Source organism: Sceloporus occidentalis, unplaced genomic scaffold (assembly GCF_023333645.1).
Source record: "Sceloporus occidentalis isolate IW3139 unplaced genomic scaffold, rSceOcc1.0.p SCAF_97, whole genome shotgun sequence".
Taxonomy (NCBI): domain Eukaryota; kingdom Metazoa; phylum Chordata; class Lepidosauria; order Squamata; family Phrynosomatidae; genus Sceloporus; species Sceloporus occidentalis.
Genome location: NW_028317077.1, coordinates 602,501 through 659,386, shown reverse-complemented (window position 1 = coordinate 659,386; position 56,886 = coordinate 602,501). Strand labels below are relative to the sequence as shown.

Below are 56,886 nucleotides of genomic sequence, written 5' to 3'. Positions count from 1 at the left end.
ACACAGCAATGGGATCTATACCCTAAAATAGGGCGTACGCCCTAACATATATCAGTATGGGGGTGTTCAAGGCTCATCGCTAGGTGATAATAAGGCTTCCTATAGTTATCTGTTATTTTTATTACACAAGTATTTCCCCGCTGATAAGCCATGCGCAACAATTTACTGCGGCTACTATGGAGGGGGTGAGAGGGGCAGCAGCCAGTGGGCAGCACTGAGCCCCGCGTGTGTTTAGAATGGCCTGTGTGCATTTGGGATGCTCTTTGGCAACCTTTACCTGGAAAATAAAGGATTTTTTTTTGTGTGTTACTATGGGCTACAGTTAGATTGCAAAACTATGATGTCATTATTCACAAATCAGAGTTATCTGCACCGAGACTCAAAGAGTTAAGGGTTAAGTTTCCGCGCCGGGCGCTACTAAAGTTATTGGTAAAGGGCGGCTGCGGGGGCAGCAATATCAGACTTGAGAAAAAAGAAAATGTAACCATCTCTTTCTAAAAAAAAAACACAGATACGTTAAAAGCTAAAGTTTTAGTACAGCAGGAAAGCCCACCTGCCCCCCCAAGAATATCAGTGCAGCTAATATCACCAGTATGCTCTTACACGCGTGTAGCAGTCTCACGGTACGCTCTTACACGCGTGTAGCAGTCTCACGGTACGCTCTTACATGCGTGTAGCAGTCTCACAGTACGCTCTTACACGCATGTAGCAGTCTCACGGTACGCTCTTACATGCGTGTAGCAGTCTCACAGTACGCTCTTACACGCATGTAGCAGTCTCACGGTACGCTCTTACACGCGTGTAGCAGTCTCACGGTACGCTCTTACACGCGTGTAGTAGTCTCAAGGTACGCTCTTACACGCATGTAGCAGTCTCATGGTACGCTCTTACACGCGTGTAGCAGTCTCATGGTACGCTCTTACACGCGTGTAGCAGTCTCATGGTACGCTCTTACACGCGTGTAGCAGTCTCACGGTACGCTCTTACACCCATGTAGCAGTCTCATGGTACGCTCTTACACCCATGTAGCAGTCTCATGGTACGCTCTTACACCCATGTAGCAGTCTCATGGTACGCTCTTACGCGCGTGTAGCAGTCTCACAGTACGCTCTTACACGCATGTAGCAGTCTCACGGTACGCTCTTACACGCATGTAGCAGTCTCACGGTACGCTCTTTTTTTTTCTGTTTCCATGGCAACAGCTTCTGGGTTTATGGCAAAAATATGAATGAGGCAAAAACATTTCTAGGAAGGGTTCGCACTTTCATCAGTAGCGAGAATGATTTCGTTACATTCAGAATGGTTGGTGGAACCGCACCTTTAACGCAACATTCCGCTTCGAGTCGGCGCGTTCTGTCTGGGTTGTGTTGCGACTGCCCCCCCCCCCGAGATGATCTGCCCTCCAAACAAAGCGACTCCAAGCTTCCCATTAAACGAGCGAGCGGAAAAAGATCATATTTAACCCTCCGGCTAAACATTTGTTTCATCCGCACTTCGGAAACAGACTCGGAGAACGTCGTGGGGTTGATTTTTGATAAATAATGCAGCGTTTTTGGAGCACAGAGCGTTACAGACAGGTAGGTGAGCGCGGGGGGGGGGGCTGTAGGGGATACCCCCTGGGGACACATAGTAACCTATTTCATTTTACATCGATTTAATAAGAAATGGAATGTTTCACAAACCGGAGATCTTATTCCAAGTCATCGATAACGCTGCCAGCATTAACCATCTCACAGCCAGAGCGTTACGTTGTAAGCCCTTTGCCACGACGAAAGCCGCTAAGGGTTTGGCCCCAGATGTCCAGATGGATAGTTTCCTAACTGAAATTTCCATCCCAAATGTATCTATATCCCTTCAAATGCCCCCAAAACCCTCCTAAGGGCACTTCAATGTATATGATAGCTGCATAGCGCCTTTAACTTATTGTGTTGTCCCTTTTGTAAATGCATGAGCGGAATCTGTAAAAATCACCCAAAATGCATTTACCACCACCACCCCCCATCTAGCTGGTGAGCAGGAGATGTGTTTGGCTTGACACGTGACACTACTCTCCTCCAGCGACGTCTGGGGTCTATTTGGACACTCTATTTAAGATAGCGCTTTCCTGCCACTAATTTCCTGCACTTGGTTCAAGCAGCGAATCAGTGGGAAGAATCACCGGACCCAAGAGGAAGAGGGCAGTAGCAGGGCTGCAGTGTTAATTTTTTTCCTTTGGGAAGAATGTATATTAAAGTACTTACAGAGGGTTAGGGTTACCCACAGAGCACTTTAATATGCATTATTCTATAGTGGGGGTGTCGGAGACATTAAACTGACCCTTTGCCCCAATAACACCCTCTTCCCCGAATCTAACCAACATAGCTTTCAACAGCCCCAGGACAATAGGGCTCGCCGAGGACTTTTCCCAGGACACCCGAGTGTTCATGATAGCATGTGTGGGTCCACCAAAAATACTCCCGCCGGTACTCTTTATAATGAAGTCATTAGTGGTCAGGAAAGCCCAGAGCCATAACACGGTTCTTTGAGAACTCAGGACTGTTGGCAACTATGACCAAGTGTCCTAAGGAGGCATCTCATAACTTTTAAACCCCCCTCCCTCGCAGCACATTCGCACCCGGTGAGAGTGCACCTGGGCCAGGCACCTCCACCCATGAGCCAAGTCTCTTTATGCGCCCCTTGCTTCCTGCATAAAAGAAACAGCGAGACAGTCGGTATGTATGATTTATTGCATCCTATCTTGTTTGCCTATGATTTATAGGTGGGCTGTGTGAGTGGAGTCCAGTGAATTCTGGTCATCACTAATACAACATGCCGCTGACTCAAAACCTTCTTCTGCCCTGATGTCAGCGAGCGGAGGGAACATCGGATCCGGCCAGCCTGCGATAAGACCGCGGCGTTTCCAGCTTTAGCGCGCATGCATGTTCTCAGAGAAAATTGCCTTTGAAAATAAATCCCGCCAAATTTTCCGTAAAAAAATTGAGGAGCAATGAGAAGGTTTCTTTAAGTGGGTTAATTTGCATAAAGGTGAACATTAAGAAAGATCTTTTCTCTCTCTGGAGCGTGTAACACGCGTGAACAAGCAGCAGGTAATCGTTCTTTGTAATATAACGTTCCACGGCTATCGATGTTCATGCCAACAGGGAAAGCCGCGGGATTGCAGATTTCAGTAAAATTATGCGTGTTTGGAGGTGGGGAGAATTTAATTTAGCTGCTATAAATTGCCAGTCTTACTTATCCGGAGAAGCGTGATTAGATTTCAGTTTCTGTTCTTTATGAGGTCGGATTCCCGGCATTAATTACTTCCTCGCATGGTATAATACCGTGGCACGAAATGAGACGGAACGTTACTGCTTGTTCCTGAATAACAAAAATCCTGCTCTAGCGCAACAGTTATATGGGTTATCCTAGGTGGCCTTTCACTCTCTCCCACACTCTCTCATGCCCTCTCTCACGCTCTCATTCACTCACTCACACTCTCATTCGCTCTCCCACACTTTCTCAATGTCTCCCTTCCTTTTCTGCCTACCATTTCCCCTGTGCCTGCCTCCTTTCCCGCAGCTCCGCTTCTTCTCTTTCCTCTTCTTTTTCTTATATCATCTTTCTGCTCGCTTCTCCTCGTGTCAACTCTCCGTGTCCACTTCTCTGTGAACTCGGCCACCCCGGAGCACTTCTGCAGAAGGGCAGAGCCTCCGGTCACACCCTCTGCCCCAATTGGAGAAACAGTGGAGAGACTTTACCCGTGGCTCCGCCCTTTTGTAGAAGTAATCAGAGAGGCCAGGATAATGAAGACAGATTTGCAAAGAAAGAGAGGTGCAGAAACTTCTGCAATATTTTGGCCTCTTGAACAGTGTTCCCTCTAAGCTGTGCGCTTGTGAGCGCGCACATAGCTTTTTTAGAGAGCGCACACGTGCAAAAATTGTGCGCACAACAGTTTTTCCCCAAAAAAATTAAAAAAAATTGAAACTTTATGCGGCGCGGATATTGTGCGCACAAAATTTGATAGCTGATAGCGGAGGGATGCGTACAAAAAAAGAAGACAGGAGAAAGAAGACAGAAGAATGTGGAAAGAAGAGGAACTATGGAAAAGGAGGCATGGACACAAAAGCAGTCCATGGAAAAGGTGTTAGAAAGAGTGAGTGTTAGCGAGAGTGAGAATGTGACAGAGAGAGCGAGGGTTTAAGAGCAATGACTGCAGAAACGGTGGTTTTGATTTTTTTTTCCCAATGGGGTCGTTTTATATTCAGGCCTTTTCCTTTTTTTCATTGAGATCCTAGGTTTGGGGAGGTCGGCTTATAATCAGGGATGGTAATTGGTTTAGAAATGTTTTCATGAACATTTCATCTTGTAGCAGCTGAGATTAGTCTCATCATCTAATTCTTGTCCTGAGGGTCTCTTCCTCCCCCCCCCCCGACTCTTACAAAGGCTCCCTGAACCAATCAACAACAATCAGCAACTTAATAAGGGAGAGATAACTTAATGGGGGGAGGGATAATCACACAGATTCGGGGAACAGGGAGTTAAGACGGCTGCTCCCATCGGATACAAACGTAAGGTGGGATTCCGACACATACATTGCTTGTTTTAAATAAACGTAAAGACAATTATACATTTTATTTATCGTACATTAACTGTAAAAGGTAAAAAGGAACACCATCTTAAAGTCTGATAAAGGAAACGTCATCCTTCAAGTCCTGAATGTTATTCTGAACGGTGTATAAAATGTAATTATGTTCTCTGACTCATCCCACTGCCTTCTTTACAATATATATGGGCAAAATCCCCACTAAAACGCCGTTAAGATTGGCTTCCAGACACTTGAACAATGAAAACAATGAACAAATAAAATAATCTGCTGGGTCTGGCAGCTCCTCGCAGACTTACGCTTCGTCCAGCCATTCGCACCGTTTCTAAGGAAAATGATACCTCTTAAAAATATTGCTCGTTATATTGTAAAAGCCACAATATATATATATACTGTATATACACATACACTATATGGACAAAAGTATTGGGACACCTGCCCATTACACCAACAGGGACTTCGATGACATCACATTCTAAATACATTAATATGAAGTTGGTCTCCCCTTTGCAGCTATAACGGCTTCCACTCTTCTGGGAAGGCTTTCCACAAAATTTTGGGGCGTTTCTGTTGGAATTTTTGCCCGTTCATCCAGTAGAGCGTTTGTGAGGTCCGGCACTGATGATGGACGAGATGCCCGGCTCTCAGTCTCCGTTCATCCCAAAGGTGTTGGATGGGGTTGAGGTTCGAGGCTGTATGGGGCTTGCTTTGTTCACTGGGTTAAAGTGATGTCTTTCGATGTCCCCCACCTCTCTCCATGCTTTCTTTTATTTCAACCAATTCTTCCCAATTTAATATTATTTCTCTTTGATTTATTGATGTCTTTCAGTCCACGTCATTTCTTCCTCCCTTTAATTTCATTATTTTCCATTATTCTCAAAATCTCATTCTGTTTCATTGGTCAAAACTGCTTGGGGTGACCGAGTGACCCTTCCTGCTCCCGCCTGCAGAAGCTCCTGAAATCTCGCCCTTTGTCATTAAGTATCTGCCTATCATTCCTCGCTGATCTCCCGTATACATTAACCTGCCCCTTCAAGCCCAATGAACTCAATATGTTATTTATTCTGCTGTCTCGTTCTGATAAGATAAAAGTAAATTATTTATATTTACTAAGTACAAATTAACTCGCTTTAAAAAAAAATAAACTCAACTTTATTGCAATTTTACTTTAGTTCTGATATAATCGATGGCGTTCATGTCTTTGTGGGGGGTAATAATTACAATATGGGGGGTTTTGTGTCGAGGTTGGTTTGTCACAAATCATTCCAGTATGATGGAAGAACAGATGGCGGAGAGACATTCGTCTCCCTCATGCCTGGAAGGAGTAATCGGCCTCAACTGACAGCAACAAGCAGACAGAATCTTCTCGATAAATGAAATGCAGAAAACTCTCTGGCGAGGCAGGAATCAAACGCTCTGTCACTTTTCCCAAATCCTACAAATTGTGTAATATTAGTGGTTTACAGATCAAAAAACAATTAGAAAACCATCCTAAGCGTACACGATTCTCAGGATCTGCACGATTATTCAGACAGGAATGAATGGAGGAGCGGACTTCATTAGCATTGCCACAAAGCATAAAATATACTAAATACAGCGCTGGGGGGGTTATATTACTGTATACAGCGCTGGGGGGGTAATATTACTGTATACAGCGCTGGGGGTTATATTACTGTATACAGCGCTGGGGGTTATATTACTGTATACAGCGCTGGGGGGTTATATTACTGTATACAGCGCTGGGGGGGTTATATTACTGTATACAGCGCTGGGGGTTATATTACTGTATACAGTGCTGGGGGGTTATATTACTGTATACAGTGCTGGGGAGGGTTATATTACTGTATACAGCGCTGGGGGTTATATTACTGTATACAGCGCTGGGGGTTATATTACTGTATACAGTGCTGGGGGGTTATATTACTGTATACAGTGCTGGGGGGTTATATTACTGTATACAGCGCTGGGGGTTATTACTGTATACAGCGCTGGGGGTTATATTACTGTATACAGCGCTGGGGGTTATATTACTGTATACAGCGCTGGGGGTTATATTACTGTATACAGCGCTGGGGGGGTTATATTACTGTATACAGCGCTGGAGGTTATATTACTGTATACAGCGCTGGGGGGTTATATTACTGTATACAGCGCTGGGGGTTATATTACTGTATACAGCGCTGGGGGTTATATTACTGTATACAGCGCTGGGGGTTATATTACTGTATACAGCGCTGGGGGTTATATTACTGTATACAGCGCTGGGGGTTATATTACTGTATACAGAAAATTATTTGTTCTCTGGGACTTTCCCTTTAAAAGTCTGACATTTTGGGGTACAACAATAACAAATGTTATCGCCTTTATGGAGGGGCCTGTATTGAGAGAGCCGCACAGACCCCGCAGCAGGCAATACGGAGAGGCGTTACGGCCAATACAAAGAAAAAGAAAAAAAAAAGCACCATTTTTTTAAACCCCAGTTTTAATGAGATAATAGTAATAAAAGTTCCCCTTTACTAGAGACAATACGGTAACGCAGAGCATTTCTTCTCTTTAGGTAACAAACTTCGTAGAATTCTTATCGATCGGGAGATTTTCTGTCTATACCTCGATGACGAATTCATTACTGAAATGATAATTCTCTATTTTATACGATATTTATTGTTCAATGACTTTCAATTCATGAATCAAGATTTGACTTAAAATCATTCTATAACCCCCGGCAACCAATGAATTGTTCACTTATTTTTAGCCCAGAGGGCATACTAATCCCTCAAAGAAGTCTAAAATACGTCAATAACCAAGTTTAAAAAGCTTACATAAAACTGCATCATCAGTCAGGAGCCTCTGAGGTATACACAGTGCTCTTACTTTACTGAAAGGACGGTAGAAAAGCGCAATAGCCTCCCGGCAGAAGCGGTAAGGGTTTATAAAGTGAGGGAATTTAAACATGCATGAGATAGGTATACGGCTCGTGAAGACGAGACCAACGACAGAGTAACTTCTGAGTCTTTATAGCAGGAATAACAGGCTGACTAGATGGGGCCGATGGGAGGTTTTTGCAGGCAGGTAACCATTGAGTTTACCCCGAGATCGACCTTTTGCTTTAGCGTTATTGGGCGACAGCAAAGCTAATTCATGTTTCATGCAGCCAATGAAATACTACATCGACTCGGCAGCTGCCGTTCTCCTCCGTGGTGCGGAAAAATTCTCGCCCCGGATTGGCCGCTTGAAGCAGCAATCAGCGGCTGGAAATCGCTCCCGTCGCCAGCAATGAGTAAACCATACCTGGCTGCGGCATTTAAAGGCTTTACAGCATACAATGGCTGGGGGGGTCCCTTTAATGAACAGAAAAAATAGATAAAGTAAATACATTTTATGAAATAAAGTAATAGTTGGACTGATTTTTTTTCTCTATCCTTCTTTGCAAAATTCTCTGAAAATGTTTCTACCCCTTCGACGCTGTTCCAAAAGTACAGCATTCCTTTAGTTCTGCAAACATGTGAATCGCAGGGAGGGGGGGCTGCCTGCAAGCTGATGCTTACCTGGAGGCAGGCAGGCAGGAAGCCTTCGTTAAGGCAGATGGCAGAGCCAATGCTAAACTACGTTACATTACATTTATGTATACAGCGCCAGCAGATTCCGTAGCGCGGTTACAATAGAGTCAGTAAAATCATTTAAAATCACACACAATACCTAAAACTACCTTTAACAACCCATATCTTACAGCATGAGCTTTGCGCTTGTCAAAAAGTGTCATTATCTGTAGCAAAAGACAAGAATATCAGTTTCTTGCCCTATAGGTATAACGCTTCTCCTCCCGCCACCTTTGTAAAGGCTTGAAGCAATCATTTTCTACCAAAAGGGAAAAGTAACTTCACAAAAATGAAAAAAAATAGCTTTATAATGGAGGAGCGCAGACTGTTTGTGCCTGAACATGACAAGAATACAGATCGCATTCTGCACGAACAATATTACATATCCAATATTAAAGGCTGAATGAGTGCGCCACCCAGTGGACATTCCGGAAAGCACAGCTCGAAGCCTGGTGTATATTTACTGCATTCAAAAAAAATAAATTATTTATATGGTACAGACGACTTTTGCAGAGCTTTATAAAATAGATATATGGAAAGGGTTTGACAAAGCTAGACCTGGCGGACCAAGACAAACTGACTCCTTAGGTAAAGGGCCCTGCCCGCAAGTTTATACTATAGATGGGATGGGGGATAGAGAAACATAAGGTATGGAGAAAGGGGAGAGATTCTGCAGCTGGATGTGGGAACAGAGAGAAACCCGCGAGGGACCAGGGTCGGGAGAGGCGTCTACAGAAGTAAAGGACAGAAAAAGAGACAGAGAATAGTCCAATTGAACAAAGTAGTTCAATTGAGCATAACATTGCCCAGATTTAAAGACCCATCACATTTCTGGACTATTACAAGGAAAAAAAGCGCTATTGTTAGAAAGTATCCAGCAACTCAACTCCCAGGGCAGAGTCAAACGACATGTTAATCATTCAGCCGCACATACGCATGTTAATCAATCATTCAGCCGCACATACGCATGCAGCATCATGAAGCATGTGATTTTCATCAGTTCCGTCTCATTCCCGTTTTGAACATACAGCAATCCTCGACTCCTGTTTTGGCTGAAGTTTTGATTATGTCAGATAATTGCTTAGATATTAAACAGAACCTCCATAAAGTACAGAAGTTATTTGTTCTATAATACGTGTGTGCGTAAACGTATGGTGTGATCATTAACCCCTTAAGGACAATAGGGGTTATTACTCGTAGTATATTGTGGGATAATGGCTATTTTAACATTTTTCGGTGTTGCTCTTTAGCTGTGATTTTCTTCTTTCTCATTTCGTGCTCCCACACATATTATATATCGCTCCTGGTATATGTCTGTGTCAAACACCCCAATATGTGTTCAGTAACATCTCCTGAGCGCAGTGATACCCCACATGCATGGGTTTGTTGGGTTATTAGGGAGGTAAAAGGCCGCCTTATTTTTATGCCATTTAGACATCTGATCCTACTGCCGCCATGTCCCATATTTGGGACATCTTTGACCCCATCCACTCATGCATTTTTTAATACGAGACACCCTATGGGCATTTGTAATGCCAATATTATAACTCTTTCCATGCTGGAATTTTTATAAAGATAAAGAATTTTAGGACTTTTTTTTTTTGGTGACAGTGGGGATTTTTACGTTACCATATTTTTTATTTATTTTTTTCTAATCACTCATTAGTGAGCTGGGCTCCATTGACCTTGCATGGCTGGATGCAGTACCTGCATTCAACTTGCAGGAGGAGCTCTAGAGTTCTCAAGAGGGTCTGGATAGACCCCCTATGAACTCATATCTATTGTTGATGCCATCCTGTGAATGACGTCAGTCATTTACAGGATGGCACTTGTGGTTGCTCCTCGGAGCAATCACAAGGCGATCGGGGTAGGGGGGTAGTGTTACTGACATGGCTCGATATCGAGGCATGTCAGCAACACCGTTTATGCTTAGGAAGCGATTCCGATTGCTTTCTAAGCTGTTTTATCCGGGCGCCGCCGCGATCTTTGATGATCGGTGCGGCGGCGGCCATTTTTCTTCCCGGATCCATGGTCAGCCTCACTTGGGAGGCTTCCGTGGATGCTGCAAAGCCGCCGATCGCGGCAATGCATCTATTTAACGGCAGCCCATACATGTACGGGCATTGTCGTTATCCCGTTGCACGGCAACACCGTACATGTACGTGGATTGTTGTTAAGGGGTTAAACAACCTACCAAGCACATACAACTTTAAACGTGACTTTACTTTTTAATTCTCAGTCACCTGGGGATTATTCACTTAAATGTGAGTTTGCAGGCATATTCAGGCTCTCTTAACCTCCCCATGCATTATGAAGGGGCTTATTTTCTCCTTCACAAAAGGTCTAGACGGTTACATTTAAGAAATTACTTGAACGGTTGGCATCTCGGATACAATAAAAGGCAACGCTTGCCGTTCAGAAAAGGACTGAATGGATACGACCTCATATCTCAGCCTCCATAACATAAAAGGCCTGTCGGGTAGGTTAAAGATCTCCCATGTAACAGGCCCATTGTGCTGGAGGACACTGGGGGGCTTGATCACCCAAGAGGGGTTTTGTATCGGGGGACTATTGCCCCCTCAGCCCAGGATACATAACTGATGCACATGATATATGCTGGCTGGAGCGCCTCTAACTATAAATCTCGGACCAACTCAGACGGTCTTAAGAAACCGAACTGCGCTTTCCCATTTCGATGTCCAAATAATCCAAGATCACAAACAGTGTTGCCGAGATACCCCAACATCAAGGCATTCAGCAAGACCAAAAACTGAATCAGGGGCCGCGTCTGATCGCTTTCCAGAGCGTCGACGCATATTAAACATGGCGCCAGCCAGCTGCTTCAAAACGGTATTCAGCGACCCTGAAAACCCATCCCAGGACACGCTGCGACCGCTCCGCAGACAAGTCTATTTAGCAGATTTTTTTCATTAGCTTCTGGAGATTTGTAGTTTTGTTTTGTTTGTTTTTTAAATAAGTTTATTTTTTAAAAAAAAACCAAAAAAAAACCTCTATAGTAAATTAGATCAAAATAATGGTATCTAAAGAAAGCCCTTCTTGTCCTGAAAAGAAAGATATATATATAAAAATCGTGTGGGTTCAGTATGGAGAAAATGACAGCTATTGTCACGAAGGGTACAAATAATAAAAACAGCTCCGTCCTGAAAGGGTTAAACGTCGTGCCACGGATGCCAAGAAGTCACTTCCAAAGCTTATAGACGCAGATTCACGCGTGGAAATCGAATGTCTGAGGGCTTGTAACGTTCAGGCCACCGATGGGAAGAAGAAGCGAGTTCTCCGTAATAAACAAATGGCTGTTTATTGAGAATTAGTAATTTGTTAGAACACAAGTCACTTTCTACTGTACATGTCAACAAAGACGCTACCACGGCGGCATAGAAACGGAACAGAGCGCTACGCGAGTGGCTACAAGTCTCTCTTCCAGATATTAAAGGTTCTAACATCTAGATACAAAGCGTACATGATCCTTTTATCATCGCAACTACTGTCCATACAAGGCCATTCCCAAACGATCCGACCATCGGCGGCATGATCTAGGTAATATTACACACGTGTGAGCCGAGGACACGCAAAAAAAAAAAAAAAAAAGTTTGGCTTTCTCCGTCAGAGCGGTTAAGACAAATTGGCAACTTAAAAACCCTGTGCTATACACATCGTGACAAAAACTTAAATTGCGAATGAATGAGACAGGAGCGGCGTTTGGAGGATTTACAATTTACAAGGTTTAGGTTTATAAACGAAAAGAAAAAAGGTGCATAAAAGCTTCCAAGGAGAAAAAAAAATTAAAGTTTACGAGCATCCATTCTTCTAAAAAGGAAGGTCGGCAACTAAACGGCAATTTCATCTTGCATACGGCATGGCACAAAACACACAGCGAGGCTTTCAAACTTTGGCGTTTCCAAAAATGACAGATTTTTAAAGTGTTTCGTGTATATGCCGATGGGAAGAGGATGTTTTAAAGGAACGGCGCTTTATAGTGAAGCCAAGCCCCGGTTTCCACTCGCTCTCCACCGTTTTCAGGCTCAAGGCACGTTAGTCCGGTTACGAGGCTACCTTGCGATTGATGCCTTATCTTTTATTCCTTCGCACAGCTACGTTTATGTTGCTCTAACACTAAATTGCCTAAATTACCCGCTAATCGTTGGATCAAAAGCCACCATACTCCTGAACTTATTTTCTCTATACCATTATCTGACCTCCCAGCTACACACATTATGAATGCGTTATTCCTCATTCATGCTGACCTAGCTCTAAGCCCAACCCCCGTTTTAGATCAATGACTTTCCCCAGATCAGTAAACTTTATACATATAACGCAGAATTGGCTTCTTTGTTCTGTACCTCCCATTCTATACACCCCATGCTCTATTAGCTTTAATTGAGAGGATATAACTTCTGTAGAACTATTTCCAAAATTACCACATTTTTTACCACATTCAGAACAAAACAGCCTGCAAAGAAATAAAAACCATTAAAATCCTTTGTTGCCCGACGGCCATTAATTCCTTGCCGAGTCGAGGGTCACAGTCCAGGTTTGGAGACGGTAGCCATCGGTCTGCGCGGACCCCTATTTATACCTAAGGGGTGGTTTCCTCCATCTGATGCTTTGATGCACGCGGCAGGGTTTGCTAAAGTAACGTTTTATCCCGTTTTGGCGCGAGGAGCGTAAAAGCTGGGAAAACACGAAAATCTCCGATTTATGAGCTCTTCGCTTATTCCAAGATTTCTGCATATTTGGCTAAACTCCATTTAAAGCAAGCTTCAGCGAAGAGCAGCGGAAAGAGACAGAAAAAAAAAAAGTAACGGGTACTTTATTACAACTAAACAAGGACGCAGTTAATCCCAGCCCTGCGCCAAGCCGATGCGTGTATTGTCGTGATAAACATGATTGCAGTCTTCAGCCTTCGATCTTGAAAATGTAATATATATACACATTAGTGACGGGGTCCTGATTGACAGAGAGGAGGGCGTTAGTCCAGAGGTTGGGGGTCTGCGATGGGCATGGTGTGAAGCACTTCGTCCAGCAGCTGGAGAGCTCGGTGAAGATGGATCTCGATCCAGCAGGGGGTCTCCTTGATGCTCTGCCTCGGGTAGTCGGGACCCCAGCCTTTAACGAAACTCATGCGCAGGATGCAGAGTCTGCGGAGGTCGTCGACGCCGATGCCGGCCGCCGCCGAGAGACCTGCGGAGACAGAGAAGGGTTGTTCACAGCACTTCTGCCCGTCTCGTTTAGCCCACGGCAGGTATACGCTATACGGACTACTAAGAGAGGCGCGACGCAAGGAAAAAGATGGAGGAAAGTCGCACGAGTGCCAAGACCGTAGCCGTCAGGCAGACATCAGTAGCCGTCAGTTAGACATTTGTCTGGATCTCTCCTAATAACCCTGAGACTCGCTCCTTTGATATCTTGTATATGAAACATTTAATATATATATATATTTATTTTTTTTTATATTAGCTTAGGTCTCTAGGTAGAGTCTTCACCACATCATAAAGTAACTAGGGGGCAAATGTCACCCGCTTCTGCGGAGGAAGCGAAAGCTTCTGAATACATTAGGTTTCAACATAGTGACAAAGAAAGAGGACCCTATAAGACCCCATAACAGCGTCGCCAACAACCGCGCCTCCGGTGTGCAAACCTGTTATATCTTGGTTACACTAATAAGCTCGTCGCATCCAAGACACTCCAACCAAGGATTAAATAAAGAGAACGAGTGTGTTCAATTTATCCGCCATACACGATACACGCGAGGTAGCTACTTACTGATGGCCGGAGCTATACCGCCTACCGATCCAGGCCCCGGGATGTTTCCGGCCACAGCTGCAGCTTGTGCTGCAGCTGCCGCCTGCGCTGTGGCCGCCTGCTGCTGCATCTGTCTGTGGCACTGGCGCAAATCGAACACCTGGAGCAAGACAGAGAGGGAAGAAAGTCAGACTATACATTGTTAACACTTCTTAAAAACACGATAAAAAATTCTTAAAACACGATACCCCTCAACCACAACATTTTATACACAATTAATGGTCTTTATTTTAATGCAGATCAGTCTAATCTATATGAAAAATATACAATTTAACATTGTTTACTTTACAAAAAAGTGGAACAGTCTTCCCAGCAGAAGTGGTAGAGGGTAATACAGCGAGGGGATTTAAACATGCATGGGACAGACATACGGCTCCTGAATCTAAGACGAGACCAACGACTGATTAAGGTCTGAGTCTTCACAGCAGGGAAAAAAAAATTTCTGACATAGACCGATGCGTAACATGGCTAAGAACGACAGAATCACCTTGATATAAGCGCTCGGATAGATCTTGTGCACGGCGTCCCCAGGAGCGCGACCCGCTTCTCTGTCAAGATAGTAACTCTGAACGAACACAGCGTGATCACTGAGGCAGCGGACCCAGACGTCGCCTTCTCCCTTACACTCCAGCTGCACGCCTTTCCCGATGTGTAACCTGCGCAGAAAGACAAAGACGACACTAAAATACAGCAAATAGACACAAAAACACAAAAAAACCGTGCTGGGATAGAGCTTTAAGGGCCCCATAGACAATGTCTGAGCACTCCGTACAGCGCTATTTACAGCTATCTGATAAACTCTGCTGGGGGCGGCCATTGTTTTTGGTCACATGACATGTCAGGTGACGATCCCTGATCAGACACCGCACTGAGCTGAGCTGATGCTTTATGGAAACGCCAATGAAGCGCAGCCCTTCGCAGACTTTTAGTAGTCAGAGTCACCCTCTGGGTTATTAAGACTGAGACACACTATTGTTCACCGACAAACATTCCGTCAGCAGGATGATACAGAATAGGACACTTCAAAATTCTGCCCTAGATTATATATCGCCCCTTTTTTCCCCCCAAACGTTATTTCTAAGCAGCTTCCGGATGATGTTGCAGGATTAACGTACGCAGTTCAAGTGCCAGCTCTACAGACAAGCAAACACGCTCTTGCGCTAACCCTTGTTACACCGCGTTACATGATCACACATCAGTAATATTTCAGTATTAAGTCGATTGCAATTAAATGTTGAATATTCCTTAATATTAGAAAATAAGAATAAAAGCAATAAATGGGATTACGAGAAGGCTGGGGTTTACGCATCGACTGAAAAGCAGTAAAGAGAAGCAGTCGCCATGGTAACCAATGGAACGCCCCCAATGGCTGCTCCACAACTGAGTTTTACCAATTAACCACTAAAGTCTCCTTGGTGGACAATGGAGATCACATGAGGTGCTTCAGACCAAAGGCCTGGATGAATATGAACTTAAAGGGTTAAACTGTCACTGACCTCAAAGCTTACACTCTAATAAAGAGAACGGAACGCGGTATATACCTTGCCCGCTCAATGGCTTCAGTTCGATGCACGTTGGAAAGCTGGCCTAAGCAAAAACGATCACCGCCAGATGGGTCGACGTAGCCGTCGACGGTGACGATGGGGCAGCTCGACGGGACTTTGAAGGTCTCCCCCACCTGAACGTCCATTTCAAAGTAGGCGATAGAGCACCAATACTCCGGAGCTGCGGAGACAAAAACACATTCGCCACCAATGAAGACGCAGCCCGCGGGGGAAGGAAAGCAGACGTCGGAACTACAAAGATGGCGGTGATGGACCTATTTTTTTTTTTATTTTTTTTTTCGGTGATGGACCTATTAACGTGCAGCGACGGCCAAAGCCCGGGTCAGATCGACTATCCTTATAAAACATGGACGCGACCAAGAAGCCTGCCACCAATATCCCCTTCGCCCCCCGTAACTTTTCATAGGCTGAAGGGACTTAACACCCTTGAAGCCGACCTGCCTGCACAGCAAAAGCGGCGGAGCCAGGTCTGCAGGTCGTTTGCCGTCCCGCATAATTAAAAAGACCACCGATGAAACCTCCCGGTTCAGATAAGAAATAAGATGCTCACCGGGGTGATTTGAGATGGGGGGCTGGAACGCCAGCTCGTTATGCACGGGCCCTGCAACAAAAAAAAACAAACGAATTATACGTTTATTAGTTATAGATATTTTTCTATGACCGATATCTTCAGGAGGGGGCCGGGAAGGCGGTAACGAACGCCCCCCCCCCCCCCCGCGGGTAAGGACTGCAGGCGCATGCAGACTATTCCCAACAGCTTCCAATCTCTATACCATTAAGATTAAACACTTGAGGGAGCGAGACTGAAGACTACTTTTCCCCAAAAGAAGTGCAATGCAGGAGAAAAATATATAATAAAGAAAAAAAACCACTGTTGGAAACAAAGTGGATGATTCTGGTAAATGTGCAAAATAAATAAAAACATTGGAAAAGAAACTTACAGTAATGTCCGGGATGGGGCATGGGTGGGTGATGCTGAAGGTGTCCATTCTGGTGGTGAGACATATTAGGTGTGTAAGTTGCTGTCCTACTTCCACTCCAGGTTGTGGTACTGTCTATAATATCATAGATAACACGGTTACTAACGCCGGCCCGCGTGTCTCGCTAATCTGCGGTGTAAGCAATATGTCTCAACGATGAAGGGGTCTCCAGACAAATGTTATGGCAGACCGGGGGTCTCTCAGGACCGTGAGCTGGACCCAAATCCGGAGTAACGGAACCGCAATCAACGGGGAAGATGAAAAAGCGGCACATTGGGGCTTATTCACTAAAGGAAGAGTTGGCTGGACTCCATGACTTTACATTATCCCCAATAAGTTAATACTATAGGAATGGCTTAGCCGACCCTGTATAATGTATAGTTTAATCAGGGAGATCCTTTTCAGTCTCCAGCTCAGCCCTTCGTGCCGGAGAAACCTGCCAGCGTCGGCCCTTCATAATGATTTTCCTGCAAACTCTTCATTTAGTCAACAGACCCCTATCGGATCTCGTATGAATTGCGAACAAAACATTAATTGTATCTTATTTTTTCCCCACTACAATCGATGACACGACTGCTATTCACTTAAATTGTTATCTCCGACCCTAAAATCAGCTCAGTGTCGTTTTGGAATAAGAAGTTTCCACACCCAACACGACGGTGCGATGGAAATCCATGCAAAACAAGGCGAAATGATTGAAATGGAGTATCGCGCTCTATGGGCAAAGCGCTGAGATTCACGCTCTATCGGGGGGGGGGGGGGATGAGAAAGACCACTATTAAAAATCACGGCATATTAATAAGTATGCCGAGAGAAAATCAGGTTTTCCCCATGAAAATACAAGAGAAAAAAAATGAAAAAGGTATAAATTTGGGAAAAGATACTGTTGCGGGGGACCAGCCACTTACTGTGATGATATGTGGCGGGTTGGGCGCTGAAGCCGTTTTGCTGCGACCCTTGGGGGGGCACCGACGCGATCTGCAGCAGTCCGTCGCTGTGAGCGGCTGCCAATAAACTAGCCGGCTGACCTACGGGAAAGAGACCGAACACATGTAATCAGCACCGGCGCCCGGCTAAAGTATACTGCCATACGGCGACAGATCTAAAGAGGGGACATGCTATTCGGAAAGCGTCACATCTCCCTAGCAACCAGCACCCCGAAACCATGTAATGTAACCATTAAACTTATAAATATATACATTATTATATTATGCTCATGTGGGGTCACCCGACCGCCGCCGACGGGCTAGGATCCGCATGGTGTCTTTAATCACCGATGCATTACACGGGTTTGGCAGCAATAGCCCCGCCGCTAGGACTCACTTGTGGAGGCGACGGGAATGCTGGAGAAGGTGGAGGCGTTGGGTGTGCTGGGTTCGCTGGACGCGAGCAGTGAGGAGTTGCTGTAGCTCTCGCTGGACGATCGGTTGCTGGGAGGATGCTGGATGGTCTGGAGCGAGTGTCCATCCCCGCTGGATATAGCCTGCTGAGCCTCCACGTAGTCGTGGCCGTACTCGTCTTTAACCAGCAAGCCAGACGGGGCTGGCATGAAAAAGAAAATAATTAATTCAAGCCGTATGACACAAGCTTAACATGAACACAACATACGCTCTATTCACAAAGACCTCATCATAAGTAGTTGTCAGCGAGGGTCTCTCCAGTCCTATTTTCATGTTAAATACTTATTGCATGGACTGCAGCGCATGCACACAGGTTCAGGCATTATTGGAGTTCGTCTCGTTTAGCTCCTCCCCTGGCTGCCTCTACTGAAAGCAGGAAGTGTTCATCAGTACACTTCTTGCACGTGCTCAGTAGCACTAGCCAAGGCAATGGGAGAAGCAGCAGCCAATCACGCACCATCTGTGTGCTTCAATGACTTCAATGAGCGCTACTGAGCACGTGCAGGCAGGGAATATACTAAATGCTTTGGTAGGCACAAACAGGGGAGGACTTAAACGGAGCAGAAGCCCCATAATTCCAACTCGGAACTCTAAGGAATGCCTGCGCGACTTTACACAGGGTAAAGTGTAGTGTATTCAAGGCGCAATAAACTCAAAAATGCATTAAATATACAATTAAAATTTGGGGGAGCATACTGTGCCTATAAACCAGATAAATAATTATCTAATATTTAATCGTATGATATACATCCCCATATAGTTCCACAAATACCAGTTATCCCTCATCCAGCAAAGAAAGACCGAGCTCCCCGGCACTCCAGACCGGTCTCATAAATCTTGCTTTACTTGACAAAAAATCTATATGGTATTTGGTATAAATATAGAAGCTGAATTTGTGCGCGTCTCCGTCGGAATAGCAGGCCAATAAAACATCACGTACCAGAACTCTGCAGCGTCAGCCCAGAAAGATCTGCAAAGGAAACAAAACAAGGTTTTCTTTTACTAAGAGAAGAACCGATACATCTCCGAAACACCAAAGCGGACCGGCGGCGCGCAAGACGAGGTGCTCCAAGTATTGTTCTTCTGTATTCCATACAGCAATAAGGGGAGGGGGGAAAGTGCTGCCTCCAAACGAGACTAAATCAGGCCGATCCCAACACCAAAAAAACTAACGTGAACCGTGCAAAAGTTTACAGAGCCGCCAGCTTCCCTCCTGCCTGCTCACCATTTCCGTGCACACACTCCACGTGCACGTGTGATGGACAGACGCGGCACACCTTCTAATGTATACATTAAACTAGCCACAGGACTAGTAAATGTATACAGTCCGGGGATACTTACCCTTGAAACAGGAAGCGACATCGGCCATCGGGAGCGGGGAATCTGTGTCTCGGGCAATGGTGGGGTAATTCTCTATATTAAACATTACACCAACAATAAGCAGATCGTGAGAATCCCTCACACGGGAAGAAAAAATTTAGCCGAAAATAAAAAAAGATTATATTTATAGCGGTAGATAAACGTTTATTAGCGACGTTAATAACAGAAAAAAAATCCAGTAATTCATCAAAGATGGTAACGGAAGTTAGAGCAGAAAGGATTGGAAACAAATGTTGCACTTGATGGGACATAAACCCTTCTCTGGAATTTATTAACAGGAGGATTAAAGGGTATTGCTGTCTTGGGAAGGGCTTGAAAGATTAATCAAAAAATAAAAATAAACGATCAGGTCTCCGATCGAGCCTCTGCGGCACTTTAAACGATGACTTAGGAGTTAAGCACTTATTATCTTTCCTACCAAGCCCACGACACACAGGGCTCCTCTGATCCCTCACCTATTCCGGGGGAGACGACGCGCTCGTAGTGATACGGGTTCACGCAGACGCTGTCACACTTCAGGTCGAAGGCATACTGACAGTATTTCACGTGCTTCAGCTCGTTCTTATGAAGGTCCGGCCAGCGCCACAGCCGAGCGTAGATAACATGCGGGAATCCCTTCCTGCCCGCCACCTGCACACAGAGAGAAAGCATTCACATTAAACACGTCTTTACGCCGACGTTGAGAGCGAGGCAATGAAGGATCAGGTTTACAACGCCATGCTGCGATTCTATCAGAACCCCCCTCTATCAAACAGACCCTTCATCCCGCATTAACGGGCCGGCCCCACTCAAATGTGACAGATATAGGCAGTCTATACATTGTATGCACGAGATTGCACAAAACATTAAAACAAGACCCCCACGTTCTGTACCTGGGACAAGTCCAGTTAGTTGGAAGTAACAGCTCTTTATTGCCGACATCAAGGGACACCCTGTCCCGTACAGAACCGTATGCCTCTTACCACGGTCCAAATGACCACAGGGACTAATACAGTCTGGGTATTCTGCATCGGCGTTATATTTAACAGAGGACACTTAGAAGGGATTGAATAGTGAAATCCCATTCAGGTGTTCTCCTCCACTGACGTTGCCGATCGGCTAGTATAAGAGACATTGGACATCTATATTTAGAGGTATACGGCTACAACGTGTCCCAAGCCAGGAGGCGCGAGGTGGCTCGGGGCGTCCTTTTCCACGCGGCGTAAGCAGTGATTGCAGGGAGCTAATAAACAAGAAATAACCCAACGAGATCCAAGAGCAGGTCCGAGTACCAGCTGGGGCAACCTTCACAAACCTTTAACTACAAGAATGATCGGCGGGCCGTCCGGGGTTATAGACTTTGCGGTCTCCCCACATTCCACGTATCGTTTGCCTGCTCAGACCCAACGTTATTGGGTTCGTGGGCTGCGAAGGGGCTTATTTTATCATATTTTTTTCCTTCAATTTCATTTGCAACGCTTTCACCAGAGGGAACCTCGTGGGCCGATGTAACCACATGCGCAGCCCCGACAGCTCGGCACATTAGAACGTCTAGAAACTTCAAGGACAAAAGAAAAAACGCCCGCGGGTGGCTTCAATTCCGTTAAACCAACAGTTTGCTACAAGGAACACCGGCTCCTTGCCTTTCCACACGCAGACTCCATGTTTTTGCGCACTGTGCTTGAGAAACGGTACCAAGCAGACTCGCTTCTGCCAGAAATGTTCCAGAAAATTCGGGACTGTTGTCAGCTATTTATCACCAGGGCAGTTTCTCATTTGAACAGGGGCATGTTTAATAACGCAACACATACACGGCCGTACAAAACCCTGTTATAGGAATGCATTGACATACCTGGCATTATAACTGCTTTGCCTGGAACAACTTGGACCGCGTACTATTATATATATATATATATATAGATTTATAAAGCAACATACGCCGTAGCGCTGCACAACATACAAACAGGACAAGGCCTCACAATCTGAACTGGCATATGAGTTTCAAATGTTGACATAATTGCTCATTCTAACCTTTTCCTATATTAATATAAATAATTTTGTCTGCTAAAATTGTTTTGTGGCTCGAACACCGTTTTACTTTCTATCTTTGCCTGAGATTGTTTAGACGTTCTCTGGGATATCTTGGCAAAACAGGGGGGGGGGGGGGGGATTGTTTTCCCACTTTCCCTCGGGCTGCCGGACACAAACAGAATCCCCCGCGCATTCACCGCTACCGTAACGTCCCCACGCTGACAGCGGGTAAGATTATAACATTCTGTCGAAGGTGCTACGTTCACGATGTCTGATACAAAACGTATTATTATTATTATTAATAATACTTAGAATATGAATAAGTGGCACTCGCCTGCAGCCGGCCGTCCAGCGTCCTTTGAATGGTGACGCATTTGCTGGGGTGGGCTCCGTTGGTGGTTATGGCGGTGATCAGAGAGTCCAGCTCGTCTTTCTTCTCCTTCAGCTTCTTCACGAGACTCTCGATGGCTCGCTTGGCGAAGGTCTCGCTCTCCCCTCCTTGCCGGTGGCACATGAGACTGTGCACGATGCTGAGGCAGGCGTCGTTGCTGGTGGGGGTGTTGGTGATGGACATGTCGCCGGCGGAACGGGGTCTCCTTTCCTCGCTCGGAATGTCTCAGCGATGGTACGCGGCCGAGGCAGGAGTCTGTAGGGTCCTGGAAAGCACAACAAGAAGCGGATGTGAGTATCGGTGTCACAACACAACACACACAATAACCACAACTCGACAACTCAATCACGGCAAGCGCTGACCGGCCCGTCTAATAACTATGAAAGGGTCCCCCAGGTGAGGTCCTCCTGAAACCTCATCGATAGACTCCTTTTGGTTTCTCCTGAATTGGGGGTGGGGGGGATATTGGAATAAATCGGGAATAAAATACACAAAGGCTTCACACGGTTATGCTGCGCAGCTCACGATAAGAACGTATCACACTGACCGTTAACCCCGTCTGTGCCAGGGACATGTCCCCGAGGGACGGGCGCTTTACCTTCTGTACGATGTAAACAGAACACGCATGGAAAGTTCCGCTCTGACGAAGCTGAAAACCCGCGCTGGAAAACGCTTCGACTCAGCAAAGTTCCCGGAGAATGAAAGCGCGGCGTGGATTTTAACCCTTACCGGTACAAACAGTACAGGATCCGAGCCAATCACAGCCACAAAAGCTTAGAACGTGATCTGGAACCGATCAATGCAACCAGAGCCTCGATGGCGCGACAAAACGCGACTCCTCTGTGATAGACGCCCCGTAACCGCCACCAACATCACCGGAGTGGCCATGTACCACCGAGCACGGCCCAAAATATAGTGTGCCTCCGACACCGGCTGACAACGAGCTACAACTCCCATAATCCTCTGCAGGCAGTATCGGAGTCCTCCTAATACTACAGAAACCAACAGCAAGTAGTAAAGGATATAAACACCTAAAACCAGCACAAAAATCAGCAACATTTACAGCTGAAGGCTATTGGGCAAAGAGTAAACAAACACATAAATATACATTACATATATATACACATATACACTGACCACTACAACAGGCAGAACCCATTACTATATTACATATAACACACATATATATATATATATATACACACACATCCACACGTTTAAAAATTTGGGTTTGCTTAGAAATCTCTTTTTTGAACAAAAAGCAAATTTTGTCCATTAAAATGACATGAAATGGATAAGAAATCCAGCGCAGACGGGGTTAATGTTGTAAATGACTATTGTAGCTGGAATTTTTGATGGAATCTCTTCATAAGCGTACAGAGGCCCTTTATCACTCCCATCACTCCTGTGTTCCAATGGCCCTTTATCACTCCCATCACTCCTGTGTTCCAATGGCCCTTTATCACTCCCATCACTCCTGTGTTCCAATGGCCCTTTATCACTCCCATCACTCCTGTGTTCCAATGGCCCTTTATCACTCCCATCACTACTGTGCTCCAATGGCCCTTTATCACTCCCATCACTCCTGTGTTCCAATGGCCCTTTATCACTCCCATCACTCCTGTGTTCCAATGGCCCTTTACCACTCCCATCACTCCTGTATTCCAATGGCCCTTTACCACTCCCATCACTCCTGTGTTCCAATGGCACTTTATCACTCCCATCACTCCTGTGTTCCAATGGCCCTTTACCACTCCCATCACTCCTGTGTTCCAATGGCACTTTATCACTCCCATCACTCCTGTGTTCCAACGGCCCTTTATCACTCCCATCACTCCTGTGTGCCAATGGCCCTTTATCACTCCCATCACTCCTGTGTGCCAATGGCCCTTTATCACTCCCATCACTCCTGTGTTCCAATAATCCTTTCACTCCCATCACTCCTGTGTTCCAATAATCCTTTCACTCCCATCATTCCTGTGTTCCAATCCTCCTTTCACTCCCATCACTCCTGTGTTCCAATGGTCCTTTATCACTCCCATCACTCCTGTGTTCTAATAATCCTTTATCACTCCCATCACTCCTGTGTTGCAATGGTCCTTTATCACTCCCATCACTCCTGTGTTCCAATGGCCCTTCACCACTCCCATCACTCCTGTGTTCCAACGGCCCTTTATCACTCCCATCACTCCTGTGTTCCAATGGCCCTTTATCACTCCCATCACTCCTGTGTTCCAACAGCCCTTTATCACTCCCATCACTCCTGTGTTCCAACAGCCCTTTATCACTCCTGTGTTCCAATGGCCCTTTACCACTCCCATCACTCCTGTGTTCCAACAGCCCTTTATCACTCCCATCACTCCTGTGTTCCAATGGCCCTTTACCACTCCCATCACTCCTGTGTTCCAACAGCCCTTTATCACTCCCATCACTCCTGTGTTCCAATGGCCCTTTATCACTCCCATCACTCCTGTGTTCCAATGGCCCTTTACCACTCCCATCACTCCTGTGTTCCAACAGCCCTTTATCACTCCCATCACTCCTGTGTTCCAACAGCCCTTTATCACTCCCATCACTCCTGTGTTCCAATGGCCCTTTACCACTCCCATCACTCCTGTGTTCCAACAGCCCTTTATCACTCCCATCACTCCTGTGTTCCAATGGCCCTTTATCACTCCCATCACTCCTGTGTTCCAATGGCCCTTTATCACTCCCATCACTCCTGTGTTCCAATGGCCCTTTCTCACTCCCATCACTCCTGTGTTCCAATGGCCCTTTACCACTCCCATCACTCCTGTGTTCCAACGGCCCTTTATCACTCCCATCACTCCTGTGTGCCAATGGCCCTTTATCACTCCCATCACTCCTGTGTGCCAATGGCCCTTTATCACTCCCACCACTCCTGTGTTCCAATAATCCTTTCACTCCCATCACTCCTGTGTTCCAATAATCCTTTCACTCCCATCACTCCTGTGTTCCAATCCTCCTTTCACTCCCATCACTCCTGTGTTCCAATCCTCCTTTCACTCCCATCACTCCTGTGTTCCAATGGTCCTTTATCACTCCCATCACTCCTGTGTTCCAATGGCCCTTTACCACTCCCATCACTCCTGTGTTCCAACAGCCCTTTATCACTCCCATCACTCCTGTGTTCCAACGGCCCTTTATCACTCCTGTGTTCCAATGGCCCTTTATCACTCCCATCACTCCTGTGTTCCAATGGCCCTTTATCACTCCTGGGTTCCAATGGCCCTTTACCACTCCCATCACTCCTGTGTTCCAATGGCACTTTATCACTCCCATCACTCCTGTGTGCCAATGGCCCTTTATCACTCCCATCACTCTCGTGTGCCAATGGCCTTTTACCATTCCCATCACTCCTGTGTCCCAACGGCCCTTTATCACTCCCATCACTCCTGTGTGCCAATGGCCCTTTATCACTCCCATCACTCCCGTGTGCCAATGGCCCTTTATCACTCCCATCACTCCCGTGTGCCAATGGCCTTTTACCACTCCCATCACTCCTGTGTCCCAATGGCCCTTTATCACTCCCATCACTCCTGTGAGCCAATGGCCCTTTATCACTCCCATCACTCCTGTGTGCCAATGGCCCTTTATCACTCCTGTGTGCCAATGGCCCTTTATCACTCCCATCACTCCTGTGTGCCAATGGCCTTTTACTACTCCCATCACTCCTGTGTCCCAATGGCCCTTTATCACTCCCATCACTCCTGTGTCCCAACGGCCCTTTATCACTCCCATCACTCCTGTGTCCCAATGGCCCTTTATCACTCCCATCACTCCTGTGCTCCAACGGCCCTTTATCACTCCCATCACTCCTGTGTCCCAATGGCCCTTTATCACTCCCATCACTCCTGTGTCCCAATGGCCCTTTATCACTCCCATCACTCCTGTGCTCCAACGGCCCTTTATCACTCCCATCACTCCTGTGTTCCAACGGCCCTTTATCACTCCCATCACTCCTGTGTTCCAACGGCCCTTTATCACTCCCATCACTCCTGTGTTCCAACGGCCCTTTATCACTCCCATCACTCCTGTGTGCCAATGGCTCTTTATCACTCCCATCACTCCTGTGTCCCAATGGCCCTTTATCACTCCCATCACTCCTGTGTCCCAATGGCCCTTTATCACTCCCATCACTCCTGTGCTCCAACGGCCCTTTATCACTCCCATCACTCCTGTGTTCCAACGGCCCTTTATCACTCCCATCACTCCTGTGTTCCAACGGCCCTTTATCACTCCCATCACTCCTGTGTTCCAACGGCCCTTTATCACTCCCATCACTCCTGTGTGCCAATGGCTCTTTATCACTCCCATCACTCCTGTGTCCCAATGGCCCTTTATCACTCCCATCACTCCTGTGTCCCAATGGCCCTTTATCACTCCCATCACTCCTGTGCTCCAACGGCCCTTTATCACTCCCATCACTCCTGTGTTCCAACGGCCCTTTATCACTCCCATCACTCCTGTGTTCCAACGGCCCTTTATCACTCCCATCACTCCTGTGTTCCAACGGCCCTTTATCATTCCCATCACTCCTGTGTGCCAATGGCTCTTTATCACTCCCATCACTCCTGTGTGCCAATGGCCCTTTATCACTCCCATCACTCCTGTGTTCCAATAATCCTTTCACTCCCATCACTCCTGTGTTCCAATAATCCTTTCACTCCCATCATTCCTGTGTTCCAATCCTCCTTTCACTCCCATCACTCCTGTGTTCCAATGGTCCTTTATCACTCCCATCACTCCTGTGTTCTAATAATCCTTTATCACTCCCATCACTCCTGTGTTGCAATGGTCCTTTATCACTCCCATCACTCCTGTGTTCCAATGGCCCTTCACCACTCCCATCACTCCTGTGTTCCAACGGCCCTTTATCACTCCCATCACTCCTGTGTTCCAATGGCCCTTTATCACTCCCATCACTCCTGTGTTCCAACAGCCCTTTATCACTCCCATCACTCCTGTGTTCCAACAGCCCTTTATCACTCCTGTGTTCCAATGGCCCTTTACCACTCCCATCACTCCTGTGTTCCAACAGCCCTTTATCACTCCCATCACTCCTGTGTTCCAATGGCCCTTTACCACTCCCATCACTCCTGTGTTCCAACAGCCCTTTATCACTCCCATCACTCCTGTGTTCCAATGGCCCTTTATCACTCCCATCACTCCTGTGTTCCAATGGCCCTTTACCACTCCCATCACTCCTGTGTTCCAACAGCCCTTTATCACTCCCATCACTCCTGTGTTCCAACAGCCCTTTATCACTCCCATCACTCCTGTGTTCCAATGGCCCTTTACCACTCCCATCACTCCTGTGTTCCAACAGCCCTTTATCACTCCCATCACTCCTGTGTTCCAATGGCCCTTTATCACTCCCATCACTCCTGTGTTCCAATGGCCCTTTATCACTCCCATCACTCCTGTGTTCCAATGGCCCTTTCTCACTCCCATCACTCCTGTGTTCCAATGGCCCTTTACCACTCCCATCACTCCTGTGTTCCAACGGCCCTTTATCACTCCCATCACTCCTGTGTGCCAATGGCCCTTTATCACTCCCATCACTCCTGTGTGCCAATGGCCCTTTATCACTCCCACCACTCCTGTGTTCCAATAATCCTTTCACTCCCATCACTCCTGTGTTCCAATAATCCTTTCACTCCCATCACTCCTGTGTTCCAATCCTCCTTTCACTCCCATCACTCCTGTGTTCCAATCCTCCTTTCACTCCCATCACTCCTGTGTTCCAATGGTCCTTTATCACTCCCATCACTCCTGTGTTCCAATGGCCCTTTACCACTCCCATCACTCCTGTGTTCCAACAGCCCTTTATCACTCCCATCACTCCTGTGTTCCAACGGCCCTTTATCACTCCTGTGTTCCAATGGCCCTTTATCACTCCCATCACTCCTGTGTTCCAATGGCCCTTTATCACTCCTGGGTTCCAATGGCCCTTTACCACTCCCATCACTCCTGTGTTCCAATGGCACTTTATCACTCCCATCACTCCTGTGTGCCAATGGCCCTTTATCACTCCCATCACTCTCGTGTGCCAATGGCCTTTTACCATTCCCATCACTCCTGTGTCCCAACGGCCCTTTATCACTCCCATCACTCCTGTGTGCCAATGGCCCTTTATCACTCCCATCACTCCCGTGTGCCAATGGCCCTTTATCACTCCCATCACTCCCGTGTGCCAATGGCCTTTTACCACTCCCATCACTCCTGTGTCCCAATGGCCCTTTATCACTCCCATCACTCCTGTGAGCCAATGGCCCTTTATCACTCCCATCACTCCTGTGTGCCAATGGCCCTTTATCACTCCTGTGTGCCAATGGCCCTTTATCACTCCCATCACTCCTGTGTGCCAATGGCCTTTTACTACTCCCATCACTCCTGTGTCCCAATGGCCCTTTATCACTCCCATCACTCCTGTGTCCCAACGGCCCTTTATCACTCCCATCACTCCTGTGTCCCAATGGCCCTTTATCACTCCCATCACTCCTGTGCTCCAACGGCCCTTTATCACTCCCATCACTCCTGTGTCCCAATGGCCCTTTATCACTCCCATCACTCCTGTGTCCCAATGGCCCTTTATCACTCCCATCACTCCTGTGCTCCAACGGCCCTTTATCACTCCCATCACTCCTGTGTTCCAACGGCCCTTTATCACTCCCATCACTCCTGTGTTCCAACGGCCCTTTATCACTCCCATCACTCCTGTGTTCCAACGGCCCTTTATCACTCCCATCACTCCTGTGTGCCAATGGCTCTTTATCACTCCCATCACTCCTGTGTCCCAATGGCCCTTTATCACTCCCATCACTCCTGTGTCCCAATGGCCCTTTATCACTCCCATCACTCCTGTGCTCCAACGGCCCTTTATCACTCCCATCACTCCTGTGTTCCAACGGCCCTTTATCACTCCCATCACTCCTGTGTTCCAACGGCCCTTTATCACTCCCATCACTCCTGTGTTCCAACGGCCCTTTATCACTCCCATCACTCCTGTGTGCCAATGGCTCTTTATCACTCCCATCACTCCTGTGTCCCAATGGCCCTTTATCACTCCCATCACTCCTGTGTCCCAATGGCCCTTTATCACTCCCATCACTCCTGTGCTCCAACGGCCCTTTATCACTCCCATCACTCCTGTGTTCCAACGGCCCTTTATCACTCCCATCACTCCTGTGTTCCAACGGCCCTTTATCACTCCCATCACTCCTGTGTTCCAACGGCCCTTTATCATTCCCATCACTCCTGTGTGCCAATGGCTCTTTATCACTCCCATCACTCCTGTGTGCCAATGGCCTTTTACTACTCCCATCACTCCTGTGTCCCAATGGCACGTTGTGTTCGCTGATCCAAGTTTAAGTGTAAAAGGCTAATTGATGGTTAGAAAAGTTTTGTAATTACGTTACAGCCAGAAATGTCCTTTTCCATGAAAACAGCCGAGTGACCCCTAAACGTTTGAACGGTTGTGTATATTATATATATAAATGTAAATGATTCAGTCGTTTGGGATAATTATAGTAACAGATTAAGCTGATGCGGTTCTTGAATGCGGGTATTTTAGGCAGTCAGCCAACCCTGGTGTTTTTTTTTCCTGTTTTCTGCTCAAGTGTTAAAAAAAACCCACAAAGTTAAATTCCCCCGAAAGCCCCAATAAAGTGCGCTGAGTAACCCTTTGCGAGTCCCAAACATAATCAAAAGTGATAAAATACAAAGAGACTCCCTCCTTCGGGCTACAACACATCACCCCCCCATGGAAAACAGAACGGGGGAGGGGCAAAGGCACACTGGGAGGGGGTCCGTTTACGGGACCACGAGGCCATCACATGCATTACGGTGCGTATAACGGCTGGAGGGCCCAGGTTCTGCCGGTAAAGATGATGTTCTAAACACAAGAGAATGTTTTAGAAGTGCAAACCGTAAAACCAGGTTTCATTGGATTACGGAACTAACTGTACTGCTGTCACTGACCCGCTCTTATTTATCAAGGGCCGTTATACTGCTCGTGCCCCCCCCCCCACACTTTAATATGCAACGTACAGTGTCCAGAACAAAGAAATCTTGTGGGGGTCGGGGGAACGGACAGGAATAGCGATGGATCAGAAGGACCGTCGGACTACTCTATCTCCACAAACAAACGCGGAGTTAGGAGGCTTCGTCTTGCACGTTTTTTCCACGTGGAAGGTGCTTACACGTTTACACCTAAACGCAGACCGGGGGATATTCACCGGGGGAAACGATTACATAGAACGAGATTAAACTGCATCGACAGCGGGGCGCAGAAAGCAGCGGGCCTCCGGCTACAGCGACCACAAACAACTCCCATGACACTCAGACATCCTTGCGGGTATGCTGCACCATGCAAGGACGAACAGAACAAAGGCTACGGCACGTTTCGTTACCCCCAAAAGCTCAAGCCCACTATTATCATCATTTATTTTATATAGTGCCAACAATTCCCGAGGCACCTCTCACAGTCCCTACATTCAAAGGGCCTAACAGGACTAGACCTGACAGAGAGCCGAGCCGGTATGTTACGCCATCGCAGAGCAGGAGAGATCTCGCACAGCTCTAATCGACAAACCCCGGACCCCATCGCAAAGCGCCCAGCGGGGTCACATGACGTGCGTTAAGAGGCAGGTCTCCTCGAGATGAGAGGGGGAGTAGAGTATACTGTAGTAAGTGCGTGTGTATACTGTATTGTCAGAGCCAGTGTGTGAGTGCGCGTGTATACTGTAGTGTCAGTCAGTGTGTGTGTGTGTGAGTGCGCGTGTATACTGTAGTGTCAGTCAGTGTGTGTGTGTGTGTACGTGCGCGTGTATACTGTAGTGTCAGTCAGTGTGTGTGTGTGTGTGTGAGTGCGCGTGTATACTGTATTGTCAGAGCCAGTGTGTGAGTGCGCGTGTATACTGTAGTGTCAGTCAGTGTGTGTGTGTGTGAGTGCGCGTGTATACTGTAGTGTCAGTCAGTGTGTGTGAGTAAACGAGTCAGTACATCTAATGTATTTTAGTGCCGTATACAGCGTGTGTGTCAAGAGTGTGTGTTTTTATATATGAATAGTGTTAGCCAGTGTGTGTATGTTGTTAGTGTGTGCATGTGTATAAGCATGTGTGGTGTTAGCGTGTATGGTGTTGAGTATGTTACAGTATGGCATTGGCATGTGTGTGTATTCGTGTATGGTGTTATATTGTGTTGGCATGTGTGTCCATAAGAATGTTAGTGTGTGTTAGGAGTGTGTAAGTGTAAGAATAATGGTTAAACTTACAAGCTTGATTCTTCATGGTGTAAAATACCCTTTTGTCACGAAGGGGTTCACCGTCGCACAGTACAGAGCGGTGCAGCACTTAAGACGTGTTTTATGCCGTGTTGCCCCAAAAAACATTCTCTAACTGCACAATGAGAAAAATAAATTTGGCTCCCTATTTTTTTCGTTGGCTTCTAGATCCCAACCAAATTTTTTTTGCCCGCTGGCCCAACGGATCGAGCCCTGTGACCAAGTCAGACGCGTCATCTACGTCCGGCCAGAGCGCCCCCAAAACCCCTATAACAGCGCCAAGGACGGCTGCGCTCACGGAAAGGCGGTGAGAAGCAGAGCCTCCCAGCATAATCCGTGTGGACAACAAGTCACACGTAAATCAGACACGCGTGGGTTTAGGAGCCCGGCGCAGAGATCACATTTAACACGCCAGAGACGCACGGAAACAGCGCCTGGGTGCAGCTACAGAGCCCGGCAGCGTATACCCAGCCGCCGCCGGCAGTCATCAGGCGGACGCCAGACTTAAAGTGCCAGGGCTGCCTTATCTCGAGTCTGGCCCCGGTCCAAGCAACATTAAGTCTCACCTCCCACGACCTGACACCAAAAAACAAAGCAATATAACTCAATTCCGAGAAACTGCACCAAGACTGAACACCATGTGATTTCACTACTCCCATCGCACCCAGCCGCAGCGATGTAACCTCTTAAACGGCGCCTCTGTAAGGGGAAGGGGCAGAATCACCACGAATGGGGCATCACATACATTTAAAGGGACCGGTCAGCCATCACATGCATTGAAACATCATGGCTACAGCGTCCCGTCAGCACCGAGAATGTCCGAGTTGGAACTACAATCCCTATCAGGCTCAGCCACAGTGGGAATTCCAGTTCACAGCAGCTGCAGCATCAAAACAGGGCGCGATCTACTCAATACGGTGTAAGACGTTTTCTATAACCCCAGAGCACTGATTGAGCATCATGGAAATGGGAGTCTACAGCTGGCTGAGCACCATGGGAGTGGCAGTCAACCCCAACAGTGGGCGCCTGGCGGGGTATGATAGGGGTTGCAGTATACAGAAGCTCCGCAACTAGAGTTCCAGTCCTACCACAGGCCGAGCACCATGGGAATTGCGGTCCACAGCAGCTGAACAGTGACGGCCGGGCACCATGGGAGTGGCAGCGGTAGCCCGATAACCCTGTGCTGGCGGCTGCTATAGTTACTAACCCTCCAGCGGCTCTTACAGTTACCTGGCCAGGCGCGAGCCGGACGCTGCACTCCCCGGTATCTCGGGAGGTCTTTAGGCCTGGAGCGTCCTGTGGAGTTCTCAGTGAGGGGGGGGGGGACGGCTTCACTCAGACAGAAATGCGGGTATAGAGCGCGCGGCGAAACCCCTGGCTCTGTCCTCCACCTCCCGCCCTCCTTTCTCCGGACTCCAGAGCGGCACAGGCCGCGGACAACAAACCCGCTGAGCTCGGGAGTGCGCAGGAGCGGCGGAGACGGCGGAAGCTACATCCGGGACAGCGAAGAGGGCAGGAGGCGGAGCCGGCGAGTAGCGGGAATTGGAGGGCGTGGCAAATCGAAGGGTGGGGGGCTGATTAAGACGGGGGCGTGACAATTAGGAAGATGGGCATTCCATGTATGGGAGGGACTACAACTGGGCGGAGTCTCGTGTATTTTGCTAGTCTTACTGAGGGCAGACGGGGCTATGTAGTAAATATTAGGGCGGAGCCTCCACGGGAGAGGGGAGGGACTAGGTGCTTAGTGGGTGGGGTGCGCCAGTGCATTGGTGGTTGTATCTCGGTGAGGGCAAAAAGTGCTGTAAAAGTGGACAGGCACCGGAAGTAAGGTCACTTATTAAGTCTAGAATAAGAAAAACGGAGCACCGGTTTTAATTTTTAAAAATTAAAGGGACAGTTTACAGATTAATGCATATAACAGTACCCCGGGAGTAACCCTCTGTGAATACTTTAATATACATTCTTCAAAATGGGAAAAAATACTTGCCTGTGATAAAAGCTGCAGCTCTGTTACTGCAGCTGCCCTCCTCAGTAGCCCAACGATTATTGCCATTGATTGGCTGCCTTAAGTAACCAATCAATGGCAGAAAAACACTCCCATAATGGAAGCTCTTTCTGCACGTGCACAAAGGGGTCTGCATACACTACGCCTGCCGCCTTCCCCAAGCCAGCGCCGGAGCCTTAAATATGGTGTTTATTAAGTAACTTTTCCTGAAACAACACATAGGATCCCTGTACGGTATGAGCTGCTTATACGCCAAAACGCGAAGACCGCCCGTGTCCAGACCTCAAGCACCCAAACAGTTAAACAATCAACAGTGTTTGAGTAGGAAACATCATCCAAATACCACCTATGGAGGCAGACCGGGACTGGCCATCGGGCACACGGGGCAAATGCCAGGGGAGCCGCTAGCCTTCAGCAGCTGACACTCACCTGATCTTGCTGCAGCGGCTGGATTTACCCCGACTGGATGCTATGCATATACAATAATAACCCCCAGCACTGTATACAGTAATATAACCCCCCAGCGCTGTATACAGTAATATAACCCCCAGCGCTGTATACAGTAATATAACCCCCAGCGCTGTATACAGTAATAACCCCCCAGCACTGTATACAGTAATATAACCCCCAGCGCTGTATACAGTAATATAACCCCCAGCACTGTATACAGTAATAACCCCCCAGCACTGTATACAGTAATAACCCCCCAGCACTGTATACAGTAATATAACCCCCAGGGCTGTATACAGTAATATAACCCCCAGCGCTGTATACAGTAATATAACCCCCCAGCGCTGTATACAGTAATATAACCCCCAGGGCTGTATACAGTAATATAACCCCCAGGGCTGTATACAGTAATATAACCCCCCAGCACTGTATATAGTAATAACCCCCAGCACTGTATACAGTAATATAACCCCCCTAGCACTGTATACAGTAATATAACCCTCAGCGCTGTATACAGTAATATAACCCCCAGGGCTGTATACAGTAATATAACCCCCCCAGCGCTGTATACAGTAATATAACCCCCCAGCGATGTATACAGTAATATAACCCCCAGTGCTGTATACAGTAATAACCCCCCAGCACTGTATACAGTAATATAACCCCAGCGCTGTATACAGTAATAACCCCCGACGCTGTATACAGTAATAACCCCCCAGCACGTTATACAGTAATATAACCCCCCAGCACTGTATACAGTAATATAACCCCCAGGGCTGTATACAGTAATATAACCCCCCCCAGCGCTGTATACAGTAACATAACCCCCAGCGCTGTATACAGTAATATAACCCCCAGGGCTGTATACAGTAATATACCACCCCAGCACTGTATACAGTAATATAACCCCACCAGCACTGTATACAGTAATATAACCCTCAGCGCTGTATACAGTAATATAACCCTCAGCGCTGTATACAGTAATATAACCCCCCCAGCACTGTATACAGTAATATAACCCCCAGAGCTGTATACAGTAATATAACCCTCCCAGCGCTGTATACAGTAATATAACCCCCCCAGTGCTGTATACAGTAATATAACCCCCAGTGCTGTATACAGTAATATAACCCCCCCAGCGCTGTATACAGTAATATAACCCCCAGCGCTGTATACAGTAATATAACCCCCACCAGTGCTGTATACAGTAATATAACCCTCCCAGCGCTGTATACAGTAATATAACCCCCCCAGTGCTGTATACAGTAATATAACCCCCAGCGCTGTATACAGTAATATAACCCCCCCAGCGCTGTATACAGTAATATAACCCCCAGCGCTGTATACAGTAATATAACCCCCACCAGTGCTGTATACAGTAATATAACCCCCCAGCGCTGTATACAGTAATATAACCTCCAGCGCTGTATACAGTAATATAACCCCCAGCACTGTATACAATAATATAACCCCCACCAGCGCTGTATACAGTAATATAACCCCCCAGCGCTGTATACAGTAATATAACCCCCAGCGCTGTATACAGTAATATAACCCCCCCTGCGCTGTATACAGTAATATAACCCCCCCAGCGCTGTATACAGTAATATAACCCCCCCTGCGCTGTATACAGTAATATAACCCCCCCTGCGCTGTATACAGTAATATAACCCCCCCAGCGCTGTATACAGTGATAACACCCAGCTGCCTAAAAACATTACATTATGGGGCAAAAACTAGAACTGTTTTAAAAAAAACAAAAAAAAAACAGGAAAAATATTTTTAAAAACCTTTTTAATTTTATACCAGTAATAAAAAAAATGGTGGGAGCTTCCCTTTAATTCTGATTCAATTGTTTATAGCCCAACCCCTGCCTATGAAATCGTTATCTGCCCCCTTTAGTGACACCAGGGTTACTTTCTTCTGTCTGCCCGTCACCCGTATTCTTCCAGCTGTTTCCCTCCTCTCGGTATCTTCGGCGGCTCCATTGGGGCCACTTTTTGACAAATTATTTTTTTTGGAAATAGGCCCGCTGGTCAGAGGTAGATTTCTTATTGCAATTTGTTAAAAACGTTTCTCATTTTTTCATTGGAACGGTAATCGTTAAAAAGTCTTCTGCTAAAGTCACATTTGGGTTGAGAAGAGCCTCTTCCGCTTGCTTCTTCAGCACCGTGACGTCTTCATCGCCTTCAGCAACCATGAGAGGTGGTTTATACCTTTGGCTAAAGTGGGTCAGAATCAGCTTCTTTGCCCCACATAAATTGGCAAATTGGGCCACCATCCGTGGTGTGCTGTGGCCGTGCTCCTTGGCTTTGTCCATCTGGCCGTCATCCAACGTAGCTTCGTGAACCAGAATATCCGCCTCCTGGCAAAGCCTGGCGCCCCCTGCAGACACAATTCCCGCGCAGTCCCCGAAAATGCACACTTTCCGACCAGGAATGGGATCTCCCAAGACGTCCGACGGGGAAACGGTTTTCCCGTTTTCTAAAGTAACTGTAGCTCCGAGCTTTAGCTTTCCACAAACAGGTCCCGGCTGAATCCCTGGAGATGAGACATCGTCTGGTTAACATACACATTCCGTACAGAACACACATAAATCATCTAGAAAGAGAAGAATCATGAGCTTTTCCTGCAAGAAGGTCTTGTTTGGCCCATTATATATTCTATATCTTAAGATCACCTTCTAAACAGCAACATACGGCCCTAAACCTGACCCAGGACAGCCTCCCCAGCATGGCTGCCATCACCGGAACTTCATGTCTTAAGGATGCATACTGTGGAGTCTGTACTGGCTTCATAGACCCTCCACAGTGTTAATGGGGAGATCGAACCAGCCCATTGAGCAGCCCATTGAGGAGCCCATTGAGGAGCCCATTGAGGAGCCCATTGAGGAGCCCATTGAGGAGCCCATTGAGCAGCCCATTGAGGAGCCCATTGAGCAACCCATTGAGGAGCCCATTGAGCAGCCCATTGAGCAACCCATTGAGGAGCCCATTGAGCAGCCCATTGAGGAGCCCATTGAGGAGCCCATTGAGCAGCGAAGGGCAGACCACCCAAGGAAGCAATCTGTCCATCAGTTTTGTGGCTGCAGCTTGTCTGCTAAGCTGTTCTAAATGCATCGGGGTAACATGCTTCACGGAAGAGTTTTCTATAGTACCCAGTAGGCAGCCCCGCTACTAACAGACATCAACTGGTGGCAGTAAAATGGAGAACTAAGACAAAAATATTGACCACCAGCCGCGACAATGAAATTCGGAATCTTTTACCGAATTATTCCATTAATAAGCATTTTATCCACACAACCAATTAATTCCGACAGACGATCTTTTTGCTGGAATATTACTGGATGAGTTAAAGCAGAAACATTGGTCAGAAGCCGAGGGTGGAAGAAAACATTACCAAGGCTTCGGAGCTTCTGCACATCGAGTTTGCCCGGCCGTTCTTTCTCGCTAATTACGAATCCGAACGAAGGGATCCGATGATAAAGCTTGATAGCGTTTACCGCGAATTGTTCGCTTTCGAACAGGAGGTAGGAGCCATCGGCCGGATCCTCACAGAGGGTCCTTCCCGGATCCTCGGCAGCCGTCTCGTCTTCCCGGCCATATCTAGACCAGTCCTTGAATTCTTCTGGTGGACACTGGTCTTCTGTAGGGAGCAGCTCGTGGACCACATATGGAAAAGCGAGCTGGGAGTGAGAGATCTCCAGACTCCGTCTGATGAATTCCCTCAGACCCACCGGGCCGAAGATGTCTACAGTTTGTTTACTCGGGGTAGATCCGCACTGGAGGCTCACGGTGCACAGAAAGCCTGGGAGTCCAAATATATGGTCGCCATGGAGGTGCGTTATAAATATTTTTGTAATTCTACCTGCAGGGGGGAAAAAAACACAAAAAGATCTACATTAAAAGGAGATCTCTCACCAAATGTCCAAATAAAAAGGTTTTCATAAATATTGAGCTGTTTTTGCCACATAATATAATGTTTTCAGGCAGCTGCATATCAGCCATTTGTATGATTCTCGCTCTGTTATCTGACCCCCGATCTACTAAACCCCCCGACTCCTTATCATACTGCCTGTGGGGAACAATAGAACGGCTCGGTCTTAGTCACCCAGCTGATCACTCTGATTAATTAAATTTTATGGGGGAACAGACGTCATTAGTACTGCCATAAAGCATCAGCTCAGTGTGGTGTTTGTGCCGGGAAAGTCACCCAAAATATCACATGACTGACAGCAACGGCGGCTCCAGGTCTGCAGATAAAGGGAGTTTATTGGGACAAAATGAGATAAAACCAGGTTTTTGTCATCAACCGACATTACTGTATACAGTGCTGGGGGTTATATTACTGTATACAGCGCTGGGGGGTTATATTACTGTATACAGCGCTGGGGGTTATATTACTGTATACAGCGCTGGGGGGTTATATTACTGTATACAGCGCTGGGGGGTTATATTACTGTATACAGCGCTGGGGGGTTATATTACTGTATACAGCGCTGGGGGGTTATATTACTGTATACAGCGCTGGGGGGTTATATTACTGTATACAGTGCTGGGGGTTATATTACTGTATACAGCGCTGGGGGTTATATTACTGTATACAGTGCTGGGGGGTTATATTACTGTATACAGCACTGGGGGGTTATATTACTGTATACAGCGCTGGGGGGGTTATATTACTCTATACAGCGCTGGGGGGGTTATATTACTGTATACAGCGCTGGGGGGTTATATTACTGTATACAGCGCTGGGGGTTATATTACTGTATACAGCGCTGGGGGTTATATTACTGTATACAGCGCTGGGGGTTATTACTGTATACAGCGCTGGGGGGTTTATTACTGTATACAGTGCTGGGGGGTTATATTACTGTATACAGTGCTGGGGGGTTATATTACTGTATACAGCGCTGGGGGTTATATTACTGTATACAGTGCTGGGGGGGTTATATTACTGTATACAGCGCTGGAGGGGTTATATTACTGTATACAGCGCTGGAGGTTATATTACTGTATACAGTGCTGGGGGGTTATATTACTGTATACAGCACTGAGGGGTTATATTACTGTATACAGCACTGGGGGGGGTTATATTACTGTATACAGCGCTGGGGGGGGGTTATATTAATGTATACATGCACGCACCCGGCGGTTTCCACAATGCTGGCGACAGCTGCGGGATCAGCAAAGCCATAAAAGTTTATTAAGCCGACAGGCAGCTCGAGGTGAAGAATCTCAAACATCATCTCTTTGGGTTTTACTTTCCGCTTCCTCCGGGATTTGCAACGCCTTAAATAAAAGTCCAACAAATATTATTCCTGGCGCGAGAGAAACGAGGTACTAAAGTATCCATCGCTTCATCACTTGATCTAGAGGTAGACATTGCTGGGCATTTATTCAGTAAACTGTGAGTTTGATAAAAGGTTTGATGTAAAAAGTCCAATCTTGATCATTATGAAGGCTCTGTATGATTAAAGGTGCTGTTCCACCTAGGGTGGCTCATAAAATTTCACCAGATAAGTGCAGCATCTCTCCTTATTTTACTCATTTAAAAGGTTTATTGAGATACTGCAGCTGCTTAGCAACAGAGTCCTGTCATTCTGTGAAACTTATTCCTAACCCTTGGTAACCTTTTTATTGTATGCCTTTATATTGCTTTGAGTTCAGGACTAGTGAATGTTCTCCAAATTTGTTTACAATATATTAAAATATAAATAAAAAAAATAAATGACTAAAATATAAAATGGGAAAAAAAGCCTCTGTAAAAGAACAAAAAAAAAACCCCAGTACCTGAGACTGTTTTTTGTTTTTTTTTTATTTCTATAAACTCAATACAAGCGTGATTGCACAATGTGTAAGTCTGAGTATGCTCACTCAATAGTGAACATCCTGACTTAGGACCCACTGACCTGCTTTAAGGGGGCTCTTCATAAATTGAGTCTGGGTTCCCTCACCGCAGTCAAACAGCCAACACTCTCCTTCCGTGCGGAAAACAACGGCAGAAGCCCCCCGGCAGGGAGAGGGATACGCGGACCCCGTGCCCAGAAACGTGATGTCCATGGTCATCGCCGCTCAGCTGTCTGCAACCAAACCTGATGGACAATAATACAAATTAATAATAATAATGAATTAATGAACCAATCAGCATCCAGCCCTACGGCGTCACAGCTCTTCGCGCTAACTTTTAAGAGAAGCTGCAGCTCTGGAGCTGAGGGCAACACCCCATCCTTGTTCCCTCTTTTCAACCCCACTGATTGGCTGATAAAAGCTTCTAAATCAATGGAAGAGCTTTCTGCAGATCCGCAAGGAGGGTCTCGGTAGAGCGGCCCCCGGAATCCTTGCGGAGCCAGCACTGGTGGTTTACGATACTTTTCAGCCAAACATACCTCCTGCAAGCCGAGGAGCTGAGGGGGCAAAAAAAGAAGCCAATGCATAGGGGGGGGGTAAGCGGAATCCCTCCATCCGTTTCCAGGAGGGGCCGCATTAATATTTACTTTTATTTATATAAAGTCCCTACATTCAAAGAGTCTGAGAGCTTACAATCTAGAGGCCATGCGAACATTTAAACCACAGAGGTATCTGCATTTAGGTGAATATTTAGGCATTTAACGTTAGTGTAAGCGGGATTTCACCGATACACCCAACACCCTTTTCTTACCGGGGTCTTTTATATATAATGAGCAGCTCTGGAGCTCGGAAGTCATAATGGTGCAAAGTACCCAGTAAAGGTACACATATGTATATATATTATATATACACATACAAAATATATACATACACTGTACATATACACATACAGTATATATTATATACACTGTAAATACACACATATATTACATACACTGTACGTACAGACTATATATATATATATATTACAGACTATGACAAGTCACTGTAGTAATTTCGGTTTTGCCTTTCTGCAGTAGACTGATATGTAGATACTATCTGCACCCGGTACACGCGCCCTCCCCCCACTTACTATATATAACATTATTATTACCCGACAGATCGTCCTCACTGTCACGGAACACGCGTCACTATGTGAAAACGGAAGTCGGCCATATTACTGCACCCGCTACAAACAGCACGAGATCAGCGCAAACGAGCAGGAAGCGGCCATCTTGCTACTCTCAGGGTATCGTTACAGAAGAGGATCGCATCGGCCGGAAACGCGCCCACCGACAGCCATCTTTATAAAGGGCAGAGTGTCTGGCAAAGGGCTCAGGAGGCGTGCATCCCCAGAGCCGAATCTCAGCGACACAATTAATAGATGTTTTAAGTCAAAATCTATCATTTTGGATGATGTATTAAAAAGTTATCGTGCTGTGAAGAAATTTCACAAATGTCCTTATAACCGTAGAGCGTCCCGCGTAGCAGAGATACAGCAAAGCTAACAATAGTTAAAATCACCTTGTTGGGTTACGGCTGGCAGGACAGTTTTTGTCCAGGGATTTGCCACCCATTTGTAGTTTAGTTTTGTGCTATTTGTGTTTCCATGACGACCATACAAATGCTTTACGGAAACATTTTTTATACGCACAGTTCTCGCCCTCCTCCATACATGATGTTTCTCCACACTCCTTCCTCTCTATTGCGAGCCGGGCCCTATTTACCTAACGTCTTAGTCGAACGTCTTAGTCAGCCAGTCCCGGTTTAGTCAGACCCTTTGAATGTAAGGACTGTAAGAAGCGCTGTGGGGATTGTTGGTATATACCTAACCGATATTTTCAGGTACGCTATCCGTCACCTTCCAAAGGAACGGGGTCGTGTTAGCAGGGATCAGACAATTGTTTCCGCGTGCTGCCGGCTTACAACAGATCAGCGACCAGCAGGCAGCATTATTTCCCCCTCGCAATGATGTCCTATGAATGCTGGCCTAGTATACCACTATTATTATATATATATATATATTAATTCATTTTATTCAAGACTTTTAGCAGAGGAAAGCAAGAAGGATGCGGATTGGTTAATACATTCCTTTCCTATGTTGCACAGGTATCAAAATGTACATGTTTCATTAGGATCCCTTTTATCCAATATTTGGTTTTTATGGAACCTTAAGTGCAAAGAAAACATAACATAATAAAAATGAAACAAAAAAACGTACTCAAAATAAATAAAATAAATAAATACTAGCAGGTAAAATGTTCAGGTGGTGTTAAAGGGACAGTAAAACATTTAGTAAATGAGCCGGTAATTATAGACTTTTTTTTTTTTGCACACATTTTGATAAATAAATCCGCAAAATGCTTCTCCATTCCAAACGTTTTATTGGCCGCTTTGTAGTATGGCCGCTTTGTAGTATGGCTCCTTTTAGGTTAAAACAGGCACTTTTTGGCACAAGCAGCATTCGAATTAGAAATAGATTATATATTCACTACAGGTGAGGCGGACGGGGTCGATAAACTTCGTCCCGTTGTCCCATCAGTAAACGTTACATTGAGCCTGGAATCCGGCCGCTAGGAAAGGATCCGAAAAACCTGGAAAAAGTACAAGATCGGCGCGTTAGTTACAATGATGTGTAAAATTTAACCCTCGCTTTGCTGTAGTTATGGTCACTAAGCTGTTTCCATGGCAAAAAAAAGGAAATTTCTCTATGTAACTTTATTGCAAAAGGGGTTTCCAACGATCAATTAGCATTTTAAACTTAAACTTGGATCAGCGAACACAACATGCCATTGGAACACAGGAGTGATGGGAGTGATAAAGGGCCATTGGAACACAGGAGTGATGGGAGTGATAAAGGGCCATTGGAACACAGGAGTGATGGGAGTGATAAAGGGCCATTGGAACACAGGAGTGATGGGAGTGATAAAGGGCCATTGGAACACAGGAGTGATGAAGGCCCTCTGTACGCCTATGAAGAGATTAAAAATCAGCCGTTTCCAGCTACAATAGTCATTTACAACATTAACCCCGTGTGCGCCAGATTTCTGATCCATTTCATGTTATTTTATTGAACAAAATGTGCTTTTCTTTCAAAAACAAGGACATTTCCAAGTGACCCCAAACTTTTGAATGGTGGTGTGAATGTGTGTTTGTACCGTCAGTCACTTTTGTCTCACATCAACCCAATCAGAACTATGCCATGACAAGCTACTTTACCTTTAGATTTAATGGGTTTTCCCAAGACAGACGTCACAGTCGGGGGACTGTCTCCAGAAAAAAAGACATCTGGTTACGCTTACACAAGTTACCAATACCGAGTCTGAAAATTATTTTCTACCAGGACCATTAAATACGTGCCTTGGATCTATTCACCTAGATCCTAAACCCGCAACGCGAGGAGAGAAGCGCACGCGATGCCAACATGGCGCCGGGTGCAGATTCTATAGGTTGTATAGGTATGGAATACGTGGTTAAGTCGCACACCGCGTCGCATATTCTGATCTCCAAGAGGATTCCAAGTTGCGCGGATTCTCACGTAGCAAAAGATCGTGGCTACTCGTAAAATATAACCATTCGTTATAAATTTACTATTTATGGAACATTTTCCACCAAACACATGTACATATTCCATAAAACCTGTAGCAAGCGGCTTGGCGGGGGCTTATCTTCAACATACCCCCAATAATCCCAGTTTTCACTGGTCGGGGAGATCCTCCGGCCTGTAACTGCCCCCAGGGATGAGTAAAATCAACAGAGGTCTGCGTTGCTGTTCTGGTAAGGTGGACGAGTGGCCAATGTGTCCCGACCCCCACTCCCAGGGCTGGCCTGTACCTCCCTACCAGACCCCCCCCCCCCCCCCCAACAGCAGGGTATATTAAAAAAGTGCTGGGCTCATTATAAAGCTATAGGGTAAAAGGGATTAGGGGGCGATGCACGAAAGCCGTTCTAAGTTTTAGAAGCGGTGCACTCACCATAGCAACCCATGGAATGTTCCTGCTAATTGTGACAACTTGCACCAGAACTGCTTTGTTTTACATAACCCCGTAATAGCAGAATTACAGTCAGTACCCTTCTAAATTTTAGGGGTGTTAATTTTATTTTGGGGCTCGTTCTGTTGAGCAGATCTCGTACAGGGATCAGGCTGTAACCTCTTATTCTAGCACAGAAACATAGCTGGCAGACAGATCGGCCCCATTCGGCCCCAGTGTAGTGGCCTCGTTTCTCCTGCTGTAAAAACTCGAACCTTAAATCAGTCGTTCTGTTTAATAAAGACCCGAGTGTCCTGCGACATATTCAGGCCCAGGGCAGCGGACACCCCCCCCAACGCAAAACCAGGGGGCAGCTGAGAGCCCCAGGTGTGCCGCTGCTAAATGAGCTGGTTACAAGGGCGCTCTCTGCTCTCCCCAAGGTCATTTACACGCCGACGCCGCAGCCTCCATAGACTCTTAATAAGTACTTTTCCCCTTTAAGTCAGAACGGCGGGCAGACTAAGCGGCCCATTTCTTGGCTGAAAAACAATTACGGATGATAGATCCAGTTATTCCCCAAACTCCTGTCTAGTAAGGATCATTGAGCCCTCAACCATTTACCATACAGGCCTCCAACAAAACACAATTACATATTAAAGGGGCAGATGAATGTCCCGACACCCCACGAAGAGTCCCACCATACAGCATCAAAAGCAACTCCACAGAAACACGAAGTTACTTTATGCATTAATAAATAATTAAAATAAAAGCATATCTGTTTCTCATTTAAGCCCAGATTCAGCCGTATATTCTAATTTATTTCACAGATTCCGGACGTAAACGTTCACAGAGAGATTTATTGGACAAAATCATCAAAATACAAACTACGGATTTAAATGCAGAAATATAGAAGCGGGTGTTTGGGTTTTAAAACAGACGGAGTATTTAATCGTGATTTATAAGCAGACACCGAGAACGGAAAACTTTGAGAATCCGAAGCAAACCGTTTCAGAACACGTTGATTCAATCACATTTTACTGAAAATCCCACTTTTTTGGCCAAGATCCGACCAGCTCGGCTTCTCGTGGGCCAAGCTCAGCGGGGTTGGTCCTTCGCAACACATAGTAAAGTCTACGAGAAGAAACGATACTTGATCTGCAAGCCCCCGGTTTTGCGAATGAACCCGTTTAACCAGCTTTTAAGATTCATTCGGACGGATTATAAAAACAAGTTCTCCCTGAGAGGTCTGGAATATTCCTAAACTCTTTCCAGACAGGATCAACACAAAGACACGGATACGGTGCAGAAGAGCATACAAGAGATGAAGCATCAGGACAGAAGACGTATTATCAAGTCAGAAATGTCCGGTCACTAGTGCTGGGAATAGTAAACAGTACCTACGGACGTACACACACACGCACACGTGTACAGACACACACACACTCTTATGCCTGCATGTTGGGAGTTACAGTACAAGAAAACAGAGTAGCTAGAATTATATTGTTCTGCCCTGGATTACCTGAGTTAATAATCTAGTTATAGACAGATTTAAAGGGACAGAGATCATTTGCACTTTAATGAGATGCCTTTACATTTCTATGTCGTCCCTTTTGAATATGGCGTCCCTTATCCACATCTCCCTACACACTGCAGGTGGTGCTCTATTCAGACACCTGTGCGCATGCACAGCAGCAGCTCCTATTGTTTCCAGAATACCTGCCACTGACAGCTGACATTACTAAAACGTGCAGGTCAAATTCTGGAACATACAATGTATGAATATATTAAAAGTACTTTTACAGTCCCTGTCAAATTTATTGTGCATAAAAATGGGGGAAACGGCTAATTAAGCCAAAAGTGGGCAGTCTTTTATGACCCTTTTACTTATTTTTGACTTAAAGGGGTAATTAAATCAGTCCTGTGTTGCAATGGCAATTGGAACACAGGAGTGATGGGAGGGATAAAGGGCCATTGGAACACAGGAGTGATGGGAGTGATAAAGGGCCATTGGAGCACAGGAGTGATGGGAGTGATAAAGGGCCATTGGAACACAGGAGTGATGGGTGGGATAAATGGCCATTGGAACACAGGAGTGATGGGAGTGATAAAGGGCCATTGGAGCACAGCAGTGATGGGAGTGATAAAGGGCCATTGGAACACAGGAGTGATGGTATTCCTTTATAAAAAAATAAAATAAAAAAAAAATCAGCCGTTTCCGGCTACAATAGTCATTTACACAATTGACATCTCACCCCAAGCTTATGAATGGTAGAGTGTGCGTGTATTTAGGTAACAAACAGAGAAAGGAAAATAAAATCCTGCTTTCCTAATTATTCATTTCCCCCGAGTTCTCCTTTGGTATATTATCTTGCAGTGATTGCACCGCAGCTTTTATCCCCTATTGTCTGGATTGCATGGATCAACTTTGGTTATTATATATCTATCATCCCCTAAAAAGGAGAAACAATATTTTACTTATGCCTAGAAGGGGATATGAGATAGATATATATATATATATATATATATATATATATATCTCTATCTCTATATCTCATATCCCCCTTCTAGGCATAAATAAAATATTATTTGAATATATATATATATATATATATATATATAATTATACACGCACACACTGTTGTATTATGTTTATGGTATTTGGGATATAGGTATGTTCTAGGTATATTTGGAATGATTTCCTACAACAAAATAAAACCAGCTTCCATTAACCCTTACATAAAAGCCACAGGATGGGAGGTAGACACATGCAGATGGACCATGCATAATTGGAGGGCTCTGGAATACAGGAGTTTAGCCTTTATACCGAGGCAGAGATTTAGGAAATTTGCAGCGTATATTAAAAATGTTATTTTCTCCTTCATTAAAATACGCCCAAAAGGAATCAACGTTAACGTAGCAAAGTCCATCCAGGTGAAAATAATACCTAGAACCACTTTACAGTAATCCGTAACAAATAAGATACACAAATACATAATAACACAACGATGACATCATAGGTACGCCCGTAGATAAAAACTTGTCGTCAGGGTAACGCACCCATTTGATGTTAAACATGATATTCTGCTGCTCAAAGTACGTTGGGATTTCATGTAAGATTCGGCACAAGGCACACGATTCTAATATTTAACCCCTTAAGGACAATGGGTTGTCCTTAAACCCATTAAAAACAATGTATTGTGAGCACGTACAGGTACGGGCTTTGTCATGAAGGGGTTAAGAACTGCATTTTTTTCCCCCAGCACATTGAATGCATACATTTAAAGCGCATCGCTAATGCAGAATCTAAAGCATTTTCAAAGACTAAAATTTGGAAAAAAAAAATATTTTAAAGGATTTCACTTTTTAGAAGAAAAGGCAGTTTTTCCCCTATAAATGGGAGAAGAATCAGAAAGGAACGTCTATTCACTAAAGAGTGGGTTTCAGGAGATTTGAACATTTCAGCTTCCCGACTTTCGATGGCCAACCTCGACGAGGCTCTCCCTCACCAGGGGCAATATAAAGAGTCGGGGGGCTTGTCTAGTAGAATGGTCTAACACGCGTACAAATGGTGGATACGTAGTTGTCTAATATTTTGCAAATAAATATATATATTTAATTTTTTTATTTTTTTTTTTTTAAAAAGGGAGGACTCTCCCACATTGCCTATGCATTATACAGGGTCTGTTGCTGGAGAAGCTCCACTCAAGTTGAAATGTCTTACAAACTCACTCTTTAGTGACCTAGTCGCGACCCAGGCAACCAGACGTCTAAAGTTGATCAACTCCATTTAAACCAGTTGCAATCAAGGGGGGGGGGGGGGGGGGGTCAAAGTAAGCATTCTGTTTTCCGATTGTTAGTTCTCCCAAGAAGGAGGAAAACAGTACTAATTCTTTTTTTTTTTTAAAAGGTTTTTTTTTTGTTCTGTAAAAGACAATGCGAGCGAGATCAGAACATTCTATGAGGTTTGGATGCATACTCCGGCCAGTCATACACATCGGGTAAGAACGAGTCGTATTCTGTGCTCCACACTTTGGATCTAACGTAGGCGTTCTTGTCCAAGGGTTCGGGGTACTGGAAAGCCATTCCATTTCTGTACACAAATTCCATCACCTAAAATAAATAAAAACACGCGCAGGAGATGAGAAATCGTAACACCACCATTGACAAAGTTCTCTCTTTTAGCATTCTATCGGAGAACCTAGAAAGAGCCCAGATAAATGGCATTCTCACAGAGCCGGTTGGTTGCCCTATGGTCCTTGGCAGCAGAGTTGTAGCCAACCACATGGACTGGTCATGGAGTAGGGTGGGGGGTGCAGGTAAGGGGGTGGGAAGGGTGTTTGAATGAGTGTGTGTGTGATTGAGGAAATGAATCTGTGAATGAATGATTATGAGTGTGTGTGTGTGATGTGTGTGTGATAGCATGGATGTGTAAGTGCTGGAACCTAGGCATGATGGGACTGTGATTGCTGTTAGCAATCACACTCCTATCATGCCAAGTCAGCCAGTACATGCTGAAACCTGGCTAGCTGCCCCCCTTGTGTAGTGATGCTGCCAGCAGTATGGGGTCTGCACATCACTTACAGCCACCCTGTACCAGCGTGTATTGGCTGACTTGGCATGATAGGAGTGTGATTGCTAACAGCAATCACAGTCCCCTCATGCCTAGGTTCCAGCATTTAATGGATGGATGTGTAAGTGCTGGAACCTAGGCATGATGGGACTGTGACTACTGTTAGCTATCACACTCCTATCATGCCAAGTCAGCCAGTACATGCTGAAACCTAGCTAGCTGCCCCCCTTGTGTAGTGATGCTGCCAGCAGTATGGGGTCTGCACATCACTTACAGCCACCCTGTACCAGCATGTACTGGCTGACTTGGCATGATAGGAGTGTGATTGCTAACAGCAATCACAGCGAGCACAGTCCCATCATGCCTAGGTACCAGCATTTACTGGTTGCCTGGGCATGATAGGAGTGTGATTGCTGTTAGCAATCACACTCCTATCATGCCAAGTCATATTGCTAATTTTGTCCAATTGTGTGTTACCTACTTTTAATAAACATGTGAGTTTGTATTATTTTTTTTAAAGGTGGGGGTCATTTTCGGTTTTGGCTAAGTGAACCCTGAATGTTTTGGTCCAGAATTTTCATTTTAGTTCATCCCTAGAATAAATCTAGGGAATCCTGAATTTGTAGTCGCAAAACTTTCAAGGCCCAGAAATCAGTGAGAGGAAGAGTAAAGGTTTTGTGTCATTTTACTTTATTTTAATCTGCATATTTTATTAAAGGCCATATTTTTTGTCACAGTGAAAAATGAGTGGGGCCCGCGCCCGTATACAATTCTGATGAAGTGGCCCACTGCAGAAAAAACTTGGACACCCCTGGATTATGCCCTTTGTACATGCGCCCCTTTTTCTTTGATTTTTTTACAGATATGATTCAATATGTAAATTGAATTTGTTGAAAAAAAATTGTTGGGTAAAAATCATGTTTTTTTTTGGGGGGTGAGCCCTTAACAGATTCTCGCACCCGGGCCCTGAGGCGTCTAGTTACGCCCCTGCAGCCATGTATTGCCATTTACATATTGCAGACCAGCCCAGATAGATTAAATGCTGCCCTGCAGTATGGAGAATGTATAACTGGCTAATTGGTTAACTTCCACAAGTCTATACATCCCACATACTGCAGGGCAGCGCTTCACATGTGCTGGTCAACATGAAACTACGTATACGTGTCGTGGAAAACATGGCCGATGTGGACATCCTATCATGGAAGCAAACGCTCCCATCTTCAACTGCAAACAAGGCTGGTGATGGAGGCAGGAGCACAGTAGGGTCTAATAATGTGGTGTAGGACAAGGTATGGCTGTGGTGGTGTGGAAGCGTGAACGCGTAGAGGTTTAACATGTGTCCGCGTGTTACAGTATTTGTGGATCTGGGCCCCCAGCCCTCCACATCAATAGCGTTGGCCAGAAGTCTTGTAGACCAACGTTGGGAGGTCCGAATCCACCTACTTTCACCGCGATGCATATGGAGACCTCCTGGATATTAGACAGCGGCGGGTAAAGCCTTCCCTGCTCCAGCTCCTCAGCAGTTAACTGTTCTGCCAGGGCCTATCAGAGAAGAAAAATGCAGAAATAAGAACAAAACCGGCTTTTATCCGAGCTTCCTAAAGCTTTTGGCGACCGGGACTGAACTTCTCTCGGCTTCCTCCGACAATTATCCAAAAGCCGCGATCTGAATATACGCTAAAGCAGTCTCCGTCTGACCCTGCGCCACCAGCTCCGGTGTTACCGCAAACCGGCGTGCCGTTATCTCATTAAGCAAAGCCATAGATTTCTAGAGCAGAATTAATTCATTTCATTTCTCTTGTAGTTTTCCTGAAACATCACAAGCCGTCCGGTTGCCACCATCTTCAGAAAATCTATTAGATCTCATCTTATTACGCATGCCTTCCTGTATATGAACCACATATGTATTTTGCAGACATTGTTTCTTTTTTGGCCAAATGTTTTACTTTTTCAAATGTGCATTGCTTCTTTCTTGATCCCCTCCCGGATGTCTACAGCCATAACCCCTCCCCCCCGGCAACACAGCCATAACCCCTCCCGGCCACACACAGCCATAACCCCTCCCGGCCACACACAGCCATAACCCCTCCCGGCCACACACAGCCATAACCCCTCCCTCCCGGCCACACACAGCCATAACCCCTCCCCCCCGGCCACACACAGCCATAACCCCTCCCCCCCGGCCACACACAGCCATAACCCCTCCCCCCCGGCCACACACAGCCATAACCCCTCCCCCCCGGCCACACACAGCCATAACCCCTCCCCCCCGGCAACACAGCCATAACCCCTCCCCCCCGGCAACACAGCCATAACCCCTCCCAGCCACACACAGCCATAGCCCCTCCCAGCCACACACAGCCATAACCCCTCCCAGCCACACACAGCCATAACCCCTCCCGGCCACACACAGCCATAACCCCTCCCGGCCACACACAGCCATAACCCCTCCCCCCCGGCAACACAGCCATAACCCCTCCCAGCCACACACACCCATAACCCCTCCCCCCGGCAACACAGCCATAACCCCTCCCAGCCACACACCCCCATAACCCCTCCCCCCGGCAACACAGCCATAACCCCTCCCAGCCACACACAGCCATAACCCCTCCCAGCCACACACAGCCATAACCCCTCCCAGCCACACACAGCCATAACCCCTCCCGGCCACACACAGCCATAACCCCTCCCAGCCACACACAGCCATAACCCCTCCCAGCCACACACAGCCATAACCCCTCCCAGCCACACACACACCCATAACCCCTCCCAGCCACACACACACCCATAACCCCACCCCCCCCAGCCACACAGCCATAACCCCTCCCAGCCACACACACCCATAACCCCTCCCAGCCACACACAGCCATAACCCCTCCCAGCCACACACAGCCATAACCCCTCCCAGCCACACACAGCCATAACCCCTCCCAGCCACACACAGCCATAACCCCTCCCCCCCCGGCAACACAGCCATAACCCCTCCCAGCCACACACAGCCATACCCCCCCCCCCGGCAACACACAGCCATAACCCTCCCCCCCCCTGGCAACACAGCCATAACCCCTCCCTCAAGCTCATAAGCAGAGCCCCCAAAAGCCCACCATTCCTGCCAGGAACTTTGTATTAAGTACCATAAGGCTGGATGGTAGGTCAGGGGCTGGATTCTCACCCCCTGAGGTGTCTGTATGTATTAATGTATACTTTGTGTGTTAGCCGCCCCATTTAAATGAACTAATCTCCAGCAAGCGACTTTCAGCAGGGGAGGCAATGACATAAATGTAGGTAGAGATAGAAGGGATGGTTTTCTGTTTTTTTTTTTTTTTATAACTACACCCCCACCTTGGCAGCTTCAAGGAAGACCCGGTCACTGATATGGCGCACGCCGCTCAGAATTACCGCCAGGGCAACACCTGTGTAGAAAGCGAAACGCAGCGGGGAGGTCACGGTAACAAGCAATCACAGGCATCAAGATCAACTAAACGAAATCTGCAATAAAAGGAGGTTCAATCCATCCCAACTGAGAAGTTTAAAGGGACAGAGCATGCGCGTGAGACGGGAAGGAAATACCTGGGAATATGTAGGCATTGTTCCCCTGTCCGGGTTTATAGGATCGTCCGTCAGGCAGAGTCACCGTATCAAACGGACTTCCGCTGGCAAAGAGACAGCGTCCCTGTACAAGGATATCAAACGGTGAACGCGTCATAAATCAATTCATCTTACATCATCATCATGACCAAAATAAAACGCTTGTATAAAATAGATACAAAAAAATTCAAGGAAAGAAAACTAATAGTAAATTCCGCATATTACTCGTGCAGCTGTGTAGTATATACAGAATAGCACCCTTACCAATTCATTTTATTAGTGTCATTCCTGTGTGACGTGCCTGGCCCGTCATTGGACGTTAAGGGGTTAAAGGCTGAGTTTTGTATGCTGGGAGTTTTGCTTGATGGATCCCATCATAGCCTTTTAACCCCTTCCGTACCGGTGACATACCTGGTACTTCCTGGTTGGGCGTCACCCACAGACCGGGGCGTACCAGGTACGTCATCGATGATGACGGTGTCCCCAGCGATCCGTAGCAGCCACTCCCCCTCCGTTCCGTGCACGTGATCGCTTTGAAGCGAATCACAAGCACGGAATTAAAATCATTAAAAAAAAAAAAATCTGCGGTTTTCAAGGGACGCCGGTCCTGAAGGGGTTAATGAACTGTTGTATACATTTATATCCAACGTATACAGAGGTAGTGAATAAGATAAAGGGATGTCAGTTTCAGGCGTCTAGAACTTGGCCCAAATCAAACCGAACTTAAGTCCCATTGTACGGCGCTGCGGAATATGACGGTGCCATATAAATAAAATAATAATTAATGATTCCCGCTCCTCACCTCCGTCAGAGTGTACGCTTCCTCCGCCGTGCACTCGGCTTTTAACGTTGGATTACTCAGGGCAAAGACGATCGGCCTCTCGTTAATGGAAGCCATGGCTTTGATGACGTCCTCTGTAAAGAGACGCCCGGCGCCTGCTACACCTGCAGTCAAGTAGACAAAGCCAAATATGTAATCCTCATGGCCCAACAAAAACTATGCATTTTTAAATGAGTGTTTCCAGCGCTGAGTGAAAACTGCTGCATAAGTAAAAGGGTTAAAGACGGAGATTTACCAATGATTGCCGCCGGCTTTAAAACATTCACCGCATCCAAGAAGGTTTTCACGCTCTGCTTCGGGGCCGGGTGGGCAAAAGACTCCTGATTGCCGTCCGCACCTTCCTCTCGGCCCTGAAACGGAGTTTTAAAAAAATATATATATATTTTTTAAAATAAATAAAAAATAAATAAATAAATAAATAAATAAATAAAAAAGAGGCAGTTTTGCCTCTTGCAGGCCCGAAATAATACTTAGGGGGTCTCGCATCAGATCAGCCGCATTCATTCACAGACAGGAGGCCGTTACCAACATGGCGCGAGATTCCTTATTAACCCCCCGGCTCCAGCTGGAAGTCAGAGGAAGCTTTATAAATACTGGATTTATAGTAATATATTTATAAATATACGTTAAGGGGGGGGGGGGGGGAATAGACAACTGCTGTCGGTCAGCTGTCATCCTGATTACGCAACCGGATCAACTGCTATAATGAATCATATTTTTAACCTCTCCCCGTATCGATGTCTTTGCTTTAAAATTAAATAAATCCAACCCATTAACTGCTGATTGGCCCTCGCCGCCCCCCCTGCAGCATGCATGATGTATAAACTCACACACCTACATGCTGCGGGGGGGGGGGGGGGGGGCAGCGCTTTACTGGCGAGCAACTAGGGTCATGCGCATACAACGCAGCAGGATGCCTCGGAGCAAAGCGGCCCATCTGCCTCAAAAACAAACGCTCGGCAAGTCGTAAGCAGCTACGTATACCGGCCTAGGGGGGGCAGCATTCAGGGCCGGACCGGTAACTTGGTGCCCGCGGCAGCCTGGTGTTTTTAGTACGGCGCACTGGTGGAAACGCACGGCTTGCGCGTTATTTCTTTATGTTCCAGGCATATCCCTATGAAAGATCACCAAATCGGGGGATTACGGGGGGGGCTGACAGCCGGGTGGCCAGTCTGGGGCTTCAAAAACGGGAGCAAATTGCCCCACTTAGGCGATCAGCGCCCCCCTCCAGACTATACGAGTCTTAAAGACACAGTGCCCCTTTTATTGCAGGAAGACCAGATAGTGGAGGGGGCGGCGGAGGGTCCAAGAGCGGCGCGTAAGGTAATTACATCTGATTGTAAGCACAGCGCTCATGCGCAATCTCTCATTCACAGCCAGACACCTTAAGACCCATTGTACAGCACTACGGCGTATGATGGCACTATATAAAATAATAATAATAATAAATGAAGTCTCCATGTATCACCTGAACCAATAAGCCGAACTTGTCAAACATCCAGATTTTCTCCCGGGCATTCTCCGCCGTCAGTCCTCTTTCCATCATGGCCATGACGATGAGGTTGGCAATCCCAAGCGCGGCCTGAGAAAAGAAATACTAGAACCGATATGAAACCCCCCAAAACGCAACGTACGCGAAGTGCGCAGAGAGCGGCCTCGTGAACATTTATCGGTTCTGACCGTACATCAGGGGGCTTAACCTCGGAAATATTGTGGTCTGGCTCAACACAGAAAAGCTTTCATACTGTATTAATAGCACCAAACAACGGGGCACACGGCAGGACTTCTTTAAAGCAAATCTTTTTTTTATTGGTATTTTTATATCCTCTTACCTCTCCGGCTCCAAGGAAAAGGAAGTTTGCTCAGTGATGGGTTTGCCGAGGACTTGCTGCGGTTGCCAAAAGCCCAGCCAGGGCTACCGAGGCAGTGCCTGCAAAGGTCAGAGTAAAACTTAGCTACGGAGGGTGGTAGATAAACTGAACAGCCTCCCAGCAGAAGTGGTAGAGAGTAATGCAGCGAGGGGATTAAACCATGCATTGGGATCGGCATACGGCTCCCGAATCTAAGACGAGACCAACGACTGATTAAGGTTGGAGTCTTAAGATCAGGAAGAACAGGCGACTAGACGGGGGCCGAATGGGGCTGATCTGCTACAACACGCCTTAGAAGTTAAAGCCATTTAATACCTTGGATATCGTCATTGAACGTGCAGTATTTCTCTCTGTATTTCCTCAGAAAGCGGAAGGCATTGTGGTTTCCAAAATCCTCAAACTGAATAAGAGTATTCTGGCCGTACCTAAAATATAAAAAAACGGCATTTATTACCAAAAATAACAGTAATTAAGGGATGAGAAATCACGAGGACAACGCGTGGACGTCATACGAAACCAAACATTCATTAATATTAAGACCGGACTTTGCCGGTGAAAGAAACGCGCATTTTACTGAAAGCAGGAAAAGCCAAAACGATTAAAAACCAACATTTTCTCGGCCGGCATATCGGGGGTCGGCCCCCCGAACTATAACCACGTGCGACTTCCTTACCGGTCTGTAACGGCGTCCATGAACTCATCGATGAGCTCGTCGTACAGCTCGGTGCGGTCTCTCTTCTGGTAAAGCCCCATGTAGAACGGATCCTTAAGCAGGGTCTGCGAGAAAGAACCCGACGCCATCAGCGGCCCCTTCGTGTCACGCGGTGACATCACGACGTATCGCAACCTCTCCGCACCGGCCAATCCAGGCAACTAAACAGTTAACTATCTGCCGGTTATCCAATCCCACTCACCCGTTACGGACCCAAAACCATCGCATCTGCTATCCAGCATTAACCTCACTGACTGCTGCGCTATTAATCAGGTCTGACATAAATCCAACCATTTGGCACAACAGGAACATTACCAACATTTTCTTAAAACGGATGCTTTCATCTACTTTACTGAGAGAGTGGTAGGTAAGTGGAACAGCCTCCCAGCAGAAGTGGTAGAGGCTAATACAGCGAGGGTATTAAACATGCATGGGATCGGCATACGGCTCCTGAATCTAAGACGAGACCAACGACTGATTAAGGTTTGAGTCTTTACAGCAGGAATAACTGGGTGACTGGATGGGGGCCGAATGGGGCCGACCTGCCGGCAAATTCGGTTTCTAACTCGCCTACGGCGACTACAGCACAGAAGACCGTTGAGCGGTCACGGCGGGTAATTGTTTACCGTCGCCTGTCATACCAGCCAAGCGACTTACCGGATTATCAGTCCCGACGTCAACGACCACGGGAAGGCATTTCTGAGGCCGGATCCCGGCGCACGCCGTGTACAGGCAGAGCTTCCCGACCGGTATCCCCATCCCGTAAACCCCGAGATCTCCGAGGCCCAGAATCCGCTCTCCATCGGTGACTACTACCGCCTGGGTGCACAAAACACATAAATAATAATATTAAAAAGTCAGATATTTGATAGCCGGCCCTCGAGGAGCAGAGATTCTGCAGCATATTCCACACGGGATCTCACGGGATCAGCGCTCCTGTTAACTCAAGTTAATTGACATTTATTAATAATATCTCCTTCTTTAACCCCTTAATGACAAAGCCTGTACATGCACGGACTCACAATACATTGTTTTTAATGGGTTTAAGAAGAACCCATTGTCCTTAAGGGGTTAAGCCGAGGGATACTTCAGAGCAGTTGCGCCGTTGCGGTAACGTTTTTGTTGTTGACCTGGAGGTAGGCATCACTTCTTTTTCACGCGTTTCCTGGAAAAAGGACTTTCCTTACCATTCATGAAAATCGATACTATAACTACAGATTATCCATTAGGCAGGTGCCTAGGGGCCCCACGCCACCCAGTAACCAGCCACACAGGGGGACTTCTCCCGCGAGGAGGGGTACGGACGAGCTTCTTAATTTTGTGCGTCCGCGCGCATTATAGTGTTTTGCAGGGGACGGGCCGCGTGCCTAGGAGCCCTCAAAGGTCTTGATCCAGACGAGGGCCGCACGGCACTCTGGTGGCTTCATAACTATAGGGGGCGTCTACTGAATCCCGGGCACCGGTCCTTAAAACGTATATATGATGGAACTAGAACTACAAAACTCAGGGGGCTGGAAGGATCGGGGTTATATGATATCACATGACATTTATTGATATAGTGCCAGCAGATACCGTAGCGGTGTTACAGCGGAATCGTTGAAGATCTGGCCGGTGGTTTAGGGGGAGGTGAAGCAGTAGGAGAGGACGGCTGGGATTGGGATGAGTCTGTCGGGTCCGGATGATCTGTAGGGGTTGTTGGTCGTTCAGAAGGCTTGATTAGGATGATGGCTGAGAGTGTTTAGAGTGAGTATGCTTCTCTAAGAAGGTTTTGAGACAGCCTGAGGGAACGAGGACGGGCGAGCATCGTACCTTTACATCGGTTTCCGGCCAGTGGTCCAATATGGATCTAATGTGCCCTTTATCTAATATAGAAATGTACAGCCCTCTGAAAGGAGAGAACAGAAAACAACATTAATGCAGATCAAATATCCATCGCCGTCCGACAAGAGCGACCCG

At 46.5% G+C, this 56,886-nt stretch overlaps 2 protein-coding genes and 1 pseudogene across 2 annotated transcripts; all 3 read right to left on the bottom strand.

Moving 5' to 3' along the window:
- Positions 1–13,168: 13,168 nt before the first annotated feature.
- LOC149284211 (SMAD family member 4-like) lies at positions 13,169–21,910 on the bottom strand. Its single transcript, XM_089496973.1, has 11 exons — positions 21,671–21,910; positions 19,782–19,956; positions 18,887–18,916; positions 17,870–18,088; positions 17,455–17,574; positions 16,508–16,621; positions 16,117–16,167; positions 15,543–15,726; positions 14,489–14,657; positions 13,963–14,101; positions 13,169–13,380 (listed from the first exon to the last, which is right to left on the bottom strand). Exons 1-11 carry the CDS (start codon positions 21,908–21,910, stop codon positions 13,169–13,171), a joined length of 1,653 nt encoding a protein of 550 aa, XP_089353099.1.
- A 13,656-nt stretch (positions 21,911–35,566) lies between these two features.
- LOC149284210 (zinc phosphodiesterase ELAC protein 1-like) lies at positions 35,567–39,557 on the bottom strand. The gene is made up of 3 exons (XM_089497046.1): positions 39,401–39,557; positions 36,889–37,356; positions 35,567–36,030 (listed from the first exon to the last, which is right to left on the bottom strand). Exons 1-3 carry the CDS (start codon positions 39,555–39,557, stop codon positions 35,567–35,569), a joined length of 1,089 nt encoding a protein of 362 aa, XP_089353172.1.
- A 7,736-nt stretch (positions 39,558–47,293) lies between these two features.
- Positions 47,294–56,886, bottom strand: part of LOC149284209 (NAD-dependent malic enzyme, mitochondrial-like) — an 11,574-nt pseudogene continuing 1,981 nt past the window's right edge.

What these genes read in the sequence shown, in the direction of transcription:
- LOC149284211 (XM_089496973.1), bottom strand. Translation starts at nt 21,910, where the DNA reads ATGTCCATCACCAACACCCCCACCAGCAACGACGCCTGCCTCAGCATC. An exon ending in CGCTGGACGGCCGGCTGCAG is followed by an intron (nt 19,957 to 21,670) that starts GCGAGTGCCACT and finishes CTCTGTGTGCAG; the next exon opens with GTGGCGGGCAGGAAGGGATT. An exon ending in GCCCCATCCCGGACATTACT is followed by an intron (nt 16,168 to 16,507) that starts GTAAGTTTCTTT and finishes TTTTTGTTGCAG; the next exon opens with GGCCCGTGCATAACGAGCTG.
- LOC149284210 (XM_089497046.1), bottom strand. Translation starts at nt 39,557, where the DNA reads ATGACCATGGACATCACGTTTCTGGGCACGGGGTCCGCGTATCCCTCT. An exon ending in GAAGAGCCCCCTTAAAGCAG is followed by an intron (nt 37,357 to 39,400) that starts GTCAGTGGGTCC and finishes TCCCCCCTGCAG; the next exon opens with GTAGAATTACAAAAATATTT. An exon ending in GCAGAAGCTCCGAAGCCTTG is followed by an intron (nt 36,031 to 36,888) that starts GTAATGTTTTCT and finishes TCTCATCTCCAG; the next exon opens with GGATTCAGCCGGGACCTGTT.